Source organism: Macrotis lagotis, chromosome 4 (genome assembly GCF_037893015.1).
Source record: "Macrotis lagotis isolate mMagLag1 chromosome 4, bilby.v1.9.chrom.fasta, whole genome shotgun sequence".
Taxonomy (NCBI): Eukaryota; Metazoa; Chordata; class Mammalia; order Peramelemorphia; family Peramelidae; genus Macrotis; species Macrotis lagotis.
The window spans coordinates 171,031,210-171,103,298 of record NC_133661.1 but is presented as its reverse complement, the minus strand read 5'-3'; the positions used below and the strand labels follow the sequence as shown (position 1 = coordinate 171,103,298).

Genomic DNA, 72,089 nt, shown 5'->3' with positions numbered 1-72,089 from the left:
GAATTAATGTGGTCTAAGATTTTTTTCTTGTTTTTGGTATGAAAAAAAGATATCTTGTGACTCAATTCTTCAACATCCTCATGATTACATGACCTCTAGCATAGATCTCCTTTACATACACTTGGTCCAATCCAATCAATCATCCTGATTTTGTTCTCTTACTTCCACTCCATTGTCTTTAATCACATTTGGAATTATGATATTAGAATTCATATTTAGGTGCTCTGCTCTTCTTGAAGGCCAAAAAAACTTTGACATAATACTCTTTAAAGCTCTTATCCATTTTAAATTTTCTTTATTTTCTGAGTGACTGTACTTAATTTCAACTCCACAGAAATTATGTTTTGATAAGCTGATCACCTGAAATCTCATCTCCATACAGATTGACCTAGTTTTTGATACTCAATATCTTTCCCCCTTAGTTCTATTCCCTCTGATTGGAGGGTGAACAACAAATTCCTCCAAAAGTCTTCCTTTATAGCGGTCTCAGAATTTTTCGATAATTCTCCATTTTCTATTTAGTGGCTTTGCTTGTTTTCAATTTAAGAGGTCATTGGGTCTCCCCCTTCCACCATTAGATTGTAAACACCTTGAGAGCATGAACTCATTTTGTTATTTGCATTCTTAGTGCCTAGAAAATAGTAGATGCCTTAAAAGACATGCAGAGGAGATTATCATTGATGCTAGAGGCAATTGGGAGTCCTTGAAATTTATTGAGTCGGGAGTAACATGGTCAGATCTGTACTTAAGAAAAATTATTATGGCAACAGGGAATGAATTGCTGTGGAGAAAGACTTGGGATAGGTAGATCAGTTGGAATCATATAGATGAGATATAAAAATGGGTGGTGGTGGTTGTGCAAGTAGAGAGAAGAAATTAAATGTAAAAGGAGGTAGACAAGGCCAGATTTAGCAACTGATTGGATTGGGAGATAATGGAGTATGAGAAGATAAGGATAACCCAGAGATTATGAGCCTGACAAACTGGAAGAATGGTTATGCCTTCAACAGAATTGAGAGATTTCAAAGTATAGCAAGTTTTGGAGAAAAGATCATGATTTCTGTTTTGGGCATGTTAGGTTTGAAATACCCCCATAGATTTCCTTACAACAGAGATGCTAACAATTTAAGAATTTTAGAATGCAGTTAAGTGACATAGCTAATAATCATGTTATTCATTGTTCCAAACTAATGTCTTTTTCATCTCTCACCTCTTCTTTCTGTAACACTACTACATTTTGGTAATTGTACATATATGAAATAGCAAATGCATAATTCTCAGGAGGTCTCTGAGAAAGAGAAGCTGTGTCATACAGACTGTATATGTACAAAAGGGTGAGAGCATTCAAAAGTAAAGGAAAGATTATTCTTGGGTGAAAGTCAAATTTTATTTGAATTTGTTTTAAAAGTCCATAGCCTTTGTAGAGTCTTTTTTTTTTTTTTTGCAAGGCAGTAGGGTTAAGTGGCTTGCCCAAGGCCACACCACTGGGTAATTATTAAATGTCTGAGGCCAGATTTGAACTCAGCTACTCCTGACTCCAGGACTGGTGCTCTATCCACTGCACCACCTAGCCACCTGCCTTTGTAGATTCTTACCCACAGGGGAATGAATACTGAAAGTAATGTTTAAAGGGAAACTACTGTCTGTATGATCTTGGGTAAATAACTCTCTCTCTCTCTCTCTCTCTCTCTCTCTCTCTCTCTCTCTCTCTCTCTCCCCTTCATTTGTTGGGCTAGGTGTGTTCTCTAGCATTAATTTCTAAATCCTAAGAACTGTGAATCTTTTCTATCAAAAAGGTGTTGGTAGTGATGGTTGGTTGGTTTGTTCTTGTCCTTCATTATTGAAGAAGACTGAAATGACATCACTATGCCTGAGACAAATTTCAGTGTGTCCAACTGTGGCTGCTTAGACCAATGTGAGCTTGGAATGCTCTACCACAGGTTGGGCACAAATAGTCCATGTGAAAAAATGGGGTAGGTATCCTAAATTTACATACATTATGTGGTGGTAGTATGGTGGAAATGGAAAGAGGTGATAGTGGCAGGAGAACTGGAAGAGGAGAGATTGGTAACTAGGTCAACTAGGACCATTTAAGTGATCATAAGATCACAGATTTAAAGCTGGGGAGGGGACCCCTAGAATCCACCTTGTCCAATCTCTTATTTCTCAGATGAGGAAACTGAGATTGAGACTGAGATTTCCTGAACCCATAGGATTAAGCAGCAGAGCTAGGATTCAATCCTAGACCCTCTAATTTCAAATTCACCACACCAAACATGCAATTAAGGACTCCTGTTCCCATTGTTAAAGCTAACAAAGCATTTGAAATGTGATAATTATTTGGCTGCTATAGTGAGTAGTTTTAAGGTTATAAACTCAGGGTCAGTTTAATTTGAATGATATGACATTAGGGGACTCACAGTCATGCATCCCACTGTGTGACAATATTTGATGTTTGATTTAAGATCATAATATAGTGGTTTAATGTATGCCACTGGTTGTTGAAAGAAATGTTGGAAGAGGCAGTATGGCAGAAACATCAGGATTTTCAACAGGGCTTTCATATGCTATGGATTATATCTAGTGGCAGGTACCCTGGTCTTAGCAATGAACACCAGGCAGTTCATAATTACTACATAATTCAATTTGAAGTTTTTGCTTTATTATAAATCCCATGTGAAATTAGTATTCTCTTCACTTGTCTTGCTGATTCCTGACCATAGAAGTCCAGCATTAAAAGGTCTGATTGAATAATACCACCTGGGCTTGGTTTTGTTTACACTTCATTAAAACTTTTCATAAATCAAGAATTTGACAAGCCACTGGTGTGGAATTTTCAAATCTCATAATTATATTTTTCTTTTTTTCCTTCTGATTTCCCCCCCTTGCCTCATCATTTTCCTTTCATGCTTAATTTTAATAGCAAAGAAACCTTCTGGACAACTGTAGGCATAGGGAAAGGCCATATGACTACTGGAATTATCAACTATATATATTTCTTTGCCTTAGAGAACCTAATCCCTTTACATTCATTTTACTTGACTTACTTTAACTATTTCGGAATTTATTTAGTATTTATATTTATTATATTTATTTTTATTTAGCATTTACATTGTGATAGATGTTGGGGATAGACAAAAATATTATCCCTGTCCCCAGAGAGTTTATATTCTAGTAAAGGATACAATATTCAATCAAATAAACAATTACAAGAGGAAACAAAGAGCTTCAACATCTGCTGCCCAGAGAGGGTGAGATCTGATCTAAATATTGAAGAAAGAGATCATTGGGAGGAAAAAGTCAAATCGTGCTTTAGTAAAGTACCCATGACATGCAGGGCACTATATGCTAAGTGATTGGGACACAAGGAGGGTCAACCTCTACCCTACTTTCCCTGTCCCCCCCCCCAAAAAAGCAACAACAACCCATATTTCTAGTTCTCAAGGAACTCATGGTCTAATTAGAGAAATAATATGTGGAAAAACTGAGTACAAGCAAGATAGAGAAGATCAATGCATTAGTATTAGGCAGATTGGGAAAAGGCTTCCAATAAAAGGTGGATTTTTTGGCTAGGACTTGAAGAAGCCAGGGAAGTCAGGAGACAGAGATCAATAGGGAGAAAATTCTAAGGCACAGGGTACAGTCAGTGAAAATGGAGACAGGAAGTTGGAAAAACTCATGGAGGTTAGGATATGTAAAAGAGATGTAAGTCAACTAGTAAGGAAGAAGGGGTCCACATTATGAAAAGCTTCAAAAGTCTCAAAGAGGATTTTATATTTGATCTTGGAAGTGATAGGGAGTCACTAGATTTTACTGACTAAGAGTGGGGATGATATAGTCAAATATGTACTTTAGGAAGATCAGTTTAATAGCAGAGTGAAGGATGAAGTGAAGAGAGGCTTAAGGCAGGGAGACCAAGCTTGTATAAGGTGATGAAGGCTTGCATGATGGTAGCCAGATTAGAGGAGAGAAGGCTGTATATATGAGAGATGTTTTGATGGTAAAATCAAGGGGACTTGGAAACCGATTAGATTTGGGGATTAAGAGGGAATTAAGAGGAATTAAGAATGACATCTAGGGGGCAGCTAGGTGGTACAGTGGACAATGCACTGGCCCTGGAGTCAGGAGGACCTGAGTTCAAATATGACTTCAGATGTTTAATAATAACCTAGCTATATGATCTTGAGCAGGTCACTTAACCCCATTGCCTTGTAAAAATAAAATAAAGAATGATATCTAGGTTGTGATCTGGGTGATCGGGATGTTGGATGTAGCAATAGGGAAGTTAGGAAGATGAGAGGAAACAAATGGAATCCTTTCTTTGGAAACATTAAGTAGTCAATTATGACTGGAGCACAGACAGTGAAGGAAGGGTGGTGGTGAGAAAGATCTGCAAAAGTAGGCTCGAGTCAAATCTTGAAGGACTTTAAATCCAGACTGAGAGTTTGTAGCTAGGTGGAACAGGAACTTGGGCACTGAACTTAAAGTTTGGAAGACCAGAATTTGAATTCCATTTCAGGCATTTACTAGTTGTGTGACACAAGGCAAAACATTTCACCTCTCTGGGCTTTTGTTGCATCATTTAAAAAAATGGGGATAATAGTGCCTGGGGAAGCTAGGTGGTTCAATAAGATAGAGCATGGACCTGGTGTCAGTAAGATATGAGTTCAAATCCAGGCTCAGACACTTTCCTAGTTGTGTGACCTTGGACAAGTCACTTAGCTCCTCATCTGTGAAATGAAGCCATACTGGAGAAGCAAATGGCAAATCACTCCAGTATCTTTGTCAAACAAAACCTCCAAGGATAAAACTCCATGGGGTCACATAGAGTTGGATGTGATATCCATAATCACAACAATAATAGTGCCTCTCTCACAAGGTTATTGTGAAGTTCAAATAAAATAATATTTATAAAACTCTGTAAAAATTGAAAGTAATTGTGTAATTGTTAGTTATTATTAATTATAATAATGATTATTTTAAAAAGGTGATGTAGATTAATTCTAGTGGCAGTAGGGACTCACTGTAATTTTTAAAGCAAGGATTAGGCTCATCTTTTAGGAATATTTTGTAACTGTCCATAAGATGGATTAAATAATAAAGGAATTGATTAAGAATGAAGATTTGGTGGTTTGTAAGTAGAAAGAAGAGGACAGATGCAAGAGATTGAGAAGAGTCAGCTAGTTATGAGGACTCACACCTATAATTCCTACTGCTGGGGAGGTTGGGGTTGGTAATTGTTGCGTTTAAGAATTCTAGCTGCAATAGAGCTAAGGCAAGTTTGGCACCAATGCCCAAGAAGGGGCAAACTAACCCAGGATGGAAACAGAGCAGGTTAAAGTTTTCATACTAATCAAGAGTGGCATCAACAACCATAACAAGTTGTTATAGTTCAGGTCTTAGGGAGATAAGGAGAACAAGTCTCAAAAATATAATAAATAAACAAGAGATATGTAGAATCAAAACTGAAAAGATTTTTTTTTCAACTGATTGGATATTAGAAGAGAGGGAGAAAGAAGAGTCAGTCAAGGATGACTTCAAGGCTGTTAATCTGGAGAAGTGAACAACAAAATGTTTTTCTTTTCTTCATGCAGCAAGTGTGAAGGCTAAATGCAATGAGACCTGAAGGCTAAATGAAATTATTATCTTGAGTCTAGGGTTGGAATCAGATATTAAAGGCAGATAAGAGACTCTAACCTAGTACCCATTTGATCATTTTGATATTTAAAAAAATCTATACAATTAACAGAAGAGGAAATAAACCCCATTTCAGAAAAAGAAATGGAGGAAACCATCAATAAACTCCCTAAGAAAAACTCTTCAGGGTCAAATGGATTTCCAAGTGAATTCTATCAAAATTTAAAGGAATGATTAATTCCAATTCTATATACACATATACATATATATATATATGTATTATTTAAAAATAGGTAAAGGAGCTCTGCCAAATTCCTTTAATACACCAATATGGTGCTGATATATAAACTAGGAAGAGTCAAAACAGACAAAGAAAATTAGAGACCAAGCTCTCTAATGAATATTGATACAAAATTAAAAACATTTGGCAGAGAAATTAACAGCAAGTCATTACTAGGATAGATAGGATTTACAGCAGGTATCCAGGAATGGTTCAATATTAGGAAAGCAATCAACATAATTGATAGAAACCAAATGAACAGAAATCATATTATTATTTCAATAGATGCTAAAAAGAGCCTTTGATCAAATATAACCCCCTAGGAATAAATGGAATTTTCCTTAAAAATGATAAATAGTATCTATCTAAAATTATCAGTAATCATTATATAATGGGTCTAAACTAACAGCATTTACAAGAAGATCAGGGATAAAGCAAGAATGTCTATTATCACCACTATTATTCAATATTGTATTAGAAATGTAAACTTTAGCAAGAAGAGAAGAAAAAGAAAGTAAAAGAATTAGAATAGACAAAGAGGAAATAAAATTTTCACACTGCAGATGATATGATGATATTTGGGAAAAGCTAGAAAATCAACTTAAAAACTATTTGAAATAATTGGTAACTTTAGGAAAGTAGCAGGATGTAAAATAAACCAACATAAACCATCAGCATGTCTATTATGACCAATAAAGTTCAAGAGCAAGAGATAGAAGAAGAAATTCTATTCAAAGTAACCATAAGCAACATAAAATATTTGGAAATCTACCTCCCAAGACAAACCCTGAAACCATATGAACACAAATACAAAATACTTTTCACACAAATAAAGTTAGATCTAAACAATTAGAAAAATGTCAATTGCTCATAGTTGGGTAGACCTAATTTTATATATAATATATAATAAAAATGATAATTCTATGTAAATTAAATTACTTATTCAGTACCATATCAACCAAGCTACCCAAAAATCTGTTATACAGAGGTAGGAAAAAATTCATCTGGAGCAACAAAAAGTCAGAATATCAAAGGAATTCATGAAAAAAATGTAAATAAACATGGCCTAGCTGTACCAGATCTAAAACTATATTACAAAGTGATAGTCATCATAACTGACTGATACTGGCTATGAAATAAAGAAGTGGATCAGTGGATTAGATTAGGTACAAAAGAAACAGTAGTAAATGATTATAATAATCTACTGTTTGATAAAGCCAAAGACACTAACTTCTGAGGTAACTTACTATTTGACAAAAATTTCTGGGAAAACCAGAAAATAGTATGGTTAAAACTAGGTATGGACCTACATATCACACTAAAAATAAGGTTGAAATGAGGAAAGGATTTAGATGTTAAGGTGACACCATAGACCCATGAAGAGAAAAAGAAATACTCTGTCAGATCAATGGAGAGGGGAGAAGAGATAGAAAACATTATAATTAACAAAATGGATGATTTCAACTATTAAATTAAAAACAATTTCACAGATAAAACCAAGGCAGACAAGATTAGAAGGAACTCAGAAAGCTAGAAAATAATTTTCACAGTTAGTGTTTCTGGTAAAGGACTTATTTCTAAAATATATAGAGAACTGAATCAAATTTATAAGATTATAAGACATTCTCTAACTGATAAATGATCAAAGGATAAGGACAGGCAGTTTTCAGATAAAGAAATTAAAGCTAGTTGTGGTCATATGAAAAAATGCTCCAAATCATTATTGATAAGAAAAATGCAAATTAAAACTACTCTGAGGTACTACTTCACACCTATCATATTGGCTGATGACAAAAAAAGGAAAATGATCGATGTTGGAGAGAATGTGTGAAAATTGGGACACATGCATTGTTGGTGGGGTTGTGAACTGATCCAACCATTCTGGAGAGCATTTGAAACAATTTTTGATTCAGCAATACCACTACTAATTCTGTATTCCAAAGAGATCATAAAAAGAGAGAAAATATCTACATGAACAAAAATAGTAATTCTTAGAGTGGCAAAGAATTGGAAATTGAGAGAATACCCTTCAATTGAGGAACAGCTGAACAAGTTATAGTATGTAAATGTTATGAATTACTGTTATTGTATAAGAAATCACGAGTGATTGGACTTTAGAGAAGATTGGAAAGATTTTCATGAACTGATGTGGAGTAAGTGAGCAGAATCAAGAGAACTCTGTATACATTAACAACAACACTGTGACAAGTATGATGGATGTAGCTTCTTTCAGCAATTCAAGGTTAAGGACAATCCTGAGAGAACTGTTATGGATAATACCATCTGCATCCAGAGAAAGACCTTTGGATTTCTGAATACAGAGCAAAGCACACTATATTTACTTTTTTGAAACTTCTTTTTCCTTTTTTTTTCATGTTTTTCCCCTTAGTTCTAATTCATCTTTCACAACATGACTAATATGGAAATATATTAAACACAATTGTACATATTTAACTTTTACCAGATTGTTCACTGACTTAGGGAAGGGGGAGGGAAAGGAACATGGAACTCAAACTTGAAAATGAATGAATGTTGAAAACTACCTTTGCATGTATTTGAAAAAATAAAAAATAAAATAAAATCTATAATTTCATCAGTGAGGGTAGTCCCTCTATTTATACACAATACAACTTTTCCATGTCTTAGTGAGATAGCCTCTAATTTCTATTGTCAAAATAATTTGTCATATGATGGTCAGACTTCTCATGAAGATTTCTGTACTTTTCTAGGCTGATCCCTGTGAGGCAGATAGATATTTTGATTTGGGGGTCTATATATAAAACCTTCAAAGCTTGGTAAGAACTACCAAAAGCTGTACTCTGAAAGCACATGGCCTTTGGTACTATTATGTACTTGCTCCTCTTGGATATGCTTTTCTCCTTTGGATTCCATAACATTCCTCTCTTCTGGCTCCTCTCTGACCTTTCTAACTTCTCTTCTTCTCAGTATCTTTTGGCAATTTTGTCCCTGTTTTCTGGTCCTCTAAGTGTGAATTCTCCTAAGATTCTTTTTAGGTATTGATGAGTATAAAAACATCAAATGACTCAGTTCTAAGGGTAGTTAGTGGCATAATGGATAGAGTGATGGGCTTGAAATCAGAAAGATGCATCTTTCTGAATTTAAATTTGACCTCAGACATTTACTAGTTATATGATCCTGGACAGGTCACTTAAATCTATTTGTCTCAATTCCTCATCTGTAAAATGAGCCTGAGAAGGAAATGACAAACTACTTCAATATCTTTGCCAAGAAAATGGAATCACAAAGAATCGAACATCACTGAAACTAGTAAAGAACAATAAATGTATAATTCCTTGGGCATGTGACTGAAGACCTCCTTCCAAATTAACAATGAATCCACAAGAACTTAAAAAAAGTAAACTAGCATCTCTAGATCTCAGCATCTTCATGTATGCAATGAAATCATCTTGCTAGATCACTTCAAGGGTCCCTTCAAACTTGAAAAATCTTTAATTCTACAAGCTATATTTTCCAAGGGATGGAGCATTCACTTAGGGCCTTCAGAATATCTACAAGTTTGTCAAGAAACTCAATCCTAACAAAGGGAAGTTTAGATAACACTACAATTCTGACCATTATAAACCTCACTCTATTCCTCTACATAAAGAGTTAGAGATTAAATGACCTGGGAGATCACTTAGTATAACCTCCTTATGTCACAGATACAGAAACTGAGTCACATAATTTGAAATATTTTGCCCAGAGTCATGAAGAAAGATGCTGACAGTTATTCCTTAGTCCAACAATTTGTGCTTTTTTTGTGCTGTCTCAAAAACTAGAATGGAGACAAAATGTAGAGTTTCTTAAATTCTATGCCAAGGAATTTGTATTTTATCTTAGAGACAATGGATCCCCTAAATTTGAGAAGTAACCATGAGATCTGTTCCTCAGGAAGAGAATTTTTCTTGGTGACCTCTTCAACTTCCATGGGTTAAATAATCATCTCTATACAGAGGACTCCCAATTTCCTTCCCTAAACAGTAGTCCTACATCTTCTACTGCCTTTGCTTTCATTGGGACCTTAAACTCTTAGTTTCCCAAACTGAACTCATTAGCTTCTCTTTTCTTTCAACTTCCCTGTCTATTGAAATGGCACTATGCTTCCAGGTTCTCAGGCTCAAAAACTTCTGAAAAACCTTGGATTTTACCCCTTTCCTTTATCCCCTGAATTCAATTCATTGCTGAATCCTGACACTTCACCCCATCCTGTTCACTGATAGTGGCACCACCATAGTTCACCTTTCACTAGGAACATTTTGATGAGCTGGAAAAAGGATTACTGTTCCTCCTTTTAAATTTCATCTCCAACCCCCTTTTCACATAGGCACTGAAATTCTCTTCCTGAGAAACAGGTTTCACAGTTTCACTTCTCACTTCAAAAACCTTTAGTGAATCTCTTGTCTCTAAGATAAAATATAAATTCTTTGGCATGGAATTTAAGGAACTCTACATTTTTTCTCCATCCTAGTTTTTGAGATAGCACAGAAAAGTACAAACTGCTGAAATAAGGATTAATTGCTAATAATCTTTCTTCATGACCTTGGGCAAGGCGTTTCAACTTTTTGTGACTCAGTTTCTCTATCTGTGACTTGAGGTTATACTAAATTATCTCCCAGGGCCATTTAAACTCTAATACTTCATGTATAGAAAGAGAATGAGGTTTTATGCTTTTAAGAATTGTATAATTATTTATGGGTTCATGGGTTTCATGGGTTTAGGACTGATTTTCCTGACAAGCTTGTAAACATTCCAAAGGCCCTGACTGTATTCTTGTTTTTTAATATCCTTTATAGAATATAGCTTAGAGAATTAAAGAATTCTTGAGTTTGATGAGACCATTGAAGTAATCTAGCAAGATGGTTTCATTTTTAGATGAAGATATTGAGGTCTAGAGAGGTTAAATTACTTTTTAAAGCTCTCATGGATTCACTGTTAATTTGCAAGGAGGTCTTCAAGTGGAGTGCTCAAGGGATTTGAACTTTTGTTGTTATTTCAAGTGATGTTTTATTTTTTGTTATCCCATTTTCTTGGCAAAGATATTGGAGTAGTTTTTCATTTCCTTCTCCAGCTCATTTTACAGATGAGAAATTGAGGTAAATAGAGTCAAATGCCCTGTCCAGGTTCATACAACTAGTAAGTGTCTGAGGTCAGATTTGAATTCAGGATGATGCATCTTCCTGGACAATTTGACATTTTTATGCTTATCAAATCTGTACATGCCACAAAACTGGGATGGATACTAACATATTGGATGGCAGAGTTAGTATCTAAAAAGATCTTGACAGGCTAGAAAATTGGGCTTAATTACTTCAAGGAATTGACTTTTCTATTACAAGATAGGAACTCATTGTTAGATGGCAGTGTGTTGAAAAAGATCTGGGGATTTTAGTGGACTACAAACCTAATGTGAAACAACAATGGGATCTGGGACAGCCAGAGAAACTAATGTGATCTTAGATTGCAGTAAGAGATATAGCTTCCAGGAAATCAGGAAGTATTAGTTCTAATCTACTATGCCCTGATAAGACCTACATCTTGAATACTGTGTTCAGTTCTGGGAAGGCTCTTTGAGAAGAAAACTGATTAACTGGAGACCACTCTGAGGAAGGCAACCAGAATGGTGAAGGGTCTTATTAAAGCCATGCTATATCAGAATCACTTGAAGAAACTGGAAGCCTTTATTGTGAAAATAAAAGAAACTCTATAGAAAAATGTTTGAAAGGCTGTCACTTGGGAAGGACATTAGACTTTGACACTTTGACCTCAGAGACCAACTGGGTGAAAGTTAAAAAGAGACAAATTTAAGCTTAAACAATTAGGAATATCTGAAAGTACCTCAAGAGGAAGTGACTTCTTTCTCACTTGGAGATCTTCAAGCAAAGGGGTTTTTTTTGTATTTTGTACTATTTTTTGTTTATCTTTCGGAAGTATTCTTTTAGAGACATTGGTTGGAATGGATGACCACTGATATAACTTTGAATTCTGGAATTTCATAACTCTATGAATGCACATTTCTGTGAAAATAAATTCTAGATTTAAATATCCAGCTGTAATCTGTTTCTTGAATGGCAGTGCTACATTTTCAACTGAGTATTAGATACCTCTAAATGGATTTCTCATAGGCATTCATACTTAACATAACTAAAACAGAACTCATTATTTTTTCTTTAAATCTACTCATCCTCTAACATCTATATTTTTATTAAGGACTCAACTTTTTTCCCATCTCCCAAATCCATACCAATATTTTATCTTTAAATCTATGCATCCTCTAAACTTTTCTATTAAGGGTTCAACTCTTCTCTCCATCTTCCAAATTCATTATCTAAAAGTTTTCCCAATTCTGCACTCTCCATTGCCTCTTCTGTCCAGTCAGTCAACTCTACCTTTACTACAGGTTTTGCATCTATCTCCTTACATGTTCACTAGCTCAGGCCCTCACTAGGTCTTCATAAACTCTTTTGTTGTTTTTTTTTAGGTTTTTGCAAGGCAAATGGGGTTAAGTGGCTTGCCCAAGGCCACACAGCTAGGTAATTATTAAGTGTCTGAGATCAGATTTGAACCCAGGTACTCCTGACTCAAAGGCCGGTGCTTTATCTACTATGCCACCTAGCTGCCCCTTTCATCAACTCTTAACAAGACTTTGATGATATATTTCTACAAGGTCTCCTTGCTTCCATTCTTTCTTCTCTTGTCTTTCTCCTCATCTCCATTTACCAGTTCCCTTGGATTCTTTAACTCCTCCACTAAAAACCCATCTTCTACTAGAAGCTGAAAGGCTTCTTAATTATATAACCCCTCTTAATTCAAATGCCCTTCCCTTTGCTATTTTATCTTTATTCTGTTGATAGCTCATACACATACATAGTTGTCTGCTTGTTGTTTCCCCTGTGAGACTATGAACCCCTTGAGAGCAAGGATTCTCTTCTGCCTCTTTTTGTATCCTCAATGTTTATTGCAACACAGACACTTCATAAATAGTTATCAACTGGTTGACTCCAGTTCATTCATAACTCACTTTGATGGTGATGAGATCTGATGAGCTTATGGTACTCTTTCAAGTGATATGAATCAGATTTTTTTGATTGGTATTTTATTTTCCAGTTATATGTTATGAAAGGTTTTCAACATTCATTCACTTGCATATTTATGTTATAAATTTTTCTACCACCATCCCTCAGTGGCAGTCTAGTAAAAATTTCATTTGTGTCTAATATGTTGCATATTAATCATTTTGTGTATGAGGAATTAGGAACTTGGAGCAAAGAAAGAAACCCATGGTATAGGAAGGAAAAGCATAAAAGAAGCTTTAAAAAAGTGAGCATAGTATTCATTCAGATGCTATGGGCTTCTTTTTTTTCATTTGTTTGCTTTGTTTTCCTCTGGATGCATGATGTTGTCCATAACAGTTCCCCAGGGCTGTCCTATAACTCTGAACTACAAAGAGGAGCTGCAAACATCATAGTTGGCCAACTCATAATGTTGTTTTTAATATGTACAATGTTCTCTTTGTTCTACTCCCTTCATTCAGCATTAGTTTGTGTAATTCTTTCCATGCTTCTCTAAAGTATGATTGCTCTTGGTTTCTTATAGAACAATAATACTTCATAACCTTCATATACCATAACTTGTTCAATCATTTCCCAATTGATGGGCATATCATCAATTTCCAATTCTTTGTCATTTCAAACAGAACTACAAATATTTTTGAGCATGTAGGACTTTTCTCATTTTTTATGATTTCTTTTGGATAAAAGCCTAGTATTTGGTATTGCTGCATCAAAGGTTATGATCAGTTTATTTTTTGCTCTTTGGTCATAGTTTCATATTGCTCTCCAGAATGGCTGGATTAATTCACAACTCAACAGTGCATTAATGTCCCAATTTTTATAGATCAGACTGAAATCCCTATTTGCCTACTTATCCTGTGAGACTCTTGTTCATGTCTTCCCATATATTCTTCCCAATGGCTTCTTCCAATAGTTTCAGGGATGTTCTTTAGCTCTCCTGACATTTCATGGACACCAATGAAGTATGCAGACTATCAGTCTCTGGTTCTTGTTACCTTACCAGCTCATTTTTTCCTTCCCTCACTCACTCTTCAGATGATACAATTCATGATAATTCTTCCATTATCATGTCTTTTGTCTGTGAACATGCACCATATATCACTCCTTTACCTTTGTAGTGATCTTCAATTTTCATTCTTGGAACTAGAATTTTGTGATTCACAACCAGACAACATCATCTGGAGGAATACTGTTGTTGAGAAGATATATACTGGCTTCAGAGTTGCCAGTATAATGTCCTAAAGCATAAGTCCAACCATGTCACTCAAGAATCTTGACTCTTCTAAAGAATCTTCAGTTGCATCCTATTGCTGCTAGGATAAAATACAAATTTCTCAGTTTGAGTTTTACCTTCTTGAGCAAATTGACTCAGGAATTTGAACCTGTCTTTTACAGAATTATTTTATATTATTTCCCCCTAATATACTTTATATCCCAGTTAAACTGCTCTACTTATTTCCATCTCCATTCTCTGCCTTTACATATATCATATTCCATCCTTGTAATGAGACCCCTTTCACCATTCAGGTTCCTAAAACTCTTAACTTACTTCAAGGTTTAGTTAAAATGGGAAATCTTTCTTGATCCCTCAGGTTGTTAGTCCTACTGCCCCCCTCCCACTTCTTCTCTTCAACTGATCTTTCCTCTGTCTGTGTGTGTGTTATAATATTCAGTGCCTGAACAGTATGATAGCAATTTCTTGAGGACAAGAATTGTTTTTTGTTTAATCCTTATGTCTCTAGCATCCTGCACAGCATCTTTCACATAGTAGGTACTTCATCAATGTTTGTTTCTGTTTCTCCAAGGCTGCACAGTTTGTAAGAGGCAGACCTGGATCTAGAAATAGTCTGTCTTCCTATTTCTCCTCTCTTTCCACTCTAGTCCTGTTACTCTATTTACTCACTTATGCAACTGAATAGTCCATAGACATTTCATGTGGAACATATGTGAAATTTGTGATTTATTAGGTTTCTCTCATGTCACTTAGTAAACTATAATACTAAAATACTAAAATACCTGAAATATTTCATTCATTAAGGTTCTCTTAGGTTACTTGATGAACTGGTAGAAGTGGAATAAGAATATTAGTTTATGAATTCAAAGATGTTCTGAGATGACTATTTTGTGGGATATTGGTTGTTTTATTTATCTCTGTGTTAGCTTCCTCAGGTCAACAATGTTAACTGTTATAAGCACCACCCCATCAAAATAACTGGGGGGGGGGGGACCCTTTCTATGCTTGCCCCAAAGCAAGAATCTCTTACCTTTTCTTTTTTTTGTAGATTTTTGCAAGGCAATGGGGTTAAGTGGCTTGCCCAAGGCCACACGACTAGGTAATTATTAAGTGGCAATGGGGTTAAGTGGCTTGCCCAAGGCCACACGACTAGGTAATTATTAAGTGTCTGAGACCGGATTTGAACCCAGGTACTCCCGACTCCAGGGCAGGTGCTTTATCCACTGCGCCACCTAGCCACCCCACCCCTTACCTTCTCTCAATTGCAAAGGAAGAGAATAACTTGGAAGAAGGCCATCCAGAGGACTGAATGATCAGATGCTAAAAATCACTGGAGAAAACTTTTTTCTCAGAGCCTAGCAATGCCCCCTGAAAAGGAATTACTGTGGTATAACCTTTAAGTGTGTTTATCATACAAAGATTTGGCAGACTAAACTGTAGAAGAAAAAGGGATATATACATTTTAAAAAATTAATTTTGATCAGCATTATCCTCCATTCCAAGAGATAGAACTCACTTCATCTACCTCTGGTGATAATTTATAAGAAGTCATGAAATTTGTTGATTGAAGTTTCAGTCCTGTCATGAAAGAGAAGGTGAGACATGAACCCCTACAATGAAGCTCATCTCCATTAATGAGCACTTCAGAGAATATTAGACCAATCCAAGGAGTGAGAAGATGGGAGGGAATTTTAGAAATCAGTGTATGAACATGAAAATAGAACAATCCCAATTTTCTTAGTATAATCCCTATGGTTTTTTTCTAGACTAGATTACTTATCAGATTCTGTGATGATGCATTAAAGACTAATACAAAAACTAGGGTTGAATGCTTTACATTTATGTAATATATATTTTTTTAACCAGACAGTTCACCCATGTGCTACTTGGATTGAAGGAAATCAATCTGACTTTGGGGGAAAAAAACTGTGTGGCTCTTTTAAAATGGAATGGAAAAATCAGAATCAGAGATACACATCTAATGAAATGAAGAAATGAGACGAACTTCTCTTAGTTGGAACTATTTCTTTTGATGCCCCCTCCCCAGACTTTCTGTGCTTCTCAAAATGAAAGTTCTTTCTTTGGATAATTGGTAAATCATTTTTGTCATACATACCCAACTTCCCTATAGCTGGTAAATGGAAGCAGGGGATGGAGTTGAAAACAAGGAATACTGGGAATGAGTAAGGGAAATTTGGAGGGGAGTCAATTAGATTCCCTGGGGATTTCAAAGAATTTGGGCCCAGACAGTTCTGATTGTACTTTCAGGATTCTCCTCCACTTTGGAATATGCCTACATTACTTTAGGGAAGGGTCACTCAGACAGGCAAGCTGCAGTTTAATTTCTATTATAGGAGGATTGAAGGCACTCAAAATGAATACTTATAGCAGTGTCTGAGATGAATTATCTTCTTCCTAGTTGTATTTCTTCCTGGTTCCCAGGGTCTTTAGAAGGGGGTCTTGCTGTAGACCTAATTCAAATCCCACATTTTGTAGATAAAGACACTGAGATTCATTGGTTGTGGCTGGCCTATAGTTATATAGCTAGGTAGTGGTAGAACTAGGTCTCGAACCAAGATCCCTTATGTTCACATTCTTGTACCTTTTATATTCTACCATTTTGCCTCCTTTTACCTATCTGTAGTATATTCTCTGTTGTCTCCTTAGAAAACTTAGTCAAGCAATGGATTAGAAATATCAGACTGTGAAATCCAAGCCTTGTTCTGAAATTATTTCTTTGTGTGATATTAGTTGAGTTATTTAACATCTTTGTGCATTATTTCCCTCAATTCAATAGCCTCTCCTGATTTCTAGTATGGCATCCTTCCCCTGCTTTCCATTTAATAGCTATTTATTAAACACCTGTTCCTCATCAGGTAATAAAAGGCATAAAAGAAGAGTGAGAGATATTGTGGTGTAATAATTAGAGAACTGATCTTGGAGCCAGGCAGCTTGGGGTCAAATTAGTGATAAGTAAGGATTACCCCTTTAATGCAATTCAGCAGCCATTTGTTAAGGTAGTATACTTTGTATTGAAAATACAAAAAACACAAATGAAATAGTTCCTGCTCTCAAGTAGTTTTTATTTTATTTGAGGAAACAACTTATATAAAGATAAACAGGGGTGGCTAGGTGGCACAGTGGATAGAGCACTGGCTCTGGAGTCAGGAGTACCTGAGTTCAAATCCAGCCTCAAACACTTAATAATTACCTAGCTGTGTGGCCTTGGGCAAGCCACTTAACCCCATTGCCTTGAAAAAAAACCCTAAAAAAGATAAACAAATACAAAATATACACAAAGTACTTTTTTGTACAAAAAAACATTTGGACAAATTTTTTGAAGCATCAATATTGGTGGGGTGTGGGATACAGATAGCCTTCTTGCAGGATATGGGATCTAAGCTGAGTCTTGAAGAAAGTTAGGGATATTTTAGGAGGCAAAAATAAAGGAGTTCATTTCAGGAATGGGAGACAGCCTGTGCAAATGTCACATACAGGAAATGCCAAGTGGTCTGTCTTGGCTTTAATGTAGAGTGCAGGAAAGTTCAAAAAGCCTGCAAGAGTCAGAAGAGTTTGTATTTTATCTCAGAGGCTAGAGAAAGCCCTTGGAACTTATGAGTCACTGAAACAAATTGTAGTGCATTGGCTAAAGCTTTGGACTTGGAGTTAGGAAGTCACAAATTCTGGTCTCAGAGATTTACTGTGTGATCTGGGCAAGTTACTTAACCTCTCTTTGCCCATTTCTTCAACTGTAAAGTGATAATATAGTCTCCTGTTGAGTGCTAAATGAGGCAAAGTTTGAAAAGTACTTAGCATAATGGTGAAAATAGGTATTCATTACATAAATATTTTTTTCCTTTTTTTTTTCTCTTAAACAGGAAAAAATCATTGTCAGTACCAGGTCTTGGGGCTTTAAGTATGGCAGCCATTTGGAGGAAGGAGAAACTGGAGACAGAGATCAGTTAAGAAACTAATTCAATATTCCCAGGGAGGACTATAGAGGGTGGTTGAAAGATGTGAGTGGAGAGATAGGACTAGAAAGAACAGATATTGTGGAGGTACAATCAACAACTCTGATTCCAGATGAAGGAAGAGGGAAAAGGAAGAATGGAGGATAATTCTGAAGCTGCAAATCTAAAGAGATGATAGTAGCTTTAGCAGAAAAAGTAGTTAGGAAGAGGACAGAGTTGGATGGATAGTGAGATCTGCTTTGGGCTCCTTTAATTTGAGATACCTATGGTTCATTCATTGGCAGATTTTTTTTTTTTTTTTGGTTTTTGCAAGGCAGTGGGGTTAAGCGACTTGCCCAAGGTCACACAGCTAGGTAATTATTAAGTGTCTGAGGCCGGATTTGAACTCAGGTACTCCTGATTCCAGGGCTGATGCTCTATCCATTGTGCCACCTAGCTGCCCCTATTTACAAATTTCTAAGTCATGTGGTAATGTAGGAACAAATTTCAGAGAGAAGTGAGGGTTCAGCTTATAGAGCTAGGAGTCATCAGTACAGAGATGATAAATGAGACCATGGGAGCTGGTGATATCACTGAGAGAATGAGAATGTTGAGGTACATTCATGGCTGGGAGATGTGGCATGGATGATGTGTTTGCAAAAGAAAGGCCAGGCAGGTAAGAAGGAAGCAAGAATATAGGGACATGAAAGCTCAGGGAGCAGATTCTCAGATGAAGAGGTGATCAACAGTGGAAAAATATTCCTGAGAGGGCTCATTGGTGGCCTTGTAGAGAATAGTTTCATTTGAATAATGAAGTGAGAAGCCAGATTTGTAAGGGATTGAGAAGTGAATGGGAAGTGAAAAAGGGAAGGTGACAAGTATAGATAATTGTTTAAGTATTTGTGAAAAGGAGAGAAATAGAGAATGATAATGAAAGATTTTTCTTTTTTCTTCCAATTAGAATATATTTATATTTTCTCCTATCTCTGTAACCCTCACTGGGGATGAGGGGAAGAAAAATGAAACCCTTTTAAGAAATAAGCACAGTCAAGCAAGTAAAATTCTCATATAAGCTAATTGTAAAAGTTTGTCTCGTATATTTAGTCTTTCATTTCTTTCAGAAGATAAATAGCATGTTTCATTACTGGTCCTCTGAAGTCATCATTGATCATTGAGTTTATAATTTTCAAACTTTTATAAAGTTGTTATTAATATATAAATTAAATATATATAATATAAAAATGCATATTGTTCTCTTTATTCTGCTTCATTCTGCATCAGTTCTTGTAAACTTTGCCTGATTTCTCTGAAACTGACTTGTTTGTTTTCTTGTACCACAACAGTATTCTATTACATTCTATTACATTCATGTATAATAATTTATTCATTCATTTCCCCAATTCTTCCAATGCTTTGCTACCTGAAAAAAAAACAGCTATAAATATTTTTGGACATATAGGTACTTTTTCTTTCTTTTTTGGATATAGTCCTAGTATTTTTGTAACACTGGGTTAAAGGATATGCACAGTTTAGTAACTTTTTGACCATAGGTCCAAATTGCTTTTCCAAAGTGTCTGGACCAATTATGACTTCATGATCAGTGAATCAGTGAATCAATGTGTCTTTTTATCCCTTTACAACCTCTCTAAATTTGTAATTTTCTTGTTTTGGGTTAACTTTGCTACCTGATGGGTGTGAGACGGAATTTCAGAACTGCATTAATTTATAATTCTCTATTAGAGATTTGTAGAATCTTTTCACACAGTTATCAAATGAATATTCTTTCCAAATCATAGCACTATCTTTTACTGTTCTGTCTCATAGGATTATAAGAGATAGTTTCAACCACCATCAATAATGCTTGACTCTTTTTACTCTAATATCAGGGAAAACACATAAGCAACAGGTAACTTGAGGTTAGTAATGAATGTCTCTTGCCCATGTTCACATTTCTTCCAGAGTCAGCTACCTTTCTTATTACAGAAGGGTGTGAGTTCCTTACCTACCATGGAGATATTTCTTATCACTCCATTATTAGCAGGGAAAAATCAGTCAGTTGATAAGTATTAAGAGTGTATATATATTCTAAGGGGGAAGTTGAATGGGAGAAGATAGAAATAACCAACTTGGAAGACATGGTGGTTCAGATCACAACTTGTTGAGAAATGAAGGTATAGTTGTCCTGAGTGACCTTCTTAAATGGAGATTCTGGGAGGAGTCATCCAATCAGAGGGATGGGCATCAGGGGCAAAGAGTGCTGCCAAGATGTGAATTACAGTGCTGAAGTGAACTTCCAGGATGAAGGGTTCTCTGGGACTAGATGGAATAGTTTGGACTACAGCCTGGGGATGAATGAAGAGGTATGAAGGAGAGTAACTCTCAGGATTATTGTTATAGTGATTTGATTTAAATGTACTTTGATTCTCTGATAAAAATATCAAAAAAGAGAAATAAAGTCAGTGTGGCAGGATTTATTTGTAGAGAACCTGTTTTGGTTTCTGTGATCACCTAGTAAGGGATTTATAGTTTCTCCTCTTTTGATTTGCTTGACATTGCCTTGTAGGGGGTGGTGCCTAATGTGGTAATTGTTATTACTAAAAATCATTCATTCATTCATCCATCCATCCATCCATCCATCCATCCATCCGTCTGTCTGTCCATCCATTTATTTATTTATCTCCATCCATCCATCCATCCACCCATTTATTTATTTACTTATGTATTTACTTATTCATTCATTCATCCAATTATTTATTTATCTATATTTATCTATATGTCTGTTTACTTCATTCATTTATTTGTTTTTCATTCATTCATTTTTTCATTTACACAAGGTGGCAAAGTCAATAGAATGCTGGGCCTGGAATCAGGAAGACCTGAGTTCACATATGGCCTCAGACATTTGCTATTTGTATGACCCTGGGCAAGTCACTTAACCTTCCTCAGCCTCAGTCTTCTCATCTATAAAATGGGCACAATAATAACACCTACCATTTGGTATTGTTGTCAGGATAGATTGCCCGTTCATAGGGTACTTAGCACATAGTAAGCACTTAATAAATAAATGCTTATTTCTTCTTATTCTCCTTCTTTTCCTCCCCCCCCCCAGTTACTTCAAGTCATGTATCTGTATCAAGTTTATGTGATTCCAGATAGGAAACTAAGGACATTTTATGATAAAATTAGGTTGATTCTAATATATTGCATGTGAAATAATCTAATAAAGGTAGTATAGAAAAGAGAGTTAGGCTTTGAAAATGGATGTCCTACACTTGAATACTTTTACTACTACTACTACTACTACTACTACTACTACTACTACTACTACTACTACTACTACTAACTGGCATTTACATAGTGATTTCAGGTTTTATAAAGCACTTAACAAATATTATCTCATTTAATCTTCAAAACAACCATGTGAAATAGGTGCTAATGTTATTTCTATTTTTCAAATGAGGAACCCGAACCCGAGGGAGAAAAAATGATTTGCCTAGGTCACACAGTTACTAAATTCATTATTTGAACTCATCTTCCTGACTCTAGGTTCCTCCTCCCTCCTTTCTCCCTCCTCTCCATTGCACTACTTGCTTATAATATTGACTCTGTGAGTACATATTAGACCTTGGAGAAGTCATCTGACTGCTCTGTTTCTCAGTTTCTTCATCTATAAAATAATGTGGTTAGACTGGATGACCTCAGATTTCCCTTCCAACTCTCTAGTTAAGATTTTATAAGTAAGATAATTAATGATCAAAGCAGATTTTCTGTACTTGAAACTAGTAAACCAAATTGTTTGCTAAGATGGAAAAATATAGCCCTCTTTTCTTCAACTTTCAATTTCTGGGCAAAATGGTTTTATTATTTGCTGAAATTCCTCCTTTGCTCCACCCACAACTTGCGATACAGGAAGGTTTTATTTCATGTGTGGGAAGATTTTGCCACCTTGACAAAATCATTATATAACTGAACAATGACGATTCCTTATAGCTGGGAAGATGAAGGGGTGATTTCATGAAAGGTCCAACAATCTCCATTGCTTTGTCGCATTTGCAGGGATTTTCAAGGTGATTTAGTGTGGATTGATTTGCTGTTTATTCTGCAGCCATTGTTTGTAATGTGCTTTGCTAGCTTATGTACCCTGAACCTTAATTGTTCTAAATTAAACTATGGGGACCAGACAGCACACATTTCAATCAGAATGACAAAATATTGCACCAAATTCCATGGGGATATATCATCTTGTACTATGTCTTAGCTGCTTGTATACATAAGGGGAGAAGGAAAAGGATTACATGGGAGGAAATTCTGCCATAAGTTAATTTGCCCTTTTTCATTTATTGACAAAACAAAACCAAATACATCTACATTGGGGTCCCAATACTTATAAATTTGAGTGGTTAATGAGAATAATTATTACTTGATTTATATTGAAAAACTGACTGAATTTTGGGGTATATATGGAATAGGTAAATATTACTTAGTAAGGTTACCATATTTGATTTTATAACATGGAGGAGGAAGGATCAGGCAAAGCTTGGAGGCTAGGAGGAAAGGCTTGCTTATTTATTCTCTAAAAAAGTAAGTCAGAAATGAAAGCATTGAACTTGCTAGTGGGCATTCAGTCCTCTCAGTCCAGTCTCCTTCCAGACTCTTACCCTTTATCTTGCTTTTCTAAGATACCAGAGTCAGTCTAAGCAGAGGATAGATGACCACATCTCAGAGCTGTTGAAGAGTAAATTCCTGTAGATTAGATTAAGTGTCAAACTCAAATAGAAATGGGGTTCACTAAGTGGTATGTAAGGATCCCTGAGGTTGTATATTGACTCAATTAAAATATGTTCTCTATGTTTGACTGAATTTTTATTTATTGCAAATATTATCCAATGACATATTTTAATCTCATTCTGGCCACAATGGGGAGTGTTACATGCCACATGTGGCTGCAACATGAATTAGGTAGTCTCTTGAGTTCTGCTCCCAACTCCAAAATTCTATACGTTAACAAGAACCACCTTTGGTGGGACAGCTCTTCTAGTCCAACAATAATTTAAATCTGCATCAAGTTTAAGGTTTTTTGACTCCCAACTACCTAGTATGGTAGGAAGAACAAATTTTATTATTTTATTCTTATAGATGAGTCATAAAAAGATTGGCTGACTTGACAAGGGTCACACAGAGAGCAAATGGAAGAACTGGGTTTGAGATCCAGGTCCCCTTGATGCAAGGTCCAGTTTTCTGTCTACCACACCATACTGCCCCTAAAAGCTGTAAAAATTTCATGAACCTGTTCAAATACGTAAATATTATATGAAGCTTCTTAGTTTGTCTTTTTAATTTATTATTTTCATTTCAAAAAGTTTTAATGTTGATGATTTCTGTTTCTACATCACAAAAATTTATGAATATGGCTTGCTCATATCAATGAATAAGTATCAGTTGAACAAAACTAAATCAGTGATAAAAACCTTGCAATGTCCCACATCCACAGTTCTACACATTTCCAACAAAAGGAAGTAGATACATTTTCTCAGTCTTTCTCCAGGGCCAAGCTTAGTTGTTATAATTATGTAGTGTTCAATTTTTGTTTTATTGCTCTTTTTATTTCTGTTATTGTGGTCATTGTGTATATTTTTATCCTGTATACTTTACTCCAGATCAATTTATATAAGCCTTTTCATGTTATTCTTAAATGATTAACATTCATCATTTCTTCTTGTGTAGTAAAACCATTTTGCTCATACACATTGACTTTCTGATTCCTACTTTGGAAGCTGAGACTCTGGGGTCAGATCCTGATTAAATTACTTGGGTCTTAGTTTCTTCACCTGTAAAATGAAAAGGTTGGTTGCTTGACCTTTGAATTGATAAAAGTTTAAAGAAAAATGACACTTTTATCATGAATCTTTGATTTTCTGATTCTTAACTCTTCTCATTCTTTTGTTTTCATATTTTTGAACTTTATTTTTTGAGACCTTGTCTCAAATATAGATTATATATTGTTTCTGTATTTATATATAATTTTTTTAGGTTTTTTTGCAAGGCAATGGGCTTAAGTGGCTTGCCCAAGGCCACACAGCTAGGTAATTATTAAATGTCTGAGCCTGGATCTGAACTCAGGTACTCCTGATTCCAGGGCTGGTGCTCTATCCACTGTGCCACCTAGCTTCCCCCCATTTATATATAATTTAATATATACAAATATAGATTACCTTTAAGATTATTCATTCCAATCACATATACTTACTAGATGTGTGACCCTGAGCAAGTCAATAAATTCTGATTGCTTCAAAAAAAACCCCTATTCATTCACTGTGTTTATGATACCTGTAATAGTCAGGGTTCTTTCAAATTCCCTTGAAGACTTTTGTTTTCCTACCAAAATAGTCATTTGGGTGTCATTCTTTTCTTTTTACCATGTGCTCATCCTTTCTTCTTTACCTGGATTATGCAATTTCTTATCTCCATTGTTATAGTGTCTCCTTGCTTTTTTTTTTTTTTATCAGCTCAGGTCTTGTGTAATTGAATTTTTGAGCCCAAGAGTAAGTCTACATTTGTCACAATTAAATATTAGTTTCTTAGACTTGTCTCAGTACCTTAGACATAAAACTCAAGAAAGTGTGGGCTACAAGCTGACTAAGAACTAAGTCAGAAAATTAACATGATCTATGTTATTTTTTTTAAAGTCACATGAGGGGATTTGATAACTGTTCTAGATTGTTAGAGCTATACTCTGTCAACCAATGTATTAGCTAATTCTTCCAGTTTTTTAATATTTGAAAATTTGTTGAATTTGATATGAAGGTTTCTCCAATTGCCCAATAAAAATGTTAAGAAACACAGAGCCCAGGACAGATCCCTAGGACATTCCCTCATTGTAAGTTTACATTAGTTTTTCAATTATTATTCTTTATCTAACTCATTCAATTAATTCTAAATTCACATAATTGCATTGACATTTGACCCACATTTAGTGTTCTTGTGGCTGGTAGTGCCTTTTTTATGGTTAGATGGTTCAACACATGCTTATACTTATACATGGTTCTCTGAGGTGGTGATTGGCTTGTTTTATCATTCAATTTCCTTTTAAATATAAAAAAACCACTTAAGTCAGCTAATAATAGAAACATTAGACAACATGATTTTAAAAGGAAACATATACTTTAAGGCTTTGTATGCCTAAAATTGAACAAAATTTAAAGGCACTACCATCCACCAAGACCACTAGATGTGGGTCAGGTCTCCATGAAGCCTTCTCTGTTGCCTGTAGTTGAGTGTTACCTCTCCCTCCTCACATTTCTCATAATACTTTGATTGGTTCTTTTTATATTTTTGTGTGTATATGCCTTTTACTTTTACTAAACTCCTTGAAAGTGGGATCTTCTTGATGCTTACTATGAATATGACACTAGTTCAGACACTAAACCGCCCTAGGCCTCAGTTTCCTCCTCTGTAAAATGAGTGAGTTGGATTTGATGGCCCTGAGGTCCCTTTTGGCTATAGAGCTCTGATCCTATGTTTGAGTAGTGACTGTGCAAAGCCTGTTTGTACTTAATAAATGTTTGCTGTTGAATTGAACCCTCAACCCTTTTCTATACTTTGCATAATCATCTGTCTTTTCAAAGACTGAAACCTTGGTTCCTTGCTGTTACCTATTTGATTTAATTCAGAAACTCCTCTAGGAGTTTTTTTTTTTCAGTCCTTCTTTTATGGCCTACATTGTAGCTGTGATATCATTTCCTTTTTCAGCTTGGACAGGGGATGGCTAAGATTGGCAAAATAGTTAAGTAGCCTTTATTTTCAACTACATACCAAAACAACACACATGAATATTGAAGCTAGATCATATTCTTCTTGCATCCCTCTTTAATAACTGTTCTATCCACATATAGAAACCCTTCCTCTCCACTCCTTCCCCCTTTGGAAAAAGTAGATTGCCGACTAGAAGAAAATATTTTAGAGTTTAAAAAAAACTAATAGTTAAAAAAATTAAAGTGATTTCATGAGAGGGGTTCACTGCTATTCCCTTTGATTCTCAAACTATTTTTCCTCTCTTAAGTCTATGTCTTTCCTTCAAGGTGTCATAATGTGTTGGACTAATGTAAGGGATTTGGGATCACTGTGGCAACTTAAGATAATTCTGTTCTGACTAGTCCCAAAGAGCACTGGGAATTGAATGAAGGGCTTTTGTTGTGAATTCTGCTAAAGCCCCAGTCCCAGATGGCTTTTTCTCTGGCTTCTTATCTGCTCTGCCTCAGAGGACTGGCAAACAAAAGGAGGTGGATTTAAGCTTCATTTTGAGCGTCTGGTTAGACTTAAGGAAGAACTTGGGGGCCATAAGGCTTCTGAGGGTTATTGAAGGATATTATGGAATCTCCATCCCTGTGTTGATCTTTAAAAATTAAAGTGTTGAACCATCACCTTTTCCTGTCATGTTTCAGATATCCATCTATTTGTTGTTGGGTTTTTCCTTTTAAATGTTGTCTAATGCACAATTACTTTTCTCATCTGTGAAATGAAGGTGGTGATAGAGAGGATGTGAAGGAAGAAGAGAAGTTTAACTCTGGTATCTCCGAGCTCCAAGATTATGTCATTTTAAATTGAGATTACAATATTTTATAGAGCAAAATCATCTTTTTTTTGTTTCATGCTTATTTCATATAGTGCCATTAGCCTGCATGTCCTTAATACATAGTCTTGTATAAAATTTGTAACTAAGCATGGTGGACCATACTTCTGCTCCTTGTTAATTGGGGAAGCTGAGGTGATGGGTCACTTGAGTTCAGGAGTTCTGATCTCGTGTTTGTACTGTGAGGTGTTCATAAAATGAGTAACTAAGAATGGGGATATACCAAGGGGTCTAAGGATGGGTAAAATGATCCAGATTGAAAATGGAGCAGATCAGTGCTTCCATGCTGATCAGTAGCGGGATTGGACCCATAACTGGTTACTGTCTTTCTAGCTAGAGCCTGGCTATTACCTCAAAAAAAATTATAGACTCTTCAAGTTTTAATATTATAAATATTCAAAATAACTGCTATGGACTGGACCCTGAGGGACATAAAGAGCTTGGATAAGATTTGGTTCCAGTTATCATGAAGCTGACATACACACACATATATGTACACATGTATATATTGTAATAAACACACATATAGATGTGTATATTTATATATGTGTGCACATGTAATATAATGTATTATATAGAATTATTACATAATTTAATATATATCTATATATCAGATTTTTATTTAATTGGTCATGCTCTAGAGAGTTTTCAGTGAAGAAATACCTTTGATAAAACAGCAAGGTAGATCACCATGATGTCCAACAGCAAACATAGAAGAACTCTGGGATCTTTATCCCAAATAAAATTTTATACTTCCAGAAGATTTTCTATCTCTTAAGAAGGTAATGAACTATTTTTGTCCACATTTTTCCATTCAAAAGAACAAATAAATGATACCTAAGTTTTGAACCTCAATAGGAATCTAACTTTCCTTACTTGAATTTACCTTAATGACAAGACATTTAATGTATGTTTTCATGTTTATTGACCCTGGAAAATAGTACCTCAGCTGCTGGAATAAATCCCTCATTGACATGCCTATTTGTTTGAATTAGTAAATTTAGGGATTACTAGAGCTAACATAGTTTTATCCAGATGACAGTTTGAACAAGCTTGGAGACTATTTGTGATTTTCTCAGTTAACTTGACAGTAAATAGGGTATAAAAATATTATGTATTGCCATAACTGTGAAGTAAATTGAGATAAAAAACAAAAAAAAATTCCTCCACTCTTTAAGCAAAGAGAAATTGTATTCTCTTTGTCAAACTGATGCCCTGAATATAAAAACTATGAGGGTTTGTAAGGAGCACTTTTTTACTTTCTTAATTAATACCATCAGACCCACATGCAGTTCTTTAGGAAATGAGACAGAAAATAGTCAAATATGATGATTGCTGTCAACTTCTTATGAATTAAGTGGGGATTAATGAGGAAATCAAAAGGAAGCTAGAAAAATTTGCAATCATAAACAAGATTTAAGACTTTAAAGCAGTCTATTCTGAGAAATGTTTAACAACTGCCTTTCCTGAAAAAATAAAATATCCCTGATACACTGTTGAACTTGATCTACATTATTAATATTTTATTTTTCAATGAAAAATTAGACAATCAACAAAACAGTACATTAAATCCTTATTTACAATGTTTTCTAGTTTCTGATATAAATTGAAACAATGTTCTCATGGTGCAAGTTTGAGCTCTCTCCTGCATATCCCTACCTTAGGGGCACAAGGGATGCTTTTATCACTCTTGCCAATCAAATGAAGGGGATTTAGAAAGACTGATTTGAAAAGACAAAGCTTGTTTAAGAAGATTGTATCTGAGAAAGGAATTTGAATTTATGATCTTTTTGGGTGGGGCTAGGAATTTAATATACTTAATGATAGTTGGTAAAATAGACTTTCCCAGAATTAAACAAATCTGTCCTTTAATGCAAAAATAATTGAGAGAGAACACTGACTACATAGATTTGTCAATTTTCCTTCACTCAAGATGATATACTTGGAGAGTTTGACAGGTATGACATAAAAGAAAGATCCAGAAGTATTTGAGTAATTCTAATGAAAAATATTTCATAAGTGAGTCTATAATAATACTATGACCTCAGATCTAAACATAAATGCCTATATCGGTAACAGATAGTATAAATTAGAGATGTTGACATAAGAAAGTAAATTTGAACTTAAAGTTATTGCTGAGATTTGGTAACTCATACCTGTAATATGATAATTCAGGGATATGGTTTAATGAAAAACAACAGAACAGATAAAAAGCATGATGAAATAATATAGAATATAGTAACATCTACTATTGCCAGAACCTGCAAAGTAGAGAGAATAAGCATTGTAAAGAACATCCAGGAAAAGATCACTGGAGGGAGAAAGAGAAGTGACAATGTGGCGGGAGTATACAAGAAACTACTTTGTCAGAAGGAGGAGTTGGATGATAAGTTTAGGAAAAAAGATCATAGAAGTGATATGGAGACAAAAATGTAATAATGTTGATGGACTTCAGTATCTGAAAATCTTGGAAACTTCATGATAAAATCAGAATGAGTGTTAAATTCTTGACTTGATGATAAATGAGGTCTATTTTGGACCTGATTCTGACCCTCAAAGAAGGTTGGATTGTTAAAGTAGAAATTATGGAAACCTTGAGAGAAAGCAATCTTGTAATTCATGATGAAAAAAAAAGTGAAAGCCTAGAATGGGGTGATATTTATTCTAGGTTTTGGCAGAATTTATTTCAAAGAGTTCAGAGAAAAGAGTTTGGATCAAATGGATGGGCAAAGTTGGTTGTGATGTGATATTCTCAAAAACAAAATTCAGGTGACACTAAAACATATGATTACAAAGAATAAGAAAAGGGGTACTAGAGGCAGCAGCTAGGTAGTGCAGTGGATAGAGCACTGACCCTGGAGTCAGAAGGACCTGAGTTCAAATTTAGACTCAGACACTTTTGAAATCTCTGTGTGACTTTGGGCAAGTCACTTAACCCTATTGCCTTAACTAAATAAAATTAAAAAAAGAAAAGGGAACTAGCCTAGAGAGAGACATGTAGACATAGGGAACTCAATGACCAAATTAAATGAAAAAAGAAATGTTTAGGAGATAGAAGGAAGGTTAGTTAACTGAGGATAAATAAAAAACGAATTGCCCAATCTTTTAAAATGCTTGTTGCTACCTTTTCTCTTTACATCATAGTTATTTTAGTGACCTTCAACTGAGACTTCCTCTCCTTTTGGCAAAAGAAAACAAGCAAAAACATCTGATATTATGATGACAACTGATAAAATGTAAACTGTTCAGTTTTAGTTTTCCAAGAAAGGCAGTTAGATTTCATTGTTTTTTTTTTTTTTTGGACCTTCACTGGTTCTGTATATACTCAATATGTGACTTCCTTTTAGTGATCTCTTTACTTACCTTATTATAAACATTATGCATATTATTTTTAAGGTTGTACATATTTTGTGATGCAATTGTTCTGCAAATCTTATCATTAAAAAAAAAAAGTAACACTTGCCACTTTTTACTGCAAAATAAAATTCTCTTGTAGGTACATATCACATATCAATGCATATATATTTATATAATTCACACATTCATTTTATATATATATATATGCATATACATATATGTATATGAATCTTGCTTCAGTCACTTACTACTGTATAATCCTGGGTAAGTCATTATAGCATCTATCTCACAGAATTGTTGCATAAGTCAAATGGGGAAAACATGTAAATATGCAAAGTACTTTGTAATATATATATATATGTAGACATCTATAAAATATACATACACATATACACCATTCTTCAATTCTTTTTCCTCCTCCTCTTTTTCCTCCTCTTCTTCCTCCTCCTCTTCCTCCTCCTCCTCTTCCTCCTCCTCCTCTTCCTTCTTTCCTCCTTCCCTATCTTTCTCTCTCACAATCTCTCCTCTTCTCTCTAAGCTTCTTCAATTCTCACCTTGAAAGTCTCTGAAATTAATGACATTCCTCCATCTCTTAGATGTTTATGAGAAGTTACTTTCAGGACTAATATCTTGTTTACTCCAAAGTCTTCTGAGAGACTCAATAAAGGACACACATACAATCATGTACAGATTAGTTACAGGTAATTCTGTTTTTGACCTTGGTGAAGTGAAGTTTTCTACTTTTTTGCTTAAACTTGATATCCTGCCTCCTCCCAGGAAAAATGGATGCAGTTAAGAGAGTCCAATAAACTGAATATTGACAGTGAAAAGGATTTTCCACAATGGAAATGCCCAAGAAAAGCAAGGTAGAACTATACATTTGATCAGTTTAGTTCTTAACTGTGTGGTTTTTAGACTCATTTGTAATGTTAAAACTGTGGACTCAGACAGAATGTTCTGTTGGTGTTTCAGGTTAAATTTAATTGGTATTTTGATAATTTGCTTCTGTTTCCATTTTATTGTATAATAAATGGACTTGTTTGGTTATTCATCCATTTACTAGATCATAGGATGAGAGCAGTTATACGGCACAGTAGATAGAGGACTGGCCGTGGATTCAGGTGGATGGGAATTCAAATCCAGTCTGAAACACTTGTTAGCTGTGTGTCCTTGGGCAAGTCATTTAACATTGATTAGCTTCACACCAAGAGCCATCTCTAGCCCTCCCAATTCATATGTGGCCATTGGACCCAGATGACTCTGGGGGAGAAAGTGAGGCTGGTGACATAGCACTGCACCCCCTCACTCAAATCCAATTCACATGTTTGTCATGGTATCACCTCCCTGATGTTGAGGTCTTATTCAAAAATGAAGGACAAAAATTATTTAGATCATAGGATGGTAGATTCAGAACTGAAAGGGATCACACAGGTAATCTAGCCCAATTCCTTTATTTTAAAGAAAAATGAGAAAATTGAGACCCAAGAGGTTAAGTGACTTGCCCTAGGTCACACACGTTTTGATTAAGGAAAAAAAAGACTGGTCAGAAAAGCACTAATCTTCATTTGCAAGATTTAGCAATTTAAAAACTGCTAATGGCTTTTGAATATCTCCTAAGGAAACATTAACTAAGAACAGGGAACATAAAACTTTTTTTTTATAACTGTAACAAATAATAAAGAATATACCTCAGTGCTATATTATGGGCAATTAAGTGAAAATATTTCTAAATTAATATTAACATTTAATTTTTTTGAGCAAGAAAAGGTCTCTACTGGTCAAGATTGAGCAAATTGCAGTACAGAGACCAAAAAAGTAGTTGGGCAGGCTGAGCCACTAATCACCTGTGCAGAAGATAGTCTTATAATGGCTAACATTTATGTAGCCTTTAAAAGTACTTTACATACATTATCGTTTGTCTTCCTTCTGGCATTCTTTTGAGATTGACTGGGCAAATATTATTATCTACATATTTGTTTTTAGATTTTTTTTTCAAGGCAATGGGTTTAAGTGGCTTGCCCAAGGCCACATGGCTAGGTAATTATTAAGTGTCTGAGGTCAGATTTGAACCCAGGTATTCCTGACTCCAAGGCGGGTGCTCTATTCACTGAGCCACCTAGCCGCCCCTATTATCTACATTTTATGGTTGAAAAAATCTTAGAGAGATGAAGGAATTTAGCCAAAATCATATGATTTGTCAACACTGTTTCTTAGTCTTGACCTTAGGCAAGATGGAAGTTATCCTATGATTTATTTGTGGGACACAAAAATCTCTTCCATTTAAAAATCTTTCTCACTAGTCTGCTCCGGATTTCTGCAATTCTCATGTCTAAAGACTACCTTGTAGACTTTGGAAATCACAGCACTTTTCTGAGCCTCAGATTCCTCATCTGGAAAATGAAGAGGAGAGATTAGATGATATCTAAGGTACTTTGAGTACTAAATTCCATAAAAGAAATTCTAAGAATTATTACTTTGGATAAAGATACTGTCTCCAGAAGGATTGTAGTATCACAGATTTAGATCTGGGAGGGGTTTCAGAGACCAGCTAACCCAACATCTTTATTTTATCATTAAGAGGAAGTTAAGTGTATGCATCTATTAAAATGCATATTACCAACTAGTCCTGGTAGTGGTTCTGAAATCTGGTGCAATGGATCACTTAGAGCTTGAAGGTTTAGAGAAAACGTTAAAAAATGCTTCAAAAGAAAACTTTATAAAATGCTTGAACATTATATGATGATCAACTAGAAGTAACTTAGCTATTCTCAGCAATATAGTGATCAAAGAGAATTCTAAAAGACCTGTGATAGAAAATGCCTTCCAAATCCAGAGGATGAATTATAAAGTCTGAATGCAGATCAGAGTATACTATTTTCACTTTAAAATTTTTTTTTTCCTGGGGCAGCTAGGTGGTGTAGTGGATAGAGCACCGGCCCTGGAGTAAGGAGTACCTGAGTTCAAATCCGACCTCAGACACTTAATAATTACCTAGCTGTATGGCCTTGGGCAAGTCACTTAACCTCATTGCCTTGCAAAAACCTAAAAAAATTTTTTTCTGTTTTTTTCTTTCTCATTTTTTACCTTTTGTTTTGATTCATCTTTCTCAACATGAATAATATGGAAATATGTTTAATATGATTATATATGTATAGTCTATTTCAGATTGATCTCTATCAGGGGGAAGGGGGAGGGAAGAGAGGAAGAGAGAAAATGTGGAACTCAAAATTTTCCAAAAAATGAATGTTGAAAACTAATTTTGCTTGTAATTGGGAAAAAGTAAAACTAAAATTAAAAAATAAAAACATGCTTGATGATTCTTGGATAAAAGGAGTCTGTGAGGAAATACTGTGGCAGGTCACAGTAGCTCTGCCCTGGAACTACAGACTGTCTTTATATTGTTGTTGTTCATCCTTCCTTCTCAGAGGACCAAAAACCTGAGGAGGATATTTTGACTTGTAAAAGAATTAAATTTAAATGAGGCACAACTGTGCAAAGTCATCACCCTTACTGTCTCCTCCAGAGTAATCAAGAGTCCAGGGGCAAGGTGGAGGTCAGGATGACTGGCAAAAGATGGTCTAGTTTCCCTTCACCAAGGAATCCAGACTTTATATATTCCTTACCCAAAGAGCTTCTAGTTGAGTTTTAGGTACAAAGGGGCAAAGTGAACACCAAATGCCCAGGCTGCTTTAAGCTATTCCTGCTTGTTCACAACAACCCTAACTGTTGATTTTGGGATGGGAAATAAATTCAAGTTTCCCCCAGGTCTACAAGTGTCTTGGTTTTAGCCCAGATTAATATGTGATCTTCCCTTCAATAATAATAGCCTACATTTTTTAGTGTTAAAAAGTTCACCAAGTATTCCTCCATACCAAATCTTTAAGACAAGTGGCAGGTGGATTTATCACCCTCATTTAACATATAGGAAAACATGGTCTGAGAGAGAAGAAACTCGCTCATGAACACAGTTGAAGTCATTTTGAGGAAGCTCTTGGTCTAAGAAGGCAGGAACACAAGTTGGCAGCTTTGTTGGAAAAAAGAGGGGGTGAATTCCTAGATAAGTAGAGAAATTCTGGGATCAAGTCTTCAAGATACTGTGGCCATCCTGTGCAATACTGTATATCTAGACCAAGTGGAAAACTTTTGGCATCCAGGAAGGGCTAGAGCCAAAGGGAGCAAGGGACAGAATCCCCTGTCTCTCCTTACATCTCTTTTGGCAACTTGATACCCCTAACTTCTCAGATGAGAATCATTTTCCACTGGAAAAAAAACTGAGATTTTTCGCTGAGAGCTTCCTTTTCTCCCTGCCTTTTTCATCTCATATCACTCACACATCATCCCCAACTTTCTCTCTTTCATTCTAGTCTTACATGAAGAAGTGACCTTTTCTTTTGTTATGGCACATTTCCCTCACTATGATCATACATTCAATATCTCTCTATCTGCTGCTCCTTCTTTGCTGCTTATAGACATGTCCATGTCTTCCCCATTTTTAAAAACTTACATATCATTATACCATTCCCACTAGTTAACATTCAATATCTTTCCATCCCCTTGAGCTAAACTTTCATAGAGAGATATTTATACTAGGTATCTCTACTTCCTCTCCTTTCACCTTCTTCCAGACTCTTTACAGTTTGACCTCATTATACAATTGAAACATCTCTCTAGAGATCTGCTCTCTCTCTGTCTCTGTCTCTATCTCTGTCTCTCTCTTTCTCTGTCTTCCCCTCTTAGAGGTAATTCTGGTTAAATAAATTGCCAAAGGTTGCACAGCTAGTATGTGACTGAGGCTGAATTTGAACTCAAGTCCTCCTAATTCCAGGGTCTATTGATTAAACCAACTAGCTGCTTGCAATCATCTCTCACTTGTCAAATCTAATACCTTTTTTTCAGTCTTTATATATATATATATATTTTGGTCTTTCTTTGTAAATCATTACTTAGGACTAAGTCAGACATGAAGAATTAATAAATGCTTGTTGACAGACTGATCTTTGTGGATGAAGAATCTTGGATCTTTCCATTTACTAGTGTTGTGAGTTATGTGGACTGTTCAGGTAAGGCATAAAGAAAAAAATATTTGTTCTCCCAGTTTCCATTTCTTTTCCCCTGTGTGTTTTTTGGAGGTTAAGATACTTTGAGTGCTTTTCATATTCTTTTTTTTTTTTTTTAGATTTTTCAAGGCAATGGGGTTAAGTGGCTTGCCCAAGGCTACATGGCTAGGTAATTATTAAGTGTCTGAGGTTGGATTTGAACCCAAGTATTCCTGACTCCAAAGCTGGTGTTCTATCCACTATGCAATCTAGCCTCCCCTAAGTGCTTTTCATATTCAAGCAGCATTGTGTGATCATACAGGATCTTGAAAGAGAGAGGGCTGCTGGAGAGGAGAGTTATTTTGACTATAGATTTTAGGTATAAATTTAGGATTTTCTGTCAGATTAAATAAAATATAGATCTTTGTAGAGATCTAGACCCAAATCAAATTCTGATAATGCCAAAAACAATCCTAGTTGGGAATAGATTAGTGAGATCTGAAGATGGAAATTGGTTCATAAAAACTTTGTTTTGGGGTTATAGATTATACAGAATAGTATAAGGAGTTTAGTACTTTGGAGGAAATTTGGTTGGAAAAGTGAAAATGTTTGTGAAGATGAAAGAATAAGATTGCATGAAAATTTAAATTCTGAAGTATAAGTTTAAAAATTGAAAATATTTTTTTACCCAAAGAAATGTCCATGGAAATCACCATCCAATGGACACTTTTAATATAGGATACATCTTTATCTGTGCATATGACTTAGGTATACTCCTAAATGACAACAAGGGAATAACTTAGATGATATCTCTGTGTTTTTCTAGTCCCCACAAAGTCAAATTCATGAGGATCATGAAGTCAATGAAATATTTATATAAACATCCAAAGGATTTTAAGATTTACCATAAATTGTCCTAATTTGTGCCCAAAATGTGAACTTTGTCAAGTTGCAATCTCCTTGCAAGACAAAATTTACAGTTGGATCATTGAGTTTAAATTAGACTCTGAAAATAGATGCCATTTCATTCAAATCCTGGACATAATTATGCTCTAGACAGCTCATAATGTGGTTTAACAAAAGTGTTACTGGTTTTAAGACATTTGCAATTATACAATTAAATTAGAGTACTTGAAAAACCAAAACTGTTCTAAGTTAATTAATGTTGAAGGTGGAAGAGCACACAAGAAAATGAATAGCTCTGGCATTCAGTTAAATGTTGAAGTGGTTCATTGGGGGGAAGAAATGAAAGCTGTTTACTTGGAGCACAGACATCCAACAAAAAGAAAATTCCTTCTATATTGTTGAATGGTATAACTTTGTTTTTCTATTTTTCAGGGGTTTTAAGTACTTGCTTCTTCCTTCACCTGAATCAAGAGGCAGTATGGTACAGTGGAAAAGAGGAGTGACTTTGGAACTAGAAGCCCTGAGTTCAAGTCTCTGTCCTCCTTACTACCTTGGAACCCGTGGGCAAGTTAGTCTCTGTCCTCCTCAATGTTCTCTACCTGTAAATCGAAAGAGTTGGATGACTCTCAAGTCTTTCAACAAGAGAACTTCCATGATGTCCCTACTCTCCAACTCTGCCTCCAACTTTGTGCTGGTTCTACCTTTCATATATGTTGTATGTATATAAGTTATTTGCATTTCTTTCCCATTATAATGTGATGTTCATTTCAAAGATTGTAACCTGGAACTTTCCTTTCTTTGTAGCCTTAGAATTTAGCACAGTGCCTGAGACATAGTAAAGCAATGCTTGTTGACTGATTGATCCCAGCAGTGCTTTCAATTATAAAACTATAAAAGACAGATGTCCCTATCAAGTAATAAGAACTGATATTTGTATAACCCTTATAAAGAGGAAAAATTATTACCATCCTCATTTTATAGATGATGAAGGACAAGTTGTAGTGGAAAGTCATCCAAAGGGCAATTAAAAGATGTGGTAGGTGTGAGTAGCCTATAGCACATTATTCATAAAGCATTGTACAAGAGAAGGGATGAAAAGGAAATCAGTTATTTCATGAGAACAAGGGATGTTCCAGTGTACTGGCCACATACTAAGATAGTATCCATCCATTGTCAAAAATTTAGAAGAAGATCCCTAGATTGTAACTAGATCCCCTGGGAAGGTGTTTATGGTATTTCAATTCAATTAAAATATCCCTTCTTAGGGGTAGCTAGGTGGCATAGTGGATAGAGCACCAGCCCTGGAGTCAGGAGGACCTGAGTTCAAATCCAGATTCACAAACTTAATAGTTACCTAGCTGTGTGGCCTTTTTCTTTGAAAATACTACAAATCAAGGTTAGATTTATTGTTTGGTTGATTGTTTAGAATTGATAAAATGATAGAGAATCTGAATAATGTCGAGTAACTTGAAAATGTGTGTGTGTGTGTGTGTGTGTGTGTGTGTTTGTGTGTGTATTTTCAGGGAAACAGTTGTTAAACATATCCCTGTCTATGCTTATAAACTGCTTGCTGCCTTGACCATAGGATATGTTATATGACTGAGTAGTAATGAGCATGTAAGAAGGTATGCAATAGTTATAACTTTGATGACAGTTTTTGAAATCTCCCCTATTTTCTTGGATCATGGAATCCTGATAGAGGTTACAAGATCCTAAAACAACCTTTTTCATACCATAAAGTCAGTTCCCATTCCATTTATACCTTACTCAGTAGTCTAGGTGAACAACTTTTGGAATTTCAGTGCTTCTGGTATAATGGGAGGATTCTGTGATCAGGGAAACTCCATTAGTACTTTTGAAACTACTTGAAAGTCACCCACATTTCAAGTTTAAGAGAAACTGCAGTTAGGACATAGGAGTTGGAATCTGAAAATTTGATTTTGAGTCTTAGCTTCAACACATACTAATTATGTGGCCTTAGGCAAGTCAATAAATCTTCCTGAGCTTGTTTCCCTAAACTTTTGCAATGGATCCAACTAAGGTAGCCTACATTTTTGAAGAATTATGAAGTTGGAGGTAGTATTCTGAATTGGTGCTTCCACTCATGGAATTGAGAAGTCCTTTTATGGAGGACTATCATTGTTTTAAAGTCAAATTCCTTGTAATTTGGAAAACTCTTATAAGAAATAACAGATCATTATATCTAAGGTAGAATAAGAAGACAGTTCAGAGTGCTGAACATGTGAGAATCAAGATACAAAAGTTAAATTTAGTTGTTTTGAATAGCTTGCATTCAATAGACCAATAGAATTGGGCAGGCATTGGGTCTTGCTTCATCTTTTTAGACCCAGGGTCTAGCATAGTTCCTTGAACAAAAAATGCTTAACAAATATTTTGCTTTGAATTAAATTGGATCTTAGAAAGTCTTCCAACCTGGAAGAGTGTATATATGTGTGTGTGTGTGTGTGTGTTTAGCACTCATGCTCTTGAAGTCAAGTTAATTCAGCAGTCATTTATTACTTGCCTACTATGTTTCAGGCACTGTGCTGGAAGAAGTTCTCTTAGTATCCTTTACCAATTCTTATACAAGAATACCTAGTAAGAATCATTCTCAAAACCTAACCCAGTATATTGTGAGGGTGGCCATGTCATGTCACATCAGTATTCATCTGTTTAGAAAGTATTTATTTAAAACTCACCATATTCAATGTGCCTCTCTAAATGGTTGTAATTTGACTGAATTGGAGCCCTTTCATCAGGAAGAGTTAGAACGACTAATGAATCCATGACTGTAGCCTCTAACACCAAAGCAATTGTAGGAATCTTTTTGTGCATCCTTACCATGATGACTTTTGGTTAGTTTATTCAAAAGATGCTTCAGACTTGGTTCTCCCAGGTGGGTGCATTGGAAAATGTCTTTAACTCCCTTTTCTCAGCTGAGTATAAAAATATATAAATGGTAACTAGTTCTGTTACCTAGTGATATTACCTAGAATGACAGTCCTAACTTGTCATTCTAGGCTGGGTTAGTTTTTCCAGAACTGTCATGTATGATGCTTTGTTTCTTAGGGACCAGAATGGATAGCTAAGAAATTGAATAGAGGTTAATGACACATGTAATCTGCTATCCTTTATCCAGTTATGTGCCCCTAGTTCTTTCAGGTTCTTATATAATCCTGTAGTTTGAGTAGCTTTAATGCTGTGTTTTTGATCCTTGAAGGATAGAATTAGACTAACTTTCATTGATTCCTTGGTAGAGGGGAACTCCCTCTACCAGTACTAGTCATCATCATCTCTACAAAATATAGAGATTGTGTCAAGACTCAGAGTCTTGTAAACAGAGTAAGTTAGTGGAGGAACTTATAGTATAGATCTCCCCTCATTTATTTATCTCACTATGTGCAATTCTAATCTGAATCTTCTCATGAATACTACCTCTAGTTCCTCAATGAGAGCCGATGAAAATAATCCTTTTCTGTTGTTTCAAAGAATCTTGAAAACCAGAACAAGGACACAATCAGAGTAGCATAATGATTTCATTGAACTCAAAAAGGCTGTAATTTATGCAAATAGCAATTACTCTTCTTGATGATCATTACTATGAATTTCCTAGATATGTTCAGGGCAGTACATTTTATGTAAAATGTATTTTTTTTTAAAAAACCATATGGGTACTAAAATGAATATCCATTTATTTGGATCTGTCTGTTTTAAGAGAAGTCTATCCTTTGGAGGAACCTTTAATTTTATATTTATATGGCTGATATCCAAGCTCATAAAATGTAGAGACTATAAGCAATCAACATTAGTTATAAATTTAATCCTGCCTAGGGGAATCATTATCATCATTCTCTCTAACAAATTTTGAATATATTTCAGGTGATAAGATGACTGCATGCCACTGAATACCATAGTCTCTGAAGAATTAAAGTTGATTTCCCCAAAGAGCAGTGTTAAGGAACATTGCGAATGTGAGAAGACTTCACGATGTTACCATTGAAGATTTTATTTTGTCATTGCAGAAGAGAAAAGATGTTAAGGATTATAAAGAAATACTACCAGAAAGGAAAAAGGATTTATAGTGAAGTAGGTATACTATATATATACTTACATACATACATACATATATCTCTATCTATCATCTATCTATCTATCTATCTATCTATCTATCTATCTATCTATCTATCTATCTATCTATATCCATCTATCTACTTTGAAGCATTAATAACTTGAAATGGCACTCAGACCTTTGGGATATATTGTGCATGTTCTACTGGTATCTTCTTATTGAGATAAGTAAAGGAAGATTCCACAGTATTTTTGGTGGACCTCTTGTGGAGTATTCATGAGAAGTATTGGATTAGAATTGCACATAATGAGATTAATAAATGAGGGGAGATCTGTACTATAAGAAGCAATAACTTGATTGAAGAAATCACAGATACAGGGAGGTAGTCTGGAAATATAGGAGAGACTTTGGAGTGAGAGCATTTGGATTCAAATCCTGTCTCAGACACTTGCTATCCATGTAACTTTGAACAAGTTATTTTAATCTCATCTGTATAATGAGAGATTGTCCTTAATAGCCTCCCCTCAGAGATATCTGTTCATTTCAAATCTATGATTCCTTTTTTTTTTATTTTTTTGCAAGGCAAATGAGGTTAAGTGGCTTGCCCAAGGCCACACAGCTAGGTAATTATTAAGTGTCTGAGACCAGATTTGAACCCAGGTACTCCTGACTCCAAGGTCAGTGCTTTATCCACTACGCCACCTAGCCGCCCCCAGATCTATGATTCTATGAGATATTCAAGTTTCAGGTAGAAGCTTTTAATATATGAGCAAGAAAGGATGAAGACTTAACATATTGAGTAATATAATCAAATAAATAAGAAACACACAACAGTATTAATGTGGCACATAATTAATATGTCTAAGCCCAAGTGCTTTCCATCACATCTTATTATAATCACTGTTGCTTTACACTACTATGACATTTAAAAATATTTCCTCATATTCCTATATCTATAATTCATATCAATAGTCTTGCCTCCTCTTAGCACTTGTGATTCTTTGTGTCCCTATATATCTAACTGTTCTTTGGTTTCTGTCCTTCACCACTGGTTCAAGATACGAGAAACTCTGGTCTAGGACTTGAAATAAGTTATTAAGTAGGTAGATTTGGAAATGAATTCCCACTAATATGGATATGGATAACTTCTGATTGATTTTTTTTTGATATGATAGAGAAGGGTTCACAAACTGGGGCTCTGTGAACTTTTTTTTTAAATGTCTACTTGCATTTCAATACATAATTTCCTTTTGTAGTCCTATATATTTTATTTTATGCATTTAAAAATATTATTCCGGGAAGAGGTCCATAGGTTTTTACCAAAATGCTATATCAATTCATCTCACACACACAGCCACACACTCATACACACAGACCGACACACACACACTCACAAGGTTAAGCATCTATAAACATGTATAACCCATATCATATTGTTTGCTTTATCAGTGAAGGGGGGCTTGGGAGAAAGGGAGAGAGAAAATTTGTAACTCAAAATTTTAAAAAAATGTTAAATAAAATATTAAAAAAAGAATCTATATGAGAGAATAAGGGAAAATAAAGGAAAAAAATCAATATCCTGAAATGGAGAGGGAGCAGGGAGAGTAACCTAAGCAATATAAAATAAAGATGAGTAACAAAACTAACATAAATTTCTTTTCAGTGCTATCTTAGTTCCTGATTTTTCTGGTCCCCTTTCTTGCTTTCACTGTATACTTCATTTTCCCTTTATTTTTGGATATCCCTTTGCTTTCAGAGGTCGGAATGCTAAAGATGGCCAGAAACAAATGGAAGTGAAATTAGATGAAGACTTTTCCCTAAATGGGAGATGGACAGAATCCATAATCAAATCAATGTTTTCCATCCATCCATCCATCCATTTATTCACTCAATGAACATTTATTAAATGCCTACTATGTACCAGGCCCTGAGAATACAAAGGGGAAAAAGAGGCCCCTGCCTTCATTGGATGTACATATTTTCATTATCACACAAATATGTAATTATAAAATATATTCAAAGGAAACACACAGGATTTGAATGGGGTAGGGAAGTCATAAGCAATACATCTCTTAATTTTTATATATATGTATATATGTTTATATATACTTTTAAGGTTCAAAATTATTCAATTATATTCATATATACATAATTTGTTTAGCATTTCTCAATAGATAGACATCTATTTTATTTCTATTTTTTTTATTAATATGAAAAGTGCTAGAGCTGGGTTAAAATATGGCCAGCTGAAGAAGAAACCTTCTTGTCCCAGAGCAAGACAAGTAAGAGGGATCTCAGAGACCCTGAAATTGAGTTTTTTGAAGGTTTTTCATTGTTATTACATTATGATAATAATGATAATAATAATATCAATAATAATAGTAATGATAAATTGACTTGAATCAAAATCATCTTTTGATGCTTTGTCATGGCATGCAGATGATACAGAGTGTTTATTTATTTGTTAAGGTTTTGCAAGGCAAATGGGGTTAAGTGGTTTGCCCAAGGCCACACAGCTAGGTGATTATTAAGTGTCTGAGGCCAGATTTGAACTCAGGTACTCCTGACTCCAGGGCCGGTGCTCTATCCATTGCATCACCTAGCCGCCCCAATACTGATTGTAAGTTCTTGTGGGTTGTACCAAACCAGAAAAGCTCCAAGTATGGATTTTGTGATGAAGCATATGTAATGATCATTCTTGCCAAGTTTGAAGAGGCTTATCAACAGATTGTCAGAGGGTGATAAATTTTTTTGGCCATGAGAGCTCTCAGAAATAATCTGTGAGTCATGGACAGGTGATCTATGTCTGTGCAGGAGTACTCACAACAATGAAACAAGGGCCCCTTGAAATATTGAAAAAATAATAAATCTCACTGTATAAGAAATCCAGAAAGATGGACTTAGACTCTTCCTGGATATCAGAATTTGTACTTTTTTCCCCTTGTAATAATGAAAACCATTATATTATAAGGCCCTGGTAGTCATCGTTTTGTCATTTCTGCTGGTTCTTAGGAAGGTACCTACAATGAATAAGTAGAACTAAACGTTAATCTCCTGTATTTCAACTTCCATAGCTGGTACTTCTATTAATACAAATCTAGGCAGACTCTGAATAGGCTTAATCTCGTGGAAAGGCTAGGAATTTCACATGGGATATAAGATTATAAGATCATTGACTGTGAGTTGGAAGGAACCTTTGAGATTACTGAGTCCAACCCCCTCATTTTACAAATGAGGAAACAGACCTAGAGAGGTAAGATAACTTTTGCTCAGAATCACACAGCTAATAAATATCTGGGGCAGAAATTGAAGCCAGGTCTTCCTGACTTCAAGTCCAGTACTCTAGCCACTCTGCCTTTCCTACCCAGTAGTACTTGAATCCTGGCCCATCTCAAGTGATACATGCTTTTCACATGAACTGCCTAGGAATTGGATTAAGCCCTTTCTCTTGGCCCTCATTCTTAATAGCATTTGTCTAGCCCTCTCTTCCAATACCTTCCACCAAATAACAAAAATATTGACAAAAATAATAGAAAAGATGGCAATTACACTGCCTCTAACCCCTCCCTGCCTCAGGTTGTCACTGTAACAGATAAAAACCTATTTTATGGGAGACCAACCAGCTGCTACAATTTCTAAAGTAAAGTTTATTTGCACAGAAAAATAAAAGCAACTTTTTATGTGTCACCCTGCTGTGAAGAAATATGATTCCTGTCCTCTTGCTTCATATTATCCTTCCTTCTCACTGCACATTTATATTCTGTTTTGTCTGATCACCTTACAGAGAGGATTTCTGATCTTGACTTCACCTTCTGCTCCTGTAACATCCCAGTTTTCAAATGGTCACTTGCCATTTGCTATTTATTTTTTTGGGGGGGAATAACTTATCTTATAGTTTAAGCATACAAGAGCCTAGCCTCTTTCTCCACATCCCCACCCCCACCCAACCCTTCCTTGCTGTGTAACTGGTCTCCCATGTGATAGCGTCTCCTCGGGAAAGCTATTCTTTCATGCGGCCACAGAAACCAGCATTGATCAGTGGAAAAGTTCAAGGTAGCAACTCATCAAGCACAGCTTCAATACTAGATTCCAGACAAGGTCTGCAATAAATAAGACCAGTAACAAAGCATCATATTTCCTTCTCACACAGAAAATCAACAATGACAGAGTTTGCAATTTTGGTATTCAGGCACAGTGTCTTCTCTGTGGCCAAGACAGTTGAAAGCTCAGAGACTTGTCCTTCAGAGAAGTTAAATTTTTAAAAATGAATTTTAGGAGCACTTGTTTTGGTTACAGACAAAAATGTAATTTGGAATGTGATGCTAGGAAGAGATTTGTCAGTGTGTCTGCTGTCTAGGGCTTGAATCAGCCAAATATACTTAGTACTATAATAGTATTAAGAATTCATGGTTAGAATATATTATTCTCTCCCTAATTTTAAGAGATACATCTCTTCCCCCTAACCCCTCTACCCATAATAACTGCAGGATATCCTTGTGAGTCTACAAAAAAGGACATGCTATTGCTGTAGGTAGATAGGGAGAAATTTTTTTCAAATGGCAGTGTGATAAAAAATATACACCCTATGAGTCCCTCACAGATTATTGCTATTGATTTCTTTCCTTGAGACGTGGAAATGTTACCAGATGGGGTGTTAGGTGGTAGGTGTGCGGGTGCAAATGCAGTTTATTACTTGCTGTCTAAAAATCAGTGAAAACCTTTACAATTTTGTGGGACTGTACCATTTACAAAGGTAAATCTGAGTCCTAATCCAGTGCTTTTGCAAAGCTAAATAATATACTACAGGCAATGGATTGATAGTCAACTTATCTTTAAAGGAAGTAAACACCAGGGCAAACCCAAGAAATGAAAGAGCATTACACAGATTTTCAGGCGTTTGTTCAGTTCCATCTTATCAAAACGTGATCTGTCTTAAGTTAATTTGATCAATTAAATCGACGTATGGCAATCAAATTTCTGTTTTGTTTCTCTTCCTCAGCACTCTCTGCCCACCTCTCCTTTGGGTTTCTTCTGTGTCTGATGCTGGTGGAAGTGTTAATCAAATAGCTGCTGGGTTTCTGGAAGTCAGGTGCCTGAGTGTACAATGCACAGCAACTGTGTCTGGCCCCCTCTGGGACGCACCCATTAGGAAAAAAAAAAGGCTGACCTTCTGTCACTTTCCTTCTCCTCCCTTTTAATGATTCCTTCTATATCCTTTTGAGAAGATCTTTACAGCCCTTTGACCCCTGTTAGAAGAAGAAGGCTTAAACAGCTAAAAGTACCCTCTGCATCGGTGCTTGCCAAGGAAAGCTCAAGAGGCCTTTTAGGAAATGCCAAAAGATAGTCGCCTATGTTTTCAGTGTATTCAGAAGACTGGTCCAAACTCAACACAATTTTCCTTCTAATTTGTTTGGTCATAGCATCTATTTTGTGCCGAGGGACCCCCTCCTCCAACCCCCACTTGTCAGTGCCACCAGAATCGACATACTTGGAGACTGGCCTACTTTTAATGATAACCCTTGGACTGTGCTCAAGCTATTGTGTTCTTTGAAAAAGAGCGATGGGAAAGGATAACCGAGGTAGGTCATTAGTTCTAATTCTTTCTAGGCTGTATCCTCCAGACCTGACTGTTTTTTTTTTCATGGACCTTTAACCATTGCTATACTGAATTATCTTGTGCATAGAAGACTGAAGGGAAAGAAATTAGTTTCAACACATTTATGCAGGGCCCCTTACTGCTTTTTATCTCTGTCCTTGGTGCTGAAGTAGAGCTTGGTGAATAAATCTGAAGGACATTCTAAGTTGTGTGAAGTAGTCACATTTTTTCTGACAATTTTTGAGGCAATGGATAAAGTCTGGCCTTAATAATAAATCTTGTCAGAGTCCTTAGCCTATTATCAATTTCATCAGTGTTATGAACATCTTATAAAAGGATATCTGGGGGCGGCTAGGTTGCATAGTGGATGGAGCACCGGCCCTGGAGTCAGGAGTACATGAGTTCAAATCCGAACTCAGACACTTAATAATTACCTAGCTGTGTGGCCTTGGGCAAGCCACTTAACCCCATTTGCCTTGCAAAATCCTAAAAAAAGATATCTGTATAGAACAGTTAGAACTAAGAAGAATGGTTAGAAATATGGTAATTCTTTTAATACTTCTGAGAAATATCTGATCCTCTCACTTCTTGAATTTAAACAAATTATTTCATAGTGTGTTGTAAGTTATTTCATTGATTATACTCATCCTGGGAAGATTTTCTTGCTCTAGCTTTTGTTTCATGAAACAAAATTTATAATGTCTGGATCTATGAATTCATGGTGGTTCAGGAATGAACTTGAAGAGGCAGGAATGAAGATATTGGATTGATGCTAAATGATGAAATATTTGTCAAGATTTGGATTAAAAGAGGAGAAAATTAAAAAAACTCACAGGATTGTAAAAATTAGTTGGAAGCCAATTTAGATTAATAACAAATAGTTCACATAAATAGTACTTTAAAGTTTATTTGCAGAAAAATTTATGCAGATTATCACATTTTATTCTCAAATAAACCTTGTGATGTATCTGCTTTCTTTAGTCCCAGTTAGTAGATGAACAAATTTGAGGCTCAGAGATGGAACTTATTTGTCTAGAATCATACAACTTGTTGGAGACAGGAATTGGACTTAGGTCTCCTTGAGTAAAAGTCCAATGCTCTGTCTATTATGATATACTGCCTTTTCTTCTAGAACTTGTCAGCTAGTGTGATTTGTCTAAGATCATGCAAATAATAGGTAGCAGAATCCTCATTAGTTTGACAAAGGATCATTTATCAAGCATTTATTAGCTCATACAGTGCTAGGTGAAGGGTACAAAGAAGAAAAAGATACAGTTTCTTCTTTTGAGAAGTTTATTTTGTATTGGAGGAATACAACTTACACATGTGTGAATAAATGCAAGATAATTTAAGGAGAGGAGAAAATTAATATTGGAGGTAAATAGTGAGGGCTTTATGGAGGAAGTGATGGCTCAACTCAGTTGATAGTTAAAGGAAATTAAAATTCTGAGAGGTGGAGATGAGGAAGGAATGTATTAAAAACAGAGTGGAGGCTTGTACAAACTTTCAGAGCTAAAAATAGAACAATAAGTTTGAGAAAGTTAGTGATCCACTTGGTCTTTAGTAGACAATATATGAAGGGGAGTAATGTGAAATAAATCTGGATAGGTAGATTAGCACCATTAGATGACTAACATTACATATCAGAAATTCAGAGTTTGTATTGTATTTTAGATATGAGAGAAAGCCAGAATTATTTTAATAGAGATGACATTTAACCTGTGCTCTGACAGTTGTATGGAAGATAGATTAGAGAGGGGAATACTAAAGGCAGGGAGATCAATTAGGGTAGTATTATAATACTTTAGAGAAGAGATGAAGGCATGAATTAAGAAGGTGGATATAGGGGGCAGCTAGGTGGTGCAATGGATAGAGCACCAGCCCTGGAGTCAAGAGTACCTGAGTTCAAGTCAGACACTTAATAATTACCTAGCTTTGTGGCCTTGGGCAAGCCACTTAACCCCATTGTCTTGCAAAAAACCCCCAAACTGGATAATTTAAAAAAAAAGCAAAATACTTGGGGCGGCTAGGTGACAGTGGATAGAGCATGGAGTCAGGAGTACCTGAGTTCAAATCCAGCCTCAGACACTTAATAATTACCTAGCTGTATGGCCTTGGGCAATCCACTTAACCCCATTGCCTTGCAAAAAAACTAAAAAAAGAAGGTGGATATATGAGAAGAGAGAAGAGTATATATGGAAGAAAATGGTATGGAGGTAGAGTTGACAGAACTTGGCAAATGATTGTATATAGCCAGGTAAAGGCAAAAGAAAAGTCAAGATTATAAACTGACTGAGTGGGGTGATGACAATATTCTCAAGAGAAATGGGGAAGTTTGATAGAGGGGAAGATTTATAGGGAAGATGGTGAATTACATTTTGGACATATTGAACTTCACATGCAAATGGGAAATCCAGGATGCAGTCAGTTGAAGATATGTGCCTGGAATTCCAGAAAGCCATTAAAGCTAAATATATAAATTTCATATATGTAGAGATGGTGATTTAACCTTTGGTCACTAGTGAGATCAACAAGGAAGAAAAGCATAGAGAAAGAAGAGAATAGGGTCCAGGAAAGAACTCTGAGAAACATGCATGTCTAAGGTATGAGATATATGATATATATCAATTGAAAGTGAGGAATGGTGAAAAAGGGAAGATGAGAACTGGAGATAACAATCATGAAATCCAAGAGAAGATAAGGTATGAAGCATGAGAATAGCTATTGGTTCCAGAGAGGTCAAAGACTAAGAAAAGACAATTAAGAAATCTGAGAGCTCTTTCTACAATGTGTTCAATCTGGATCTCAGCCTCTCTGTCTTCCTATCAGTCTAATATATCTATCCCAAATATAAGCAAACAAAATACATTTGAGATCCTAGTAAAAATGTTAATGAAATACTATAAACCAGCAGACAATAATGGAGCAGCCCACTATGACTCTTACCTCCAGGTCTACTCTAGTTTGTCTAAAGCTTTCACTTTTCCAGATTATCATTAGACTTCAGTTTTCCTCTGACTTGCTACCTGCCTGCCCTTTTTTCATTAGTTTGCTTTGATTCCATACTGTTGTCTGTGCATTGGTCCTGCTGTCTTGCCTGCTGCCTCTGGTCTTGTTAAATCAATATTCCATCTGCTTGCTGTGGTCTTAGATTCCTTCTTACTTTTACTTCAGACATTTTATCTCTACTATCCCATTGTCTTTGTTTGGTCAGTATACCACTGCTTCCCCTTCAGTTCTGGTTGACTCCCTAATAATTTTTGATCTGCATTTCTCAGCACTCCTTTCTTTATCTCAACACACATAATAGCAGTTGATTCATCACTTCCTTCTCCCAAAGCCTTTGCTTCCTTTTACATGTACCTAAGACATTTGAGGATCTCTATTTTTTAGCTTGGCTTTTATTATCCTTCTTAGGTCTTCAGCTCCACAATGATAACATGCTGTATTTAGACATAGAGGTCATTGTAGGTGATTTATTCACAAATTCCTACTTCAATTCAATACCTCATTATGGCATAGAGGTGATACCTGGTTTCCAAAGAATATGCTAGCAAAGGAGAAGTTTGGTAGATTTTGCCATCCTAGAAATACTCTGGATGGGGTTTCAGTGAAATTGGAGGAAGGATTTCATAAAGCACAGAGAAGGTCATCACCAATAGGTTAGTCTTTAGGTAATAAACAGTTTGATCATAGTGATCCCTGAAATAAATTAAAAATTAAAAATAAATTAAAAAATTAAAGTGGCACTTGATCCTGTTTATCTTCCTTTCATTTCTATAATGACAATAGTAAAGTAGTAAAGAGGAGAGACAGAGAATGATTAAAAAAACAGCATTTTCACATAATTTATAAACTGATTATAATATATACCAGATTGTAAATATTCTGAATATGAGCTTGTTTTCCAATGTTCATTGAACAAATATACTTTTATAAGAAATGAATGATATATTAAATATAAGTGAAACAAGAATACAAAAAGAAATTGCAACTAAATGGAAGAATGGTTGTCTGGATTTCCTTGGAGAAATAATTGGAGGTTGCAAAGCAAGTTTCATTAGTGCCCAAGGGCAGTAAGAAACATTTTCATTGGAGAGTTGGTCATCTTGCCTTGCAGTGCTTATCATGAGCATAAGTAACACAAACACCATGAAGATAATTGTAATTAAGGATCAACATATGAAAAACAAGGAAATGCTCTGAAAACTTGAAAAAAATCTTTAAATCCCAGTTAACACACCTGATATTCAGTGACTTTATCTAAGACTTGAAGAAAGTCAGGAAAGCTAGAAGATCAAGATGAGTGAGGAGGTAGAGTATTGCAGGTATAAGAGTCAGTCAGTGAAAATACTCAGTCTATTTATTGAGTTTCATGTGTGAGGAACAGCTAGGAGGGTAATATCCCTGGAACCGCAGATTATATGGAAGGATTGGGATTTGAAGGATTTTGAACAGGAAACAAGATGTTACATTTAATTCTGGAGGTAACACTGATCTAAAAGGATCTAGATAAACATAGAGAAACTCTGAAGCTAATCTATTTAATAAAAGGAAGATATGATTATATATGTATGTTAGGAAGATTAATTTGATGGTTGAATAGAAGAAGAATGGGAATAGGATGAAACGAGGTAAGGAGTAGGTAGAACTATTCTTTAGAATTGTAAGATGCTGGAGGCCTATACCAGGTATTCACAGTTAAGAGGATAGAGGGGGATATATATAGGAGAAGCTATTTTAAAAATGGATATGACAGGACTTAGCAAAATGTTGCGTATGGAGAGGGAGAATGAAAAGTCAAGGTTGATACCTAGATTGCAAAGCTGGGTGAATGGGAAGATGATGGTGCCTATATAGTATAGGGAAGTTTAGAATATAGGAAGGGTTTGAGGAAAAAAGATAATTCAGTTTGGGGCATGTTAACCTTGAGAAGGGTGTGAGACATCATGTTTAAGGTGTCTAACATGCAATTGAACATGTGACTGGAGATTAGAATAGAGATTAGTACTGAATAAGTAGATCAGAGAATCATTATTATAGAGATGGCAACTGAATTCTTGAGGGTATTGAGATCCCAAGTTCAATAATTTGGAGGGAGAAGAGGGTCAGGGTCAGAGACCCATGCAAACACTCATGGTTAGTGGATGTAACCTGGATAGACATCCAACAAAGGAGCCTGAGAAGGAGCAATGATATAAGTAGAAGGAGAACCAAGATAGTATGTCACTGAAACCAAAAGAGAGAAGTGTATCAAAGAGAAAAGAATGATTGATAATGTTAAAGGTTATAGAGAGGTCAGTAAGGATAAGGGTTTTTAAAAGTCTGTAAGATTTGGTACTTGGGAAAGTGTTTGGAACTAAGCCTATAGAGAATTTTGAAGACAGTTAGAGGAAAAAAAGTGAAAGACCACCTTTTTAAAGAATTTAGCATTGAAAGAGAGAGAAGGGGGGGCGGCTAGGTGGTGTAGTGGATAAAGCACTGGCCCTGGAGTCAGGAGTATGTGGGTTCAAATCCGTCTCAGACACTTAATGATTATTTAGCTGTGTGGCCTTGGGCAAGTCACTTAACCCCGTTTGCCTTGCAAAAACCTTAAAAAAAAAGAAAGAGAGAAGAGGTATGGGAAGACAGTTACTGGAGATGGATTGAACAAACTAGAAGTTTTTGAGGATGAGGGAGTCAATCAGGGGATGTTTGTAGGTAGAAAAGAAACAACCAGTAGACAAAGAAAGATTGAAGATATGTGAGAATGGCAATGATAGAAGGAGGAAATCTGCTGGGTAAGATAAGATGAAATGATATCACTTGTGCATGTAGAAGGGATTTCCTTGACAAGGATAAGGGCAAGGAGGGGGAAAAGAAAAATCCTGAGCATGGGATGGTCTCTAGGGGAGGACAGCATAGATAGAACTCTAAAGTCACAGTTCCTAGAAACCTCCCCAACTAAGCAGGAACACTAATAGTGTTCAGTGAAATGAACCAAAGTTCAACTTCACCTACTTTCCCATTCTGCCTACATTCTCCCTCCTTGTCATCTGTCTCTATCCCTTGCTACCTCTGGTACATTCCTGTTCTAATTAGGTAAATTAGAAAGCAATTTCAGTATAGTGGATTACTACTAGTTTAATTACAGAACTCCTAATGACTTTTGAAGTGGAAATGAAGACAATCCCAATTCAGCTCAGATATTAAAACTGTCACCCTACACTTCTATTCCTTTTCCTTTTGAGACAGAGTAATGAAGAGAGAATTAGTATGATCTTTAACATTAAGGTCAACAAGTAAGTCAAGTATTAAATACATATTTTATACCAGGTACTATATTAAATTCTGGAGATGCCAATATAACCAAAAAGAAATTATATATATATATATATATACATATATATATATGTGTATATATGTAGTCCCTTATATTTTATTGGGGAAGACAACACATAAAAGTGGCACTGAAAAAGATGGAAGAGGAGGTGTTCAAGTAGTGGCATAGTGGCTAAATTCACAGAATTAAGGATGGAAGATCTGGCCCCTTTTCCAACTTGTAGGTTCTAGGAAGAATTTAAAATGGAAGAAGTGGCCCATAGGATGTCGTCTATCTATTTTGAATTTATTATGGAATATGGTATAAAATATTGTTCTAATTCCTTCCAGAATGCTTTCTAGTTTCTCTTGTAATTCTCATCAAATAGGGAAGATGATGAATTTTAGCATGATAAACCAGAAGTTAAACCAACTATAAAAATGCAGAGTAGGAGTGGCAGGAATATGTATATATTGGAGATAATAACTGCTGTTCCTACTTATCTATCCTAAAAGACTATGAGGATTATCATTTTCTATTGCTTTACTAACTCCTGTTCTTTATTCCTTGCACCACACCAGATTTTTTGGTAGCTCTAGTTCTCTATTTGACTTCCCCCGTATTTCTACCTCCCTCCTCCCCTATCAGCTTAACTCCTGGCTTTTCTGTCATGTTGCTTTTTTTCTTTTAGATTTTTCAAGGCAATGGGGTTAAGTGGCTTGCCCAAGGCCACATAGCTAGGTAATTATTAAATGTCTGAGGTGGGATTTGAACCCAGGTACTCCTGACTCCAAGGCCGGTGCTCTATCCACTGTGCCACCTAGCCACCCCAACATGTTGCTTTTTTAAATTGAAATTTCATTTAATTTTTACAATTACATGCAAAAGTAGTTTTCACCATTCATCCATTTACAAGTTTATAAATTCTGCATTTTTCTACCCTCCTCCAATATCTTTCCCCTCCCTCATGGCAATTCACAATCTGGTAGAAGTTGTACGTGTACAATCATGTTTAACATAATTTCACATTAGTCATGTTATGAAAGAAGACTTAAAACTAAATGGGGAAGAAAGGAAAAGCATAAAATAAGTTTTAAAAAGGTGAACATGGTATGCTTTGCTCTGCATTGAGAATCCATAGTTTTTCTCTTGATGTGGATGACATTTTCCTTAACAGGTCTCAGGGTTGTCCTAGATCACTGAACTACTGAGAGGAGTTGCATCCATCAAAGTTGATCATCTCACAATGTTGTAGTTAATGTGTACAATATTTTCTTGGTTCTGTTCACTCAGCTTCAGCTCAAGCAAATCTTTCTATGCATCTCTAAAGTTTGACTGCTCATGATTTCTTACAGAACAATAATACTCCAAAATATTCTTAAAAGATGACTTGTTCAGCCATTCCCCAATTGACAGTCATCCCCTCATTTCTAATTCTTTGCCACCATCAAAAGAACTGCTACAAATACTTTTGAATGTGTGAAACTTTTCCCATTTTTTATGATTGCTTTAGGATATAGACCTAGTAGTGGTATAGCTGGATCAAAGAATATGTATGGTTTTTTTGCCTTTTGGACATAGTTCCAAATTGCTCTCTAGAATGATTGGATCAGTTCACAACAGTGCATTAGTATTCCAGTCTTCCCACATCCTCTCCAGTGCTGATCATTTTTCCATTTTTTGTCATCTTAGTCAATCTGATCGATGTGAGGTGGTACCTCAGAGTTGTGCTAATTTGCATTTCTCTAATCAATAATGATTTTAGAGCATTTTTCATATGACTATAAATAGCTTTTCTTCATCTGAAAACTTCCTATTCATATCCTTTGACCATATATCAGTTGGGGAATTTCTTACAATCTTATGAATTTGATTCAGTTCTCTTTATATTTTAGATAGGAACCTTTTACTAGAAACACTATCTATGAAAATTCTTTCCCTGTTTTCTCATTCCTTCTAATCTTGACTGTATTGACTTTATTGTGCAAAATCTTTTAAATTTAATATATACTTAAAATCATACTTTTTGCAATTTATAATATTTTCTATCTCTTGTTTGATCATAAACTTCTCCCCTCTTTATAGATGACAGTATTTTTTGTTCTCTTAATTGGCCTATAGTATCATCCTTTATGTCTAAATTCTGTACCCATTTTGACCTTATTTTGGTATAGGGTGTGAGTTGTGGATCTATGCCTAGATTTTTTCCAGTTTTTTCTGAAAATTTTGTTAAATAGTGAGTTCTTATCCTAGAAACTAGTGTCTTTGGGTTTATCAAACAGCAGATTTTTGTAGTCATTTATTACTGTTTCTCTTGTACCTAATCTAATTCAATTTTTAGATCTGGTACATCTAGACCACCTTCCTTTATACTTTTCCCCATCAATTTCCTTGATATTCTTGATCTTTCGTTGCTCCAGATGAATTTTTTTAGTCTTTTTTATGGCTCTATAAAATAGGTTTTTGGTAATTTGGCACTGAATAAGTAATTTAATTTGGGTAGATTGTCATTTTTAGTTATAATAGTTTGGCCTAACCATGAACAATGGACATTTTTCCCAATTATTTAGATCTAACTTTATTTGGGTAAAAAGTCTTTTGTAATTGTGTTCATATAGTTTCTATTTCTTGTTCTTGGATTTTATTGGTCATATAATAGAAATAATGATGATTTATGTGTGTTTATTGATTTTTTGATGATATTGATTTATTGATAATGATGATTATTTATGTGTGTAACTTTCCTAAAATTGTTAATTGTTTCAAATACTTTTTAATTGACTTTCTAGGGTTCTCTAAGTATATCATCATATCATATGTAAAGTGTGAAAGTTTTGTTTCCTTACTTCCTATTCAAATTCCTAGCTAAAGCCAGCATTTCTAATACAATATTGAATAGTAGTGGTGAAAGGTTTTACCCCGATCTTATTGGAAATGCTGCTAGTTTATACCTATTACATATAATGTTTGCTGATGATTTTAGGTAGATACTGCTTATCATTTTAAGGAAACTCCATTTTTTTCTATACTCTCCAATGTAATTAATAGGAATGGATTCTGCATTTTGTCAAAGACTTTTCAACATCTATTGATATAATCATCTGATTTCTGTTAATTTTGTTATTAATATGGTTGATTATGTTGATTGTTTTCCTAAGATGAAATCATTCCTGCCTACTTGGTATAAATCCTATCTGATCATGTTGTATTATCTTAGTAATAATTTGTTGTAATATCTTTGCTAAAATTTTATTTACAACTTTTGCACCAATATTCATTAGGGAGATTGGTCTATAATTTTTTTGTTTTAACTTTTCCTGGTTTAGGTATCAACACCATATTGGTGTCATAATGAAACTTGGCAGAACTCCTTATTCACCTATTTTTAAAATAGTTTATATAGAAATTGAATTAATTATTCCATAAATGTCTGTCAGAATTCACTTGTAACTCCATCTGGTCCTGGAAATTTGTTTTCCTAGGGAGTTTATTAATGGTTTCTTCGATTTCTTTTTTCTGAAATGGGGTTATTTAAGAATTTTATTTCTTCTCCTATTAATGAGTTGCTTATATTTTTGTAAATATTCATCAATTTCACTTAGATTGTCAAATTTGTTGGCATTCAGTTGGGCAAAATTTTTACTTTACAATTTTTACTTTAATTTCTTCCTTATTGGTGGTGGGTTCATTCTTTTCATTTTTGATACTGGCAATTTGGTTTTCTTCTTTCTATTTTAAAATCAGATTAACTAAAAATATCTATTTTATTGTTTTTTTCATAAAACCAACTCAGTTTTGTTTATTAATTCAATGATTTTCTTACTTTCAATTTTATTAATTTCTCCTTTGATTTTTTTATAATTTCTAATTTGGTATTTAATTGGGGATTTTTAATTTATTCTTTTCCTAGTTTTTTTAGTTGTATGATTAAAAAAATCATGTGACTTGGGGTATAGGGTGTGTTCAGTGAAGACTAGTACCTTGTGTGTGAGGGCTGCCAAGATCTCTTCAGGGCTGCTGAGCCCTCTTCAGGGCTGCTTTCCATCTCTGATGTCCACCTGAGCCATCCAATTCTCACCTGTAGCTCCAAGAAACTGTAGCATTCACAGTGGCTACATTTTGATAAATGTTTCAACATGAGGGCTAAACCAGGCTGAGGGTAACTCAGGGAGTTTCAAACTCATTGGTGAGTAGTGGGGGGTATCTACCCCAAGCAAGTGATGTCTTCCACTGGTAGAATGGGAAGAGGAGAACAATTCATTCTAACAGCCATGAGGCCAACTGAAGCAGGTGCTGTGGGGTACTTAGAGCTTGGTTAGACATCGATGATGCCGAGGTCATCCACTGCATCTAAAGCCATCACAAGTTGTCTTTACTCTGTCTTGTTATAACAGTAACAAACAAAAATGATGACTTTGGAAGACAGAGTGAGGTGGTTGATTTCATGCAGCTCTACCATACTTAAATCCAATTTACATATGCAACAAAAGACATCACTCATTACCATTCCTCAAAGTTCTGTGGTCACAGGTAAGTGATGAAGCAGCAGGTGTGGATACACTGGGAGCTGTAGTCACAACCCTGCATACTGGTGGCCCAGGGCCTTAGGGTCATTTCTCCACTGAAAGCAGCAGTGGTATTCAGCAGCCCCCTGTGACTGAGTAGCCCTTTAAAACTCACCTTTAAAGGTGAGAACTTCTCATCTCCTGATGTGAGGAAGGGACTAGAAAAGGTGCCCAAATGTTATCTGCTTATTCAACCCTGGACTGATTATCATGGCAGGAGGGGAATTCCACAGGGCAGTTGAGACAAAAAAAAAACAACTTACAAAAACTTCAAAGAAGATTCCATTCATGGTGCATGGAACGTGTGCACACTCATAGATAACACAAGATCCAGTAGACCTGAAAGATGAACAGCTTTTGTCACACGAGAACGCAGCAGGTATAGTATTCAAATAGCAGCCAGGAGTGAAACAAGCCTGGTAAAATTTGAAGCTGGATACACGTTTTTCTGGAGTGATCACAGTGAAAGCTGTCGTAGGATTTGCAATCAAAACTAATCTAGCCAACATTCTTAAATGGCTACTAAATGGAGTGAATGATAGACTCATGACAATGAGATTGTCCATTTCCAGAAAAATGCTTCGCCACCATCATCAGTGCCTATGCTCCCACCATGATGAACATTGATGAAGTTAAAGAAAAATTTTATGAAGACCTGGAGATCCTTATCATCAATGTATCAAAAGAGGACAAGCTTATAATTCTGGGTCACTTTAATGCTAGTGTAGGCTTAGATTACCAGACATGGCAGGGAGTCCTTGGTAAGAATGTAAATAGCAACAGCAATGGCCACCCTTCTTCTGAAGACTTGTGCATCCCATGACCTTCTCATTACAAAACTGTTTTCCATTTACCTAAATTCAATAAAACTTCCTGACTGCACCCTCATAGCAAACATTGACATCTATTAGACTATGTGATTTTAAGGAGAAGAGACCGACAAGATGTGAAGAGTAAAAAAGGCAATGTGTGGTTCAGAGTGCTGGGCTGATCACAGACTCATTATCTCTAAGTTAAATATTCATATTCAACCAAAGCAGCAGCCTCAAGGCAAAATGAATGCTAGAAGAATTAATGTCAAGAGATTAGAGTGTCTCTCTGAGTGGGAACAGTTTGTTGCTAACTTGGAGGTAAAACTGAGCCAACATACAGTTGGCCACAGTGGAGCAGAAAAGGAGAGGGCAGCTTTCAGAGTGTACAGCAGTGTACAGGTGTACAGCATTGCATTTGCTCATCTAAACCAGAACTCTCACAAAGAGCAAGATTGGTTTGATGAAAATGATGGGAAAATATAGAAGCTGCTAAATGAAAAACAAGAACTCTATAGGGTTTATCAACAAGACAGTTCATCCATTCTTAAGAAGCATTTAATTCCATCAAAAGTAAAATCCAAGCAAAGTTTAGAGAGATTCAGGACTCTTGGCCCAATAAGAAGGCAGATAAAATTCAATTTTATGCAGATAGTAACAAACCAAAATTCTTTTACGATGTCCTGAAGGCTATTTATGGATCAAAGACATATTATGCACCTCAACTACTCAGAGCTGATGGATCTACATTGATTAACAATAGGGACATGATTCTAGAGAAATGGACTGAACACTTCTATAGTGTTCTTAAAAGACCATCATCAATCAATGCAGAAGTCATTGATTATTTACCTCAAGTTGAAGTCAATCAGTCCTTAGCTGAAGTTTCAACTGAAGCAAAGGTTTTGAATACCATCAGGCTCCTTTCAAGTGGCAAAGCATGTGGTGCTGACTCTATTCAAGTTGAGATCTACAAGGGGGGGTTCATTGCTCATCTAAAAACTGACTGAAATTTTCTAGGTTATATGGCAATATTCAATTCAAGGATTCCTCCATCACCCATCTCTATAAAGGTAAAGAAAGTAGATTGTCCTGTGTCAATCACAGGGTCATTTCCCTCTTTTTTTAAAAAAAATATTTATTTAAGGCAGTGAGGTTAAGTGACTTACCCAAGGTCACACAACTAGGCAATGATTACATGTCTGAGATGAGATTTGAACTCAGGGCCTCCTGACTCTAGGGCTGGTGCTCTATCCACTGTAGGTTGTTTCTCTTTTAGTCATTATTGGTAAGCTTCTTGCCAGAGTCCTTTTCAATAGACTGATCCTTCACCTGGAATTTCCTAAGAACCAGTGTGATTTCAGAAAAGGTAGAAGAGCAGTTGATATGATGTTTGCTGCTTGACAATGCCAGAAAAAGTGCCAGGAGCAGAACATTTGTATATCTGAACAAAGCCTTTGATATCATCAGTTGTGAGGGTTTATGGAAAATTAAGTCAAAATTTGGTTGTCTGGAGAAGTTTATCAGTAATGATGCATGCCCAGGCTCTGGATAGTGGACAATGTTCTTGAGATTTCCCAGTAATCAATGGAATAAAAAAATGTGTCTTTGATCCCATACTTTTTAGCATGATGTTTTCAGTCACATTATCAAATGACTTCAGTGAGGATGAACATGGTTTCAGGGTCAACTACTACACTGAGGCAAATTCTTTACTTTAAAAGGCTACAAGCCAAGACCAAAGTGAAGAGAGTGTTGGTGCATGATCTTCTGTCTGCAGATGATTGTGCACTCAGTGCAACCTCTGAATCTGAGATGCAACAAAGTATGAATTGTTTCTCTGCTACTTATGCTAATTTTTGTCTAACAATTAACACCAAGAAAACACAGGTGCTCCATCAGCTAACACCACACCATCCATATGTGGAATATTAATGACTGAAAAAGGAGTTTTGAGTATTATGGACAAATTCACTTACCTTGGCAGTGTCCTTTCTAAGGAAGTGCAGATTGACAATGAGGTTGACACTCAAATTGCCAGAACTAGATTAGTATTTGGGAGGCTCTGAAAGAAAGTATGAGAGAGAAGAGGTGTTAGACTGATTACCAAACTGAAGATCTACAGAGCTGTTATGCTGACCTCATTGCTATAAGCCTATGAAACCTTGTCAGTCCATCAATGCCATGTCAGGAAACTGAATTGCTTCCATTTAATTTGTCTTAGGAAGATTCTGAAGATCACCTGGTGGGAGAAGATACCAGACACTGAGGTCCTTTCTTGAGCTAAACTGCCTAGCTTTTTAATATTACTACAGGGAGGGCAACTATAATGGGCTGGACACATTAAATGCCAGATGTACATTTTCCTCCAAATTATTTTATGGATAACTCACAGAGGGCAAGTACTCAGACAGGGATCAGAAGAAGCAATACTGAGATACCTTGAAGCTCTCATTGAGGAGCTTTAGAATTGATTGTACAGCAAGGGAGACACTGGCTCAGGACTGCTCAGCATGGTGTGCCCTCATCAATGAGGGTGCTGTATTCAATGAGGAAGACAGAATTGAAACAGTTCAAAGGGAATGTGACATTCATAAGTTTAGAGTACACACTCAGGTGTTCACATGGACTATTTCTGCTCAACCTGTGATAGAACATTCCGAGTTTGTATTGGTCTGATCAGCCACAGTAGGACAGACTATAATTTTTCTCAAAGTGATGCCATTTTGATCTTTGATAAAGAAGGGCAAGAACCAAGCCATATGACCAACTCATTGATTTCTTCTTTCTCTATTTCATATAAATATAGATATATAAAATTTCCCCTAAGAATTGCTTTGGCTAAATTCCACAATTTTTGTTATGATGTATCATCATTGTCATTGTCTTGTGTTGATTATTTCCATGATTTGTTGTTTGATCCACTCATTCTTTAAAATTAGATTATTTAGTTCCCAATTAGTTTTTAATTTAAATTTCTCATGACCCTTTATTATATGTTCTTTTTATTGCATCATGATCTTAAAAGGATGCATTTAATATTTCTAACTCTGCATTTGAATGTGAGGTCTAGTACATGATCAGTTTTTGTACAGATACCTGCAGAGAAAAAGGTATATTCCTTTCTATCCATATCCAGTTTTCTCCAGAGGTCTTATTTAAGTTTTCTAAAATTTTGTTCACCTTCTTATTTTCTTTTTTATATATTTTGTGAATAGATCTATCTAATTCTGAGAAAGGAAAGTTGAGCTCCTCTATTATTATATAGTTTTATTGTCTATATCTCACTATAATTCATTTAGCTTCTCTAAGAATAGGGATCCTATACCATTTGTTGCACATATATTTGATTATCATATTACCTCATTGCCTGTGCTACCTTTTAAGAAGTAGTTTCCTTCCTTATCCCTTTTGATGAGATTTTGCTTTGTCTGAGATCACAATTTCTACCCCTGATTTTTTTTTACTTTCATTAAAGCATAAAATGTTCTGCTCCATCCTTTTACCTCTACATAAAGGTATCTCTATGTATCTCTCTGCTTCAAATGTGTTTCTTGTGAACAATGTATTGTGAGTCTCATGCTACTTTAATGCTTCTTATTTTGTTAAAAGATATTTTGACTTGTAAGCTAGGAGACATGGGTGAGAATTTTTCCTTAGGTACCAGTGCTTAGCATATAGTGCTCAGCATATAGTAGGGGCTTAATAAATGTTTTTTTGTATAATTGTTCTATTAGACATTTACTAGACTGTGGACAAGTCATTGACCTCTCTAAATCTTAGATTCCTCATCCATAAAAGGAAATAAGAGTACTTTTATTACTTATCTCAAGTTGTTACTATAAGGATCTGAGTATCAAGTGAACAAATATGAAATACTTTCTAAATCTTGAAATACTATTGACTGATTGTGTGGATACTGAAAGAAAGAAATTCCATTTTGTGGAGTGAATTGTCACATACCAAAATGACCCCATCCTTGTGTACTGTTCTACTCACTGGATAAGTGATAATTTTGACTTTGAGGAAGATGCAGTGAATATAGTGGGAAGACCATTGTATATGAAATTAGAAAACTTAGACTTAATTCTTGGCTTTATCTTTGGCTATCATTAACATCTCTGAGCCTCTGATTCCAGTCTATTAGACTATGTTTTTATGCATTATTAATTTCCTAGAGAATGTATTAATAAGAATTATATACTCTCCTCCCAATTCTTGCAGTGGTGGGAGAATATCTTGGTCTTTTTGCATTTATTCTTCCTATCTCTTATGCATTCCTGACAGAATTGCCAAATTGATATTCTTAAAGCATAGGTCTAATCATATTACTCCCCTCAAAGGTTTCAGTGACTCCTCTCTGCTCTTAGTATAAAGCACAAATCACCCTGTTCAGTACTTACTTATTTTCTTTTTTCTTTTTTAATGATAAAATCTTTCTTTTTTTCAGAAAGATTTTATTTATTTTGAGTTTTACAATTTTCCCCCTAATCTTGCTTCCCTCCCCCATCTCCCACAGAAGGCAGTCTGTTAGTCTTTACATTGTTTCCATGGTATACATTGATCCAAGTTGAATGTGATGAGAGAGAAATCATATCCTTAAGGAAGAAAACTAAAGTATAAGAGATAGCAAAATTACATAAAAAGGTAACTTTTTCCCCCTAAATTAAAGGTAATAGTCTTTAGTCTTTGTTCAAACTTCACAATTCTTTTTCTGGATACAGATAGTTATTCTCCATTGCAGACAACCCAGAATTGTCCCTGATTGTTGCACTGATGGAATTAACAAGTCCATCAAGGTTGATCATCACCCCCATGTTGCTGTTAGGGTGTACGATGTTTGTGTTTGGTTCTGCTCATCTCACTCAGCATCAGTTCAAGCAAATTCTTCCAGGTTTCCCTGAATTCCCATCCCTCCTGGTTTCTAATAGAACAATAGTGTTCCATGACATACATGTACCACAGTTTGTTAAGCCATTTCCCAATTGATGGACATTCACTTAATTTCCAATTCTTTGCCACCACAAACAGGGTTGCTATGAATATTTTTGTATAAGTGATGTTTTACCCTTTTATTCACGATCTCTTCAGGTATAGACCCAGTAGTGGTATTGCTGCAACAAAGGGTATGCACATTTTTGTTGCCCTTTGGGCATAAATCCAAATTGCTCTCCAGAAAAGTTGGATGAGTTCACAGGTCCACCAACAAAGTATTAGTGTCCCAGATTTCCCACATCCCTTCCAACATTGATCATTGTCCTTTCTGATTTAAAGTTATTTTCATTCTGGCTCCAAATTACCTTTAGGATTGATTTGACATTACTTTCCACCTCATGTATTCTATGGTCTAGCCAAACTAGGTTTGGGCTGTCCTCCATACTTAGAACGTATGAAACCTTCTTGCTCCATTGTCTCTTGGGATCTCTAGCTTCCTTCAAAGCTAATATTTTTCTGATAATGTGTTTTCCACATTTTCACCAAATTACTATGTAGGAATTTTGTAATATTTAGTGGTTTATATATTCATAATTACTTATTTGTGTACACATTCTCCTCTTCTGTTAGAATGAAAACTCCTTGAGCACATTTATTGTTTTGGTTTTGTCTCTGTATTTCCAGGGCTTAGCAAATAGCAAGTGCTTAATATGTGTTTATTGAATTAAATTATTTGGCTTTTAAAACACTTCACAATAAAACATTAGCCTATCTTTTTATCCTCATTGAATATTTCTCTTCTTTATACAGTTTATGTAGTTCAAGTCAAACAGATCTTTTTATTGCTTCCATTTAGATTAGGTATTTCATCTCTCATTTATGTATTTTTTTTATGCCCCTTAAGGTTCTTTTTTATGCCCTTTGGTCCTTAATTAACTCTCCATCCCTCTCTGTTTTGTGGAATCCCTAGTTCCTTTCAGAACTCAAGTTCTCCTCCTACATGAGGCCTATGTTTATCCTCCCTGTGGCTAGTACAATCCTCTAGGAAATTACTTTGAAAAAAATTTTGTATTTCTTTGATGTGAACATTTATTCCCCTCCCCTTCCTTCTTCTCTTCTCCATTAGTATATAAGCTCCTTGAGGGCAGGGGTGATTAGTTTTCAGTATTATCATGCTTTGCTTCTAATACAGGGTAGGTACCTAATACATGATTATTGAATTAATGAATAAATTATTCCAAAGTATGTTTGCAGTTTTTAGGTAGAATAGACCATAAGAATCCTGACTTCCCAGAAGTCTCCTTAGAAGTAGTTCTCCCATATAGCTGTAAAAGTCATACTCAGTGGCCTAATAACTTGAAAATTTCCTGGTCCTCTTGAAGAATGTTGTTGGATCCATTTTTATTTATTGATCCATCTCCTATCTTAAAATGTATTTACACACACACAAGTATGTGTTTTTAGTATACCTCTGAGTGAATAGATTATGAATGAGAAATTGTTATCTTGACACCATTTTTTTACTCTTCTTCATGATTTGATGGTGTCATCTATAGGGCAGCTGTTCTATAAATGTGATGAAACTATCGATTTGGCCAAGTTTCCAATGATGATGGTGAAATCAACTGACTAAGGGGAAAGGATGTTAAGTGAGTAATCACATAGATACATGGAGGCCATTAGCCTAGTGAAAATGTGACTGCTATGATAGTCTGGAACTAATGGTCATCTAAATGAGTTTAATATTTCCAAGATTTCAGGGACTTTGTATCTAAACTCCATATGGAGTCTCTTGGACCTCTAAATATGGGGTTGTTTTTGTGCTGATTTAAAGGTCCTTTTTTCCTTATAGAGCAATATTTTCTCTTTAGGCATAATGAAAAAACTATTAAAAGTTTTTAAATTGTGAGTTTGACTAGTGGTAGAGAAGTTTTAAAGTTTACTTTAATTGTCTGGTCCTGCTATTGTCATTTTTTTGTCCAGACCTTTGATTTCACTGGTAGAGTGGGGAAATTCCCTTTACCAAGGCACAAGTAGTAATTATTCTGAAATTTATAATCTTAGAGCAGGAATTCTTAACTTTTTTCATGTCATAGACCCCTTTGATGGTCTGATGAAGCCTATGGACCTCAGAATAATTTTTTTAAATGAATAGAATAAAATGTATAGGATTACAAAGGAAAGCAATAATATTGAAATCCAGTTATCAGACTATTTTAAATAAGTTCATAAATACCAAATTAAGAACACTTGTCTTATAATATTAACTGGGGACCCCAAGAAGTTAAATGATTTGTCCAGGAACACTCAGTCATTGTGGGTCAGAAGCTAGGCTTGAACAATATTCATCATGACTTCAAGACAGCTTTTCTGTTGACTTTCATTTGGTGAACAATAAAAGCTTGGAAATGCTTTTTGAGGATTTTTTTGGGAGTCTCAAGTTATAAAAGATCAGTAATTTTTTTGGTCTAGGCATCTTTAAACAAGCACTATCAATATACTTATTATTTAAGGGACTAGACACTGAGGTCCTCTATTGAGCTGAACTACCAAGCATTCAAACTCTTTTGCAGAGGGCACAGATGCCAAACACATGCTTTCCTAAAAGACAATTTTATTGAGAACTTGAATAAGCCAAGAGCTCACAGGGTGAGCAGAAGAAATAGTACAAGGACATTCTAAGGATCTCTCTGAAGAACTTGAATATTATTTGGGAGACATGAGAGATGCGATCAGAAGACTGCCCCTCATGGTGTTCCTGCATCAAAGAAATTGTAGTACTCAATGAGCAAAGTAGAATCTCATCTCCATCCCAAGTTCTAACAGAATATTTGTGTCAGATTTCACAAACTCTTATTGGACTCATCAGCCAGAGCTAAATACACTGTACCCTGACCACAACATCATGATATAATTGGTCTTCTTTGAAACATAATACAAACAACTTATTTAAATGAGAACTGAAAGGAATTTATTTAGTCAATTCCCTTTCTTTTACTGATGAAGTAGTTAAGGGATAGAAAGGCTAAAGTATTTACTAAAGATCAAGCAAATAATGTCAGAGGTAAGAATTGCACCCAGATTCTCTGATTCTAAATGCATTCCACAGTTCTACATTACTTTTCTAACATGAAGCAGGTAGAATGGAGTAATCATAAACCATTAGACAGATCAAAGAATTGGAGATGTGCAATGGAAAAAGGGGTTAGTGAGAGTTCATGAATGAATAGCAATTAGATTTATTTAATCCATTTGTATGCCAAAATTCAACAGAATAAATATATTCCATCAGTGTTACTCTTACTAAATTAGTCATTTAGTCAAATGAGGAAAAAAATTCCTCATGCCTTTGACACAAGCTCTGATTTATGTAGATTTTGCTCTTAGCAAAGAGGGAATCTACTGAGCTGGCTCCCTGAATTGGAAACCAATGATGATTGAGATCCATTGGTTGATGGGGTCCATTTAAAATTCTGTAGAAGCCAATGAAAATTGCATGCAAACATTGCAGTCATTTGTCATCATGATAAAACGTGATAATGTCATTGCCGACTTACAAAGATGATGACCTGAAAGGCCATGACATTATGACATTACATTTTATCAATAATGAAAAATTGCTTATTTTGCATGGTTGTGGGGAAGTTCTGGATCCCAAAGATCAGTGGTGGTTTAAACCTTTTTATTCTTTCTCAAAAAGTCTCAGACTAAAAGTCAAAACTAAAACCAGCAGTTAGAAACTTATAGTTACTTTAAGAAAACGAATATTTTCTTAGCTTCGCTGTTTGGGAAGCAAGAAAATCTCCTTGACCTGAGAAGTTGAATATTCATAAGCTATAGATGCTTATTTTGCAACATCTTAAATGAAAGCTCTTTCATGACTTTAAAATATTTTTAGGTTTGGGAGAAAAAAGCTATAATTAGCTGTAAAGCAGTGATAACTGAACCTCATCAGAACAAAAGAGTTTATATTTTGGGGAATGATGCTGAAATCTAACAGATTGATTTTTTTTAGGTTTTTGCAAGGCAAATGGGGTTAAGTGGCTTGCCCAAGGCCACACAGCTAGGTAATTATTGTCTGAGACTGGATTTGAACCCAGGTACTCCTAACTCCAAGGTCAGTGCTTTATCCACTACACCACCTAGCTGCCCCTAACAGATTGATTTTTAAGCCAGGATAGGTCCAATAGAGATTATGCTTTTATGTGTGAACTTGGAAATAGGTTCTAGAGTTCATGGGAGTCTTATTACTTAATACAAGAGCCAGCAACTTAATATACCTCCATTTAACTGCTTGTTTTTGTATGACTCATGAATTAAGAATAGTTTTACATTTTAAAATAAAATTTCCTTGTATTTAGAAATGTAAAAACTATTCATAACTCGTGGATATAAAAAAACAGTGGTATGATGAATTTGGCCCTCAGGTAGTGGTTTGATGACCCCTGGTATAGTAGATAACAAGAAGACAAGATGGCAAAAAAAGGACAAATTTGACAATTCAAAACTTCAAATAGAAGGATTATACTTTTATTGGGAATGGTCAAGAGGGCTTTGGTTGGGAGTGATGTGGGTATGTATGTGAGAGTGTGTGAGTGTGAGTGTGAGAGAGAGAGAGTGTGTGTGTGTGTGTGTGTGTGTGTGTGTGTGTGTGTGTGTGTGTGTTTGTCTGTCTGTCTGTTGGGTCTATCAGGAATCTGATAGAAGGTAATCAACCAAAAACTCCAGCCCAGTATTGTCATGGCTTTAACATTTACAATAGGCCTGTCCTCTAACAGTTTCTTAGTAAATCATGCCCAGTTTGAGGGTTTTGTGAGGCTTAGAAAAAAAATAATTTCACAAAATGTGAGGAGGGCATAATGTGGACCTGTCCAGTTTTTTTGCCTTCTGCATTTATTCAATCAGAAAGCTATAAACAGTGTGCTGCCCATATAAACCACCGAGTACAGGTCCTCATATAAAAACTTGAAAGGAATGTAAAATCTTTAGATTTGAGGTGTAAAATAGATTTTCTTTTCTTTTCTCTTTTATGCAGGTGTTTCATGGCAGGAACATAAAATACCCATTTATTTGTGGTTAGTTTTTTTTTTTTTTCTCTTCAGTACCTGCTTCTGTTCAGGTTTGGATGAGCTCATTTCAAAATCAGTTTCTTTGGAGGGAAATAAACCCTAGCACCCTTGGGCTATGCCTACCCTATGGAATCACTTCCAACCATTTCTTCCATTTTGTCCAATTTCTTTTCTTCATGTATGTTTAAACCATATAACAATCACAGTTCAATGAACAAAATAATGTCCCCATGGGTTCTTATGGAAGAACTAATAATGCAGTTATAATAACTGACATTTAACATAGAACTTGAAAGAGAGTAAAACACTTTACATGCCAAGCAAGGACTGCTACTTTGCCAAGGAACTTAATCTCAGAATATTGATGTCTAGATGTCATAATTGTTGAAGTAGCTATCCTATTCACATCATTGTAGCTTCACTGTAGTTTTCCAATGAAGCAGCTCTGTACTCTTTGTCCTGTGAGATAGTTTTCACTTATACAAACATGTGCTAGCTAGGGATTGCCTAACTTATGACCAAATATTGAGCCTCTGGGGATTCCAATTAGCTTTTTTCTATGATCTAGTAATAAATGGAGCATATTTCAGTCTATTAATTAATTTGTTTGTTTGATTTTTTTGGGGGGCAAGGAAATGGGGTTAAGTGACTTGTCCAAGGTTACAACTAGGGAATTATTAAGTGTCTGAGGTTGGTTTTGAACTCAAATCCTCCTGACTCCAGGGCTGGTGCTTTGTCCACTGTGCCTCCTAGCTGTGCCCCACCCCAGTCTATTAATTTCTTTATGGTTTCTAAGATTTCCAGCATTGAATGGGGGCTCTTCAACTGACCGGGATGTAGTAGATCTTAGGCAGCTCAGATTATGGAGAAAATGTTGAAATGAAAACAGAAATCAGATTTTCTGTCAAGTATTCATATCATTTTTAACACATTCTAGTAAACTTCAACTTTCTTTTCTAACTATTCAAATTGTGATCACCAGTTTCATAGTTTGTTCACTTTCTCTTTTGCCATTTTAATATTTCTTTGATGCATGTGGTTACCTGTAGGGTTCTATGGATGAAAAGGCCTTATTACAGCTTCCCGTGCTATTCATTTCCTTGAAGTCTATAATTTCTCACGTTTTGATTTGTCTGTCTATATAATTTTTTTATCTATCTATCTATCATCTATCTATCTATCTATCTATCTAGCATCTATCTTGGTGTCTTCCAGTAAAAAAGGAGGGGGTGCTTTTCTGTACACTGCCACATTTATATAGTTATGTACTCCTTACTATTATTTCTCCTATATTAATCTGATTTCTTTAATTAGATTATGATCACCTTGAGGCCTAGGATCATGATGTATACATCTCTCCCAATTGTCCTCTTCTCTCTATTCACACTGTGGTCACCTTAATTTAGGCCCTTATAATATCTCAGCTTAATGGTTTCTTAAATGATCTTTCCTTAACCCTTCATGCTTCTATATATTCTCTATAGTATTGCCATTGTGACTTTCTTTTTTTCTCTTTTCTTTAATATTTATTCTCATTTTGTACAAATAAATTTTTACACATTAATAAAATATTCTTGTTTAAGAATAAATGAAATACCCCTTCTCCCCCATAAATATAGACTCACTTGAGTGATAAAGTAAAGGGGAGAGGAAAAAATTAAAATTAAAAAAATAATAGTAATAATTGTAGGTATGGCCAGGTTGTGCAATGGATGGAGCACCAGTCCTGGAGCCATGAGCACCTGAGCCCACATCCGGCCCCATACACCCAACAATCACCCAGCTGTGTGACATACAAGCCACTCGAACCCCACTGCTCTGCAAAAACCAAAAAAAGAAAAAAAAAGATCCAAAATAAAATAAAATAGTAATAATAGTAGGGGTGGCTGGGTGGCAGACAGAGCATTGGCCCTTGAGCCAGGAGCACCCGGGTCCAAATCCAGCCTCAGACATCCAATGATCACCCTGCTATGTGGCCCCAGGCAGGCCACCCAGTCCCGTTTGCCCTGCACCTGCCCCCAAAATAATAATAATAATAAAAAATGTGTTTGAGTCTTTGTTCCAACACCAACTCTGTCACAGGTGGATCACATTATTTATGATAAGTCCATCACAAAAGTTACTTCCATATTTTTCCACCATTTCCATTGCTGATCGCAACTCTCTCCTTTCGTATTTCTCCACTACCATGTACTATATTTTCTCTCTCCTTTCACTTTGACTGTGCTGTAGGGTAGCTGAGTGGTGCAGCAGACAGATTCCCGGCCCTGGGGCCAAGAGGCCCTGAACCCCCATACCACCCCTTAGGCCCAGCATCTACCTGGCCCTATGGTCCCGGACAGGCCTTCCAATCCCAGCCCCTTGCAAGAAATAAAAAAGAAAATGTGTTATATCTGACCACTCTTCCCCCATGGTCCATCCTCTCCTTTATCGCTCACATTCCCCCCTTCCCCCCCTGTCCCCCCTTCTTACTCCAGATGCCTAGATCCCATTGAGTATATATGCTGTTTCCTCTCCTAACTACCTCTGATGAGAGCAAAGATTCCCTCATTCTCCCTTGTTTTCCCCCTTCCATATCATTGCAATAGCTCATTGCAATAAAGAAAAATCTTATTATGTGACTTTCTTAAAGTATAAGTTTGTTCATTTTGCCCCATGACTATGTAAACTTCAATAGTTCCCTATTTCTCATAGGAATAAGCATTAAGTCCTCTATTTAGCATCTGAGCTCTTCAATACTAGGTCCCAGCCTACTTTTAAGTTGTATTAGAAGTTACTCCCTTTTACAAACTCTATTTCTTATGGTTTCTCATACAAGACATGCTGACATGTGACTGTGTTTTTCAACAGGCTGTTTCCCATGTTCAGAATGTTCTCCCTCTTCTCTGTCTCTTGTAATCCCTCTTCTCATGCAAGATTCAGCTCAAGCACCATTTGAATTAGACATTTCTGCTTAGCTACAAGGTGGGTTTTCCCCTTCAAAGTTGCCTTTTACAGGTTCTGTATATATCTATTTGTGTCAGGATGTCTCCTGCATTAAAATATTATGTCATTGAGGTTGAGAACCATTTATCTTTTGCCTTTATATCTCCTCTTCCTAGCATGGTATGTAGACATTTGATAAATGCATATTGCATTACACCTTTGTATTCCCCATGGTATCTAACCACACGGTAGCTACTCAAAAAAGCACTTATTTGGTTCTAATTAACCATCTTCTTTTTGATGGAAACACACTGAAAATGGTGAAATACAACGATTTCAAGAAATGGAAAAGGCTGTTGTAGGCAGTTTAGTGTCTAAAATATTTTGCAATAAACTTCTTACAGCAGGTTTTGGTTTGTCTTGAACAATTCAATAATGTGGAAAATCTGAAAAAAATTCTAATTCATTATTATTATTTGAAATTTGTATAGTGCATTAAGGTTTGCAATGAACTTAAGAAAAATCCTAATTCAATTCTCACACAAACTTTTGAGTTCTGCACTAGAGTATTATTATCTCTGTTTTACTGATACAGAACTTGTAGCTCAGATAAATTATGTGACTTGACCATGACCATATGATTAATAAATGTCAATGATGGAATTTGAACCCTTTTATCTTTTGATTATAAGAACTCTGACTTGATTGAAAAAGTTGATCTCTTCTTTTGGGGCACCATAGAAATTAATGTTAATTAGCATTGTCATGGTGGACCCTGCCTGGTCTATATATTTTTATTCATGTAAATTAGAGATTTCCTTGAATACTTGATACAATAGGTAGCATGAACCAAGGAGATATCAAACATACTTTTTATAACCTTCAAACATTTCTCACCTCTATTCCTTCTGCCTGAAATCCTACCACCAGAAACTTACTGTTTTGGTAGCTCTTGCTAAAATGCTAATACCATTTGGAGGGATATCAGAGTTATCAGTCATTTGTATCTTAGTATGAATGAAGTTGTCAATATCCTTTCCAGAGAGTTGGATTTGAAATGTGGAAATGGGGAAAGAAATCATGAGGTTTTGACTTCCAGGGAAAGGAGGATGTCACTGAAACTAAGATACACTGTTGTTAGACTAGAGGAGTAAGAAAGAGTTGGAATCTTAGTGCTGCTTGTATCTCTATGTAACTTTTTAGCAAATCATTTCCACTCTGGACTTCAGTACTCTCCTCTGTAAAAAGAAGTATGGAGTGACTTGGGTGGATTATATGATCTTTAAGACCCCTTCTTAGTTTTAAATCTGATAATTGAAGAGATTTAACTCATTTGACAATTTTGATTAGGACTAGACCTGATTCCAGTTTTATCATAAAAACATTGGACAACTTTCCTTTTTCCTGACTTTCAATTCTGTGATTCTGCAGCTTCAGAAAGCAAGTTAAGTTCTGCTTTTGGCTAAGAAGTCCTGAGTTTGAATCTTAGCTCTACTTTTTGCTGTCAATGTGATTTTAGTTTATCAATTTTCCAATTTCCACATCAGAGTCCTCATATGTAAAATGAAGGGGTTAGGCTAAGTTCACTTTCTCCTTTAAATACATGATCCTATTTTTTTAAAAAAAAATTCAATATATTTTTATTTCATTAGATATTTCCAAATTACATTTTAAAAAATTTCAGACTTTCATTTAAAAAA

At 35.5% G+C, this 72,089-nt stretch overlaps 1 long non-coding RNA gene across 1 annotated transcript; it reads left to right on the top strand.

Annotated features, from left to right (window-relative positions):
• The first annotated feature begins 36,555 nt into the window (after window positions 1-36,555).
• Window positions 36,556-45,934, top strand: LOC141520082 (uncharacterized). Its single transcript, XR_012477539.1, has 3 exons — window positions 36,556-36,835; window positions 40,000-40,206; window positions 45,610-45,934. It is a non-coding gene; the product is annotated as an uncharacterized LOC141520082 (long non-coding RNA).
• The last annotated feature ends 26,155 nt before the right edge of the window (window positions 45,935-72,089 follow it).